The sequence below is a fragment of the Tamandua tetradactyla genome, chromosome 15, assembly GCF_023851605.1.
Source record: "Tamandua tetradactyla isolate mTamTet1 chromosome 15, mTamTet1.pri, whole genome shotgun sequence".
NCBI classification, from domain to species: Eukaryota; Metazoa; Chordata; class Mammalia; order Pilosa; family Myrmecophagidae; genus Tamandua; species Tamandua tetradactyla.
This window is the reverse complement of record NC_135341.1, coordinates 3,201,308-3,273,396: the sequence shown is the minus strand read 5'-3', so window position 1 is coordinate 3,273,396 and position 72,089 is coordinate 3,201,308. Positions and strand designations below refer to the sequence as shown.

General features: G+C 36.1%; 1 protein-coding gene and 1 pseudogene across 1 annotated transcript; one reads left to right on the top strand and one right to left on the bottom strand.

The window, feature by feature from the left end:
- Positions 1-6,900: 6,900 nt before the first annotated feature.
- LOC143657800 (olfactory receptor 5V1-like) lies at positions 6,901-7,848 on the bottom strand. The gene has a single exon (XM_077130343.1). The coding sequence runs from the start codon at positions 7,846-7,848 to the stop codon at positions 6,901-6,903; it is 948 nt and encodes a 315-aa protein (XP_076986458.1).
- A 41,553-nt stretch (positions 7,849-49,401) lies between these two features.
- Positions 49,402-49,793, top strand: LOC143657839 (GTP-binding nuclear protein Ran pseudogene; annotated as a pseudogene).
- The last annotated feature ends 22,296 nt before the right edge of the window (positions 49,794-72,089 follow it).

Here is a 72,089-nt window from a genome sequence, read left to right as displayed (position 1 = left end):
GACTGCCCATGCAAAAAAAAAAGAAAAGAAATATATCATACCACTGCCTTCTTGCCTCCATGATTTCTGCTGAGAAATCCAAACATTGTCTTCTTGGACTTCCGTTGTGTGTGATGGATTGCTTTTGTCTTGTTTTTTGAGAAATTTCCTCTTTGTTTTAGATATTTGATAATCTGCTTAGTGTCTTAGAGTACATCCATTTGGATCTATTCTGTTTGGGGTACACTGCACTTGTTGGATTTGTATTTTTATGTCTTTCATAAAAGATTGGAAATTTTCAGTGATTATCTCCTCTATTAATTTTTCTTCTCCTCTTCCCTTTTCTTCTCCTTCTGGGACACTCACAACATGTATATTCATGTGCTTCATTTTCTCATCCAATTCCTTGAGACACTGCTCATATTTTTCCATTCTTTTTCCTCTATTTCCTTTTGTGTGTCAGATTTCAGATATCCAGTCTTCTAGTTTACTTCTTCTGCCTCTTCAAATCTATTGTTTTAGGTTTATATTCTTTTTTTATCTCTTCTCTCATGCCTTTCATTGTCATAAGTTCTGCAATTTGTTTTTTCCAACAAGTTCTTTTTAAGTTTTAGGTTGTTTTTGTTCACCTAATGTCTTCTTTATATCCTCTTTCAACTCACTGATTTGATTTTCAATGAGATTTTGTTTGTCTGCATTTTGCATGCAGTGAGAGTTTGCATATCTGCATGAACTACTATATTTTATTTGAATTCTAAGTTTGTTAATTTGATTGGGCCATATCTTTGATTTTCCTAGTATGACTCATTATCTTTTTGAGGGCATCTAGGCATTTGGTTTCATTAATTAGCTTATTCTGGGGGTTGTTTTCACTCTTTTATGTAGGATTTTCTTGCTGGATGGCTGTGATTTCTATCTATTCTTTGACATTCTGTTCAACCTATTCTAAACGTCTAGCGTACATTCTGTTTGATCAGAATTTTTCAGTTCTTGTTTTTTTGTCCTGCCTATATGGAGATTCTTTTTTTTTTTTTGAGGAAGTTCTCATCAGATATCATAGACCCCAATCAAGTCTCAGCAGACTAGACAAGCCCTTATCTCCGGAGGAAAGAGTAACCAGCACCAATTTTTCCTAAGAGTGAGACCCAGCCTCTTGTCAGACTTTCTCATGAAGCCTCTAGACTCTGTCCTTATCCTACCCTGCCCATCAGGTGGCCTTTGTCTGCCTGTAGCTTCCCACAGCTTAAGGTGATGTAGTGTCTTTAGTTTCAGCAGAGTGTCCCTGCCAGGGGTGTGGTTGAGGCAGAGGTGAGGTTGTAGGAAGGCTTTATTTGCTTCAGTTTTCCAATCCCTGGGGCTTGAATTCCTTGAAGGAGAGATTCCAGTCGAGCTGTGTGCCACCTTTCTCTTGGGAAGATACACTCAATAGGAAATTAACTCCTTTCATCTAACTTTGTCTCTCATATAGCTTAATTCTGCCCTTGCCTGGAGCAGTGCTGGAGCCTGATAGCACTTCCAGTTCTACCTAAAGATCTGTTAAGGATTTGGAAAAAATCAAAAACAAAAAAACCTTTTCAGAGTCAAACCCCTGCTCCTTGGGTTTGTCAATCTAGAGCTTAAGTTGGTATGTGGCTCAATGTGCACCATTGTCTTGGTATACAGCCTTTTCCCAGTATTTTGCATTGTCCAACTGCAAAAGCCTTGTTGGTGTTTTGTTTTCCATCAGCCCCACTCCCCTCTGTCAGGGAAAAAACTCCTAGCTCCTTTTAGTGCTTATTCCAAGTTTGTCTGTCAAGGGGGTCTTTTTTCAGCAGTCGGAATTTTTAAATTAATTCCACATGTTGAAGATTGTTTCAGCTAAGCCCTTGCTGCTAGTAAAGTCTGTTTCTGGGGGGTGCAAGAGTAGTTGAGTAGTAGAAGTCTCACCTGCCATGTGGGAGACCTGAGTTCAATTCCCAGCCCATGCACTTCCCAAACAAATAAACAAGCAAACAAACAAACAAACAAAAACAACCAAATAAAAATTCAACAAAATGGTGCCAAAATAATGGGATACTCACAAGGAAAAGGAATGAAAACTGACCTCTGATGTACAGAACACACACACATACAAATGTCTATTTCCTTTCCCCTCAGGGAAACAGAGGGCTGTGCACATGGAGGAGAGACACCAGCCTCTGTGACTTAGGGGACTTAATGCTTTTTGTGGGATCTCAGCCATTCCACCTAGTCCAGGCTAGTGTGTGCTATGTGTCTTCTCACTGATGTTTCCCCAGAAGTTGTTCTGTACTATTCTTGGCTATTTACTAGCTGCTCTCATGGAAAAGACTAAATTCCACACTTCACTATGCCACCATTTTGCCTATGTGTATCAAAGATAATTTTTTAAAGTATTTTTCCAGTGTATCTAAAGTCTGGTCTTCTGCATTGATGATTTCTGAATTTTTGTATTGTTTCTTTAAGTGGACCATCATTTCCTTTTTTGTTGTTTGTTCTACAATCTTTTTTTGAACTGTGCCCATTATAATACTTTATGGTGTTAACTCTGGGACTTAGCCCCTGAGCTATCTGTTTCTTAAGTTTGTATTCAGCCCATTTCTTTGAGTGTCAGGAATTAACAAAAACAAACAAATAACTGTGACAAATACCATTTCACAGTCTTTTAAAATTGACTCTCCATTGGCTGGTACAATTCTTCAAAGTTTAAATCTCCAAAGATGTGTTTTCTTTATTCAGTCTTCTTTCAGCTATTATAAACATTTAACTGCTTTCTGGAGTTTTGAAGAAGATGGACCTGCCAATTTTTAACAGTAGTTCAAAGATTCTGAGGGGAACGACGCTTTGCAATTCCTTACCTTGCCATCTTCCCAACCCTGCCTAACTGATTAGTGTCTTTTTAAAACACATCCCAGCAAGAAAAAAATGAGGAAAGTTTCCTCTATAATCCAGAGGAATTTAGAACCCGGTTCTTAGAAACAGAGGATAGAGGTCATGTGTGGGTTGGTAAAATTCCAGTTCAGCTGAGTGTATTAAACAGAGTTCTCAGAAGCAAAATGGCTAAGGTGGCACTGAAAAGCTGAAGTATCTCTCATTGTTAGTGTTATTCAAAAAGCCAAAGCCAAGAAATATTCCATAAATATGAAGACAACCCACATGCAAAGTTCTTGGGACCCCAGGGATGATTCTTTTTATATTCATTGTCCAGTTGGCAAAAAAAATACATACAGCCTACTATTAAAGAACAGATTCTGTTGGTGGGCCGATTGCAAGAGGCAGTCAGATAAAGATAAGTTTCCTCTTTCTCACTCCACAATGGTTGGAACAGCAGCTCTATCTTTCTAGTCACTTTAAAAGGCAAAACACATTTCATCTCTTAGTGATGTGAGGTGAGATCTTTTAGAAACCTTTTGTTATTTCTTTCATTAGAGGCTCAGAATTTACTCTTCACTTTTTGGTTCACTACTGTCACAGGTAACACCTGCACATCAGCCCACCTGCACATGGCCTCCCAATCAGCCTCCTTTAATTGCGTTTGGCCTCTTCTCCTCCCTTCTCATTTAAAAATCTATCAAAGCACACAAGCTTTTTCTCTGAATGATGAAAGTTTTATTCTGAGCAAATGTGTGACAGCAATATCTCTGTGAACACAGTGTTAAGAGATGAATGAATGGGGAATAGGAACACAGGAAACTAGTGAGGAGGATGTTTCAATAGTGCAGACAAGATTGATGGTGGCTTGAGCCACAGTGGTCAGTTTATGGATGCCTTGAGGAAGTGGAGTGGACAGAAAATTCTAATTGCTCAAATGTGAGGTGTGAAAAGAAGTAGTCAAAAATGGCTCTACAGGTTTGACCTGTGCATCTTGAAATCTTATTTGCCATATATTCATCAGTGAAGATTGTGGGCATAGAATTTGTTTTGAGGGAAATATGGCTAATGAATTGCAATAAAAGATAAAGCAGAAACTTATTGCTCTTTCCTCATTTGTTTCAGCAGGCTGTTGGCAAGCAGTTGGGTGTCACCACCTTGTTTCTTGTAGAAGGATGACAAACTACTGAGTAGGAAAGACTCAGTAGTAGTCATAATCCCCATCAATCAGTCAGTAAGAACACTCTATTTGATAAGTTTATGAGAGGAGGCTGCAACAAATTCTGGTCAGAAGATTTAGTATTGTTAGCATATAGGTCTGTGGATTTTACTCAAAGAAATCCAAAGCCAAATCAAATACCAGCTTGAGTGCATTACATAACCCTAACAAAAAGATAACAAGGGGTAGTAATGATCCAGCCCATGTGCCTAAGTTTTTTATACCTTGCAAGCCCTTATTTTGAGATTTTTTTCCATTTGTTGCTTAATATGTGTTCTGGTTTTCTAATGAATATAGAAAAAAATCACTCAATATAATCAGGGGTAAGGGATCTTTGCAGTCAGCCCAATAAAGAGATGTAGACTGGAGGATGAACAATTTATTCTCCTCTAACCATATATGATCAGTAAAATCGCCATAGAATTTTTTACAAATGTCATGTCTCATGGAAGGTCAGTAGCAGAAGTGGCCTCCAATTCATACATTGCTAGAACAAACATCTATTTAGAATAAAACAAATATCCTTATGTGTTAATATGCATATGTTCATTAAAAGGACAGTATAGTCTTTTTGCATTAAATAATTCTCAGGTAGCTACTCATACGGAAGTCTGAACTATCTTAACATGATTTTACAGTCAGTTTACTATACCTCTTATGGACAAGACCCTGTGTTACTACAAATTAAGGGGGAAGCAGCAGCTAAGGTATCACAACAGCTTTATTAATCTCTGTATCATTAATATAAAAGCATACCCTAAGACATGTGAATATGAAAGGATTGAGAAAAGGAGTATACCAGAACTTTAATATTTGTGCCCTAACTATAGGAAACCTTGCTTACAGAGTATACCTATTCTGGGATTGAAGTGGCAGTGTGTGGACAAACACCATAGTAGCCACTAAATTTATTATTATTATTATTTTGAACCCAGCTCTCCCATATGGGAGATGAGTATTCTATCACTGAACCACCCCTGTACCTGACTTCTTTTTAATTAGAATTACATTATTTTTGTCATTGATTCCTCCTTATCTCTCTGACAGTAATTTTTCTTTTCTTCAGATAAAAAGAAAGCCCTTTTATTTCCCTCTGTTCAAAGGAAATCCCTCCAGTCTTTCCAGTCATCACTATTGCACCCATGATTGCTGTCAGTCTGGTTTGTAAATGGTATAAAAAATGCATAATTGTTGAAACAAGAACTACTATCTAAATCTAACAAATTCATTGACTCCAGTGTCCTTGGTCCCTGTGTGTTTTGAATTTTAAAGGAGCACCTATTTTAAGCTGCAATATCCATTAACATTGCTGTTAAAGTCTCAGATACATCCCATGAAAAGTGATGCAGAGTAACCAGCAAGTAATTTGACCAGGATCTCCAAGAAATCTGTGATTTGAAGAGAAGACGGCAAAGTATGATATCTTCAAGAAAAAAAATGCCTTAATTAAAGTATTATCATCTCTATATTTATACGAGACAAGAGAAAGCCTATGATCCATCAATCTCACTCATTTTAAATATATTACGAGTTTGGCACAGTATTCCTGAAGTATCCCAGCATGGAACCAGGGAGAAATCCTACACTTTAATTTGTATTTCAGACATTTTTTTTATTTAATAAGAATTGGAATTGCTGTGACTTCATCAACTGTCAAAAATTATTTCACACACACAAAATGTAGTTTAATTTGCTTGAGAAATTCTAAAATTTATTTTTTAACACTTTCAAACAATTTCATCCAGTCTTATCCAAAATATGCTTAATTTGTGTCAGTAATAGAGAAACACACTACTAGCATGACAGAATTGGTTTTCTCATGATTCCTGTAATGCAGATATAACACTAACAATCAGTTTTATGAAGCAAAAGTATTCAATTTAGTGATGAAATATTAAATAAATATTTGGTTCTTCACATATCTAAAATGAGCAATTGTTTGAGCTTTAAGGTACTACATAATTTTAAGTATTTTATTAACAAATCCAATGATGATTTTTAGACAATGGGAATCATACTTGATTCTTTCATGCCACATATATTCTCTTCTATAGAGAATAAAATTAAGTTATGAAAGAAAAACCAACATCAAATATAGAAAATTAATACTTCATTTAATTGTCCAATTATGTAAGTGGGAGAAGATGATACTTTCAGCTTTAAGCATGTTGAAGTTAGTTAAGATGATGGTTTTAAATCAAATGAATTAGGTATCTAAGATCAGAGATACAGAAAACTAAGAATTCTACTTGGAGGGGCAGGTGTAAACTAGAATGGATATGGCCACAGGAAAAGGAGAAAACGGGAGAAATATAAAGTGGAAACTAAATATGTCGAAGAAGAAGAGTGTGATGATAAAGTAAGGAGGCATATGAGGCTAAGAAAGTAAGCAATTAAAGTAAAGAAAATAAGTGAAATATCTACAGAGTGTTTGCTCTAGAGATAGAAATAGGTATATATGGATAGAAATGGTATAGATAAGATTGATATTATAGATGATAGATACAGATAACAATAGATAAAGGTGTAATTATGGACATTGGTAACAAGACCACAGGTCCTAATTTTCATCAGACTGGAGCAGAATATACCACTTATACCAGTGTAAATATTGACATGCTTCTGTTTTTTATCCTCAAAAAGTGTCCATATTTGGATCATAGATTTTTATGATGGTATATGGATGTGCGTGTATTCCATTGAGTGTGTAACTTACTTAATATATAATGTCTGTTTTATATAAATAGATACCTAGATAGAGTTATTATTCTATGAATTATTCCAATTCATCCTATGGATACAATCTAAGTAGAGTGTTAATGAATTTGTCAATATTATGTGAGCTGTAATGATATTTTATGGCATAAAATCTTTCTGAGGGCTTCTTTAACTTCTGTGTTTCTCAGGCTGTAGATAATGGGGTTTAACATTGGGGTGATAACCCCATACAGCATGGAGATGAGCCTGTCTTTGGCTAGGAAGTGTTGACTGGATGAAGGGCGAATGTAAGTAAAAAATGTTGTGCCATAAAACAGACCCACAACAACGATGTGGGAAGCACATGTGGAGAAAGCTTTGTGCTTCCCTTCGGTGGTTCGGATCCTTAGGATGGTGGATATGATGTAGACATAAGAGATAAAGGTGATCAGAAAGGCGCTGATCCCCAGTACACCTCCCACCAATAAAACAAGCATCTCTGCCACATAGGTGGAAGAACAAGAGAGGGCCATCATTGGCGGGATGTCACAATAATACTGGTTAACACGATGGGATTTACAGAAAGACAGGCGGAACGTGAAGACCGTATGCAGAAGGGAATTCAGAAACCCTGCTGCCCAGCATCCAGCTATCAGCTGAGCACAGCGTTCCTTAGTCATGATGAAGAGGTAACGAAGGGGGAAACAGATGGCCACGTACCGGTCATAAGCCATGATAGCAAGAAGGAAAACCTCAGTCCCTGCCAAGGCCACCAAAAAGTAAAGCTGCAAAGTACACCCAACAAAAGAAATGCTTTCCTTCTCAGTCAGGAGATTCTCAAGCATCTTGGGAACAGTGGCTGATGGCCAGAATATGTCTAAGAGCGACAAATTTGCCAGGAAATAATACATAGGTGTGAGCAGCTTTTTTTCTGTCATAATGGCAAGGAGAATGGTACCATTTCCCACCAAGGTGACCTGATAGATGACAATAAAAACCACGAAGAGTGGGTAGCGCACCTCAGGGAGATCAGAGAGTCCTATGAGTATAAACTCAATCGTGGTGCTGAGATTGTAGATGTCCATCTTTTCTCTCCACTTGGGTATTTCTGGAGAAAATAAAACCAACGTATGAAGATTAAGATCAAAATCATAAGAGCTTCACATGGAAAAACATTGAAATGTGACCACTACCTTACAGGATAAAAAAAGAAAAAAAATTCTAAGAGCTTGGTGATGAGAAACACTTGGAAAATAGTTTGTGTGTAGTTAGAACTATTTTAATTACAGCAGATTTCAGTTTTTTTTAATTATTGATAAAAATATTCAATGCATTTAATATATTTTTTGGAATATTCACACTCAGTTCCTTAGCAAGAAACTGATGTTGATCCTTCATTTAATTTATGAACATTATTAACATATTGCATTCTTCAAGATTATAGCTTAATACAAATTAAATACAAGTTTAATAAAAATGAAATTTGATACACGTAACATAAATAAAACCTAGTTGAAATGTTCGTATGTGACACCAACAAGAAACATATATATTTGCATATATATTCAATTTCCCTTCCCTTTAAAATTGAAATATTTGACAATAAAGGATTTCTAATTCATATGTCCTAGTACACATTGCTCTTATTTCCCTTGTTTTAATTTCTAATTACATTTCGGTATACCATAATAGCCCAAATCATCACATTATTTATGATTATTTAAATAGAGACAGCTTTTCATAAAAGGTGAGTACAATTAAATTTATTGAGAAATGCTATTTAATGTAGAGAATGGTTATTTAATTGCAAGCATACAAGGTGTACAGGAAATACACATACACACATGCAAGCATAGATTGTATACTACAAACGTAGGAAAATAAAACTAGTTTATTCTGTTTAAAAAATCAAAAATTTCCCCATGACTGCCATGTAAAAAAAAATCAAAATTTCATAATAGAAACCTTAAATTAACAATATGTTTGTAAAATGAAATATAAAAATCATTTTTCATGTTTATTCTGTTCTACCTCCCACCCCTCATTTCTTTTACCTGGTAAAAAGTGTTCATGATTTCTTAGTTCAGAAAAAATGTATACGACTAACAATGCAAAGTTTACAGGATGGTTTCTTTAAACAAATGTTTCTTTGAACAAAATCTATCCTTATATTCTGCTAAGTTGTTTTTTTTCCTACAAATGTTTATATAAGAATTGCTGAGATTCATTGGAAGATGTTAATATTCTTTTATTATCAGCAATGTTACTGCTACTGTTCTTTCTTTTCTTAAGCAGCACCTGTTCTGTGCACTGTATGAGAGAAAATCTCTTTTCAGGGATGCCACCTAATTAATGAAACTTTTCAAAGAAAATTATAATCTTAAACACAAAATGCTTAGATAACATTATTCAATGAACTAGGGTTTGTTAAATGAATGAATAAAGAAAGGTTGGAACAACAAACATCTAAAGGGTTATTTCACAAGTTCTCAAATATTCAAGAGTCTATAAGTATATATCATATTTTAATACTTTGAAAATAAAATAGTGAATAGAAGAAGTTAAGGGCATTATTTTTACAAGAAATAATATTTTGAGACAGTGAATATTTTATATAAAGTTATAATTTTCCTTTATATTTGCACTTCCCAATTTAGCTTAATTTTCTAAATAAGAATTATGAGAAATAAATCAGTAACATCCTTAGGAAAACACCAGGTGGGTGTTTTTCAGGCTATATGATCAACATGTATCCTCAACAAATAATATCTTTTGCCTAAATTTTCCCCATAAATTTTTACATTTCTTAAGCCAAACATTTGGTCTTGGCACAAAAAACACAGAATTTTTCAGGTGGGGGGAATTTGTTTAACAAATACCTCCTTTGGAAGCAAACAAAATTAAATCCTAAGTATTTGACCATCTGTTTAGAAAAATAAGGTGATATCTTCATCAATAATGTATTTCTGAGGGAGAAGAGCCTATAACTTTCCTTATAATTCAATTGACTGATAGTTTATTTCCCTAGAATGAAAAGTCTCTATAAAATTCAATCTCCTGACTTGCTATGTAGGATTACTGGATGCAACTATGCATAAAAGTACATGATGTCCTGAAACATATGACAATGTGGATAAAACTTGAGGACATAATGCTGAGTGTTATAAGTCAGAAACAAAGATACAAATACTAATATGATTTCATTATTATGACTCTGGCAAAGCCTCCACAGTTGTGGAGCAGCTAAAAGGAAAAGTCTGACATGAGGAAATGGTAGCCCATGACAAATTCTGGAACCTGTTCTGTAACTGCTTGGTGTGCTTTGAAAATTATTGCTTTTTTATTTCTTTGGTTTTTATATATATTTTTTAGAACAAAAAATGGTTTAAAGAAACTATGAACATCTGTGGTAATACTAGACAAAATAAATTTCTGAAATCAAAAATTTGAAAATAATCAGTAACAAAGTAACATAAGTCACTACTACCATAGCAAAGTTGATATTTGTAATAACTTTCTACTTCGTATCATGAGAATATAAACAGTTTTAATAGTTAATCAAAGGGTATTTAAAATAGTGTTTAACATTTAGAATCTAAGGAATTCTGATATCTGTATTTGTAGATTTTTTCCTTCCTTGCTTTAATTTTAAATTTGTTCATGAGACTTACTGTGCAAACACAGGTTTTTACAATGATTATTTGGATACTTGATTTAAATATGCCTGTGGTTAAGCAAATTAAAATATCCACTGTTGGTGGTTCTAATTGTATTGTTTGTTTTCTTAAATAAAAATATATATCTTTTAATTACATGATTTAAACACATTTAAGTCATTTTTTTTAATAGATACAAACAGCCAGCCATCTAAGAAGTGTCAAGAGCAAGGGGTGTATGACAATAATTACCCCTACATTGTACATTAACCAGAAATTGAGCTTTCTTGTTATTTGTGTGAGTTACACTTTTACATATGGTCAAAGGCAAATGTACCATATATGGAGCATCTCTCTGTAGCAATTAGTAGTTCAAGTTTTCACTGTATAGAGAAAAAGAAAATATTAAGTAAAATTATCACTGATAGATCTTAGATCTTAAAATAATTAAAAATTTATATTTTGTTTAATATACAATAATAAGGAAATTATACATTTAAATTTCTTTGAATTCTCTTTCAGAATATATTCCTTAAGAAGAGTTCTTTCACCTTCATTTTTAATCTGATGTGCTGTTAGCTGATAAACTAGAGAAATCAAAAACACATTTAGACTGTAATTTCTCCCCCTGTTTTTTGAAAACCTTGTTGAGTAATAGGTTTCATGGAGCTGGTTAACTGGGAAATATAAATCAAGGAATATAAGTAAGAAACATGCTTTAGATACAGCAGAAATTTACATAAAAATTATTGGAAACACTTCTGTGAATATGGAACTTTTTTAGGACTCAAACAATTTTACACATTTGTTTATTCACACACTCTAATATTATTTAAAAACACTTTATATTACCTAATTAATATTTGATTTAAATTCTTTAAATATTTAAATTTGCATAGCATATTAACATTTTTACAAATGTCTAGCTATTTATTTTAGCATAGACAATCCAGAATTATCACAGAATTTTACTGCTTCTCAATTTTGAGATTTCATTACCTGTATGAGGTTTCAACAAGATGAAAGTAAAATGATCCAAGAAAAAAAAATGCATCAGCAAAGAAAAACAAGCACTTCACTTATATAAAGTGTTCATATTGGAAATTATTGTAGAATTTATTCTGTATCCCCTTTCCCCCTAGGAAAAGCAACAATTAAGATTCTTGAGGGAATATGCTTCTTTTCTGGGTAAAAGTGAATTATAACCAACCTTATAATGGGTACTCATTGTACCAATAATAAATTTAGTGTGTGGAGAAAGAAATCTAAATTTTGGAAGACTGACAATTTTGTGATCTTATTTGAACTTTCGACTCCTAACGATTTTCCAACAGTGCATTGATTTTCTCAGACCTTGTTAACGATCATAAACTAATTCTATTAATTAAAATCACACATGTTTAAATATTTATTGTAAGACTATGGGGTTCATACCAATCATTTTAATTCCAAAAACCATCAACAAAATACCTCAATGAAGATTCCTCACATCATCATTCCATTTTTATATTTCCTACATCCAAAACTGAATATCTTGGTTCCCAAAGATATCACTATTTTTATTCATTTTCTGTTGCCTATGATATACCCACAAATTTGTAGGTACAATACTTGTGCTAACACTAAAACAATAAATTTCTAATTATTTTGCAGTCTTATTTGATTTAAAATATGTTATTAAATTTATATCTTTAGCAATCAATGCTTATAACACATTGGAATTAATTCTGTTTTGTTCTACAATAGGAATTTGATGTACAATTTGTTTACTTTTCCTGTTTGCATTCAATTTCAAGACTTGCTTTTTTCATCTATTAAACTCTAATTTTATATTTTTAAATGGGGAATATATACACTGACATAAATATTTAAAACTTTAAACTCAGAATTTTTATGGCATCTCTATCCTTCCCATACTATTCCTGCCCAAGACACCTTGCTTGCATTTTGTTTATTGTGCCTCTGGATTTTATTACAAATGTATTAAAATTTATGTATGTGTGTGTGCGTGTGCATGTGAGGTGTGTACAAATGAATATATTCTTTTTTACTTTCCTATCTTTCTTACATGAAAAGAGGCTTGCTATGTATTTTTTTGCACTTTGCTTTTTATTTTTGATTAAATATATATTATGTAAAACACTGAATATCAGTTTATAGAGAAACACATTCTTCAGCTTTATTATGGCAATACTCTTTTGGACAGATGAATTACAATTCATAAAACTATGAAGAAATACTGTAACATTGTAAGTTGAATAATAATTTATAGAACTATGAAGGATTACTTTAACATTGTAAGTTTATTAAGCACTCATCATATTTTCTAATACATAGACAGGCATGGTAGTTTGAGGCTGAATGAACCCCAGAAGATCATAAAGCTAATCCATTCCTGTAGGTATAACATATTGTGGGAGGGACCTTTTGAATAGGTTATTTCAGTTGAAGCCTCCACCAGGTTCATTTCAATCCTCTTACTGAGTTCTGTATAAAAGGATGAAAAACAGAGAGAAAGATAAAGTAGACAGAGAGAAAGCCACAGAAACAGAGGAAGCCACTGAAGCCAGAAGTTGGAAATAATGAAACCTGGAAGAGAAGTGAGAGACCAGAAGATGCTTCCATGTGCCTTACCATGTGCCAGATCACCAGCAATCTGTCTTCAGGAAGAAGGTGCAGTTTTGATGATGTCTAGATTTGAACATTTTCATAGCCTCAAAACTCTTATCTTGTAAACTAATAAACCCCACTGCAAAAGCCAAACCCTTTTTTGGTATCTGTGTCATCTGTTTTATGAAGAATTATCTCTCTATCTATCTGTCTATGTATCTCATTTTAAAAGTATATGTGTATAATATTTTATAATGCATCGATCATGTAGCCTAATCTTATTTATGAAGGTGTTCTTCTGTTTTCCTTTAAATATTTTATTTTTTTACAAGTGACATTAAGAGTTTATTTTTTATAGGGTGTGAGATCTGGATAAAAATTTATTTTTTTTTTACATATGGGTTTTGAAATGTTCCCACTTCAATTTTTCAAAATATTATTCTTTTTCCATTGAATAATCTTTATATAGTTTTCAAAAAATCAAATTTTGCATGCCTGCATTTATAGAATTCTGGCTAAACATCTGTTTATTTTTCTATCACAAATACCACAAAATCTTACCCTTTGTGTAAGTCTTAAAAGAAGGCTGACAGTCCTCCAAATGTATTCTTCTTTCTAAAAATTCTTTTGTATACTCTATTTTTTGGCCTTGACCATATAACTTTTAAAAACAGTTTATCCAGAGCTACACAAAACCCTCTGGTGTTTTAACTACATTTCTGATTAATGAATAGACCAACGTAAAAATTACCACATTTATTATGTTGCTTCTGCAGTCCATAAACAGGAAATGTCTCTCCACTTCCTCAGATATTTGACATGTATGTGTAGCATGTAGATTTAGTTTTAGTTTGTAACATGTAGATTCTATATATATTGCATTTTGATATTTATCTAAGTATTTCATTTCTCTGTATTGTGATTAATTGTATTATTCTTTTTATTTTGACTTTCATGCACTTCATTCCTTGTATCTAGAAATATGATTGATGATTGGGTGTTTGTCCCTGTATAATGTGATCTTGCTAAACTTGCTTCTCAGTACCAGGTGGCTTAATTTTTGTGTATAATCTTTGAGAAATATATATTGAAAAACATGCCATCTGTGAATATGTACAATTTCAGTTATTTTGTATGATCTCTCTGTATGTATTATATTTTATAAAGTATTACAATGGCTAGTGATTGTAGAAATGGACACATTTACCTTGCCCCAATGCTGGAATTTTGACATTTAATCTTTCATGCTTACTGTAGGATTTTTTAAGATGATAATCATTAGTTTGGGGAAGTTGAGGAGTTTATTTGTATTCCTAGTTTGCTGATAGTTATTGACATGAACAAATGTTGAATTGTAAGAAATATTTTCCTACATGAAGTCTTATTATCTTATTAGTTTTTCCGATATGGAATTGTACTTCCTTACCCAATAAAACCTCCCTCAGTCATAGTGGATTGAACTTTGTGCTTGTGGATTTAATTTGATATTTGTTAAAATGTTTTTGTATTATTATTATGAAAGATATTTTTGTAGCTTATTTTTCTGGCATTGCATGAATTTTTTTTTTATTGCAGTATGCTGGTCTCATAAAATAAGTTTCTCCAAAAGATTGTATGACATTGATGTAATTTCTTTCTTGAATATTTTTTTTTTTTTTTTTTTTTTTAGAAGGAAGGAAGGATAGAAGGAAGGAAGGAAGGAAGAAAGGGAAACATTTTTAAACATTTTCTTGTTTTATTGTATTCTGTTTCTCCGTTTTTGTTACATGGGCTGGGGCCGGGAATCGAACCGAGGTCCTCCGGCATAGCAGGCAAGCACTTTGCCCGCTGAGCCACCGCGGCCCGCCTCTTTCTTGAATATTTGATTGAATCTGCCAATGCAACCCTCTGGGCCAGGAAATGTCCTTTTCCGAAGATGAGTGTTACAAATTTAAATTATTTAGTGTTTTTTCTTCTTTTATTTTTTTTCAGAGTCATGAGAGGCTTAATGCTGCTAGTCTGATGACCCTCTAGTCACCTTATCCCACTGCTTGCCTCTAGTGAAGATACCATTAAGCTCAGGATTTTACGGATTATAAAGAATGAACAACACCTTGAAATTTTCTCAGAGTATGGATGAATACTGGACCTTTGCTCGTGTCCAGAAAAAAGAAGACCTTTATAACTTGTGCATTGCCTCTATTTCAAAAGCTTTTAAGAGTCATGTATTTTTTACATGTCTAACAGAGAATTTCTAATTTCAATCTCATCATTGGTTCATGGTCAACATTTCCATTCTTTCCCTTAGTAGCCACCTAGTAAGCTTGTTTCTATGACAGCCTTGTCAAAGTGAAGCACATCAATGTTATGCAATTTTATGAAAACTTGAGAGGAGCTTGGTTAAATGCAACTTCTTGGATGCTTCTGCTAGATTAGAGACTGGCTACATGACAAGAGCAAGGGACCAACAAGCCTTCTAATTCCCTACCTTGTCATTTGACTGAGACAGTTTTGACCAGTGCATATAGAGGAGTAGTGAATGAGAAGGACTCAGCTATGTAGCCTTGTGCTTGCAGAAGAGGCCCCTGCTACTGGGTTTCCATGATAGAGAGTCTGATTCTCTGAAATGTAGAGCATATAAGGGACCAACTGGTTGATCTTTTTGGTTCAAGTTCTTTGGGTTAAGGTCTTCTGCAGTCAACCTTGTGATTTTCCTTTGAATGTGGCTGTGTTAGTTAGATTCAGTTGTCAACTTGGCCAGGTGAGCATACCTAGTTCTGTTGCTGTGGACACAAGCCAATGGTACGCGAATCTCATCTGTTGCTAATTACATCTGCAGTTGGCTAGGAGGCGTGTCTGCTGCAATGAGTGACGTTTGACTTAATTGGCTGGTGCTTAAATGAGAGAACACAATGTAGCACAGCCAAGCAGCTTGGCATTCCTCATCTTGGCACTTGCAGCTCAGCCCAGGCCTTTGGCCATGCAGAAAGAAGTCACCCCTGGGAAAGTTGTTGGAACCCAGGGGCTTGGAGAGAAGACCAGCAGAGACCATCTTGTGCCTTCCACATAAGAAAGAACCTCAGTGGAAAGTTAGCTGCCTTTCCTCTGAATAACCAACAAAATAAATCCCCTTTTATTAAAAGCCAATCCATCTCTGGTGTGTTGCATTCCAGCAGCTAGCAAACTAGAACAGTGGCATTGAAGCTAATCTGGAAAAAAAAGGCTCCATTCCCTATAATTCTCTTGCATGAATTGGTTTTACTTGATATTTTTGCCTTTATTTTATTATTCATCTAAGCCTTTATTTTTTTACATGAGCAAGCACCAGAAATTGAACCCCGGTCTCTGGCATGGCAGGCTAGGATGTGGGTTGGTTTTAATAAGAAGATTCATTTCGTTAAAACAGTTAGTTCTTTAGAGGAAAGAGTTTTCATCTGAGGTTCTCTGTTACATGGGAAGGCACACAGTGGTATCTGCGGGCCTTCTCTCCTGGCTTCTGGGTTCCAACAGCTTTCCCCTGGGTGATTCTTTTCTGCATGTTCAAACATCTGGGCTGCACTGTGAGTGCTGACATGAGGTATGCTGAGTTGCTCTGCTCTCTTATGACCTCTGTCTTTTAAACCTCCAGCCAATTAAATTAAACCTCACTCATTGTGGAAGGCACTCCCGTTAGCAGATTGCAAATGTAATCAGCAATAGATATATTTCACATACTGATAAATTTAAATCCACAGAAACAGAGCAATGAGGCATCATCACCTGTGTAAATTGACACCTGAGCCTAACTACCACACATACAAATAAAGCTATGTAATTATACAATGATTATCATTTGATAAAGGCTCAACAGTTTCAGGCATTTTCTTCTAGCTATTCTGATCACTAGAAATTAAAAAGAAATATCTATATAATGAATCAATAGTCATAATCACTTTTTTCATCTTAATTTTTCAGTTATACCTCCACCCTCTCATTAGATCCTTCTCTTAATCTTCAGGGATATCTGGGCAATGACCATTTTAACTTCTTCATGCTGCAAAGTGGTGTTAATTTTATGGAGTAGAGGAATAAAATGAGTTGAGATTCTTAGGGGGACTGGTATCTCTGGGTTTCAGGGCTTATCTGGCTTAAGAACAACGTGGAGGCCTTAAGTTTCTGAAAGAAAGAAACTTACTAAGAAACATTTTTTTGGAGTCTTAGATAAAGACCAGGGTATTCTTTAGAGTTTTCAGGAATAATGTTGGTTGGAGTTTGGTAAACTCTGACAATCATGCATTATCTGGCTGACCATTATGTGAATAACCTCCAGAAAGACCTCTCAACTCTTACTTTAAATCTCTTAGCAACTGAAACTTTATTTTGTTTAATTTCTTTTCCCCCTTTTCATCAAGAAGACATTTCAATCCCATAATGCCAGGGACAGGCACATCCCTTGGACTCATTCTGACATTGCCAGATAGACTTATGCCCCTGGGAGTCAGGTCCCATGTAGGTGGGAGAGGCATGCATTTACTTTCAAAGTTGGCTGAGAGAGAGAGGCCACATCTTAGCAACAAAAGAGGTTTGCTGGGGAGATTCTTAGGCATCATTTAAAGTAAGTTTTGCTTCAACATTGCATAAATAAATTTCATAAGGGCAAGCCTCAAGATTGAGGATTTGGCTTATTAAATTGGGAGTTCCTAATACTTGAAAGAATATCAGGAATTCCCTAGGTGGGAAAGTTTAGTATTTCCACAATTTTCTCCAGTTCCTGAAATATTTGCAAATGCTTTGGTATTTTTTGTGAAAAATACTGTGGAATATATTAGCATATTACATTAACCTGCACAGAATAATGAAATCTCATTCCCTATTCCAGGTCCCCCTTAATTTTGTTTTTAAATAATCTATGTGGGTTAAATTAGATAACGTGCTTCAGGAAACTTAAATTTTGGATCAAATATACATCTCTTCCTTTGTCTCATGCAGAAATTGAATTTTTAAAATACAGACAGCAATGTCTTTTGCCTTGTATTCTGAATTACTTTAGTCCTCACCAGGTCTGTTTGATTCATATCTTTAATTGAAATCTGATCTCTTTTTCAGTTTCTTTAACCATTACTGTATGGAGCAATGCTGAATTTCAGAGCTGCAGAAATCTATCTCTGATTCTCAGTTGCCACACAGATATCCAAAGTTACAGGGGACTAACTGCCAGGTTATACACAACTAGAACAGCATCTCATAATTTAGAAATAATACTTAAAATTCAGGAACATATGTTACTGCTGTTCTTACAATCTAGGAAACTTTACCATGAGCATTATTGAACATTCTGTACTTCTTAATCATTGATTGTCCAGTCTCTATCCACTTTCTATCTCCTAATAACCTATGCTCTCAAATTCCACTTTAAGAGTTTACTCACTATAGTTAGTTTATATTAGTGAGACCATACAATATTTGTCCTTTCATCTCTGGTTTACTTCACCCAATATAAGGTCCTCAAGGATCACTCCTCTAGATGCATGCCTCATAACTTCATTCCATTCTGAAATGGCTCAATATTCCATCATATGTATAACCACAGTTTGCCCTTCCATTCATTAGTTGATATATTCTTAGGCCACCAAGATTCATTGCAAATTGTGAATAGTGGAACTATAAACCACAGTGTGCAAAGGTCTGTTCATGTCCATGCGTTCACTTCTCCCAAGTATATACCTTAACAGGGCTGCAGGGTCATATGACAACTTCATACTTAGCTTTCGGTGGAATCCTCACAATGTTCTCCAGAGGGGCTGCAACATTCCACTTCCATAGCAGCAGTGAATAGATATATTTCTCTCTCTACATATTCTCCAGCACTTCTGTCTTATCATTTATTTTTAAACAGATTTATTCACACACCATAGAATTCATCTTCAGTGTATAATCAATGTCTCCTGGCATATTCACATAGTTATGGATTCACCACCATACATGAGAACATTTCCATTTCTTCCATAAAGAAAGAAGGAAAAAAAAGGAGAAACAATAACAAAAACCCATACCCATCTCTTATATCCTTCTTATTGGCATTTACTGTTGGTATATAGCCTTTGCTACAATTAATGTGAGAATACTACAATGTTCCTGTTAATTATAGACCCATAGTTTGCATGAATATTTTGTCCATGTAATACCCCATACTTAAAACCTTGCAATGATGACATTCATTAGTTCTCCCTCATGTAAAAATTTTCATATATTTGTACATTTAATCACCACCATCGTCCATTCTATGTTTTGTTAAATTTTACTGTCACAGATTTTATCCTCTATATTTCCTTCTGGTTTCATACGTGCCTCTAGCCCCCCTCCCCTTCAACAAATGCTCAAAATGAGCTTTTTTGTTATACTTGCAATATTGTGCTGCCATCACAGAGTATTGTGCTATTCATTTTTGAATATTTATAATCAATCTTGTTGAATATTCTATGTTTTTTCAGCATCAAACGACCAATATCCACCCTCTTTATATCTCCTGATAACCTGTTTTCACAGCTTTAACTCTCAGAGTTTGTTTATTATGGTTAGTTCATATTAGTGAGGCCATACAGTGCTTGTCTTTTTATTTCTGGCTTCATTCACTCAACCAAATATCTTCAAGGTTCATCCACATTGTAGTATGCTTCAATGACTTTATTCTTACAGTTTGCAATATTCTATCTTATGTGTACATGACTGTTTATCCACTCATCCACTGATAGACATTTAGGCTATTTACATTTCTTGGCAATCATGAATAGTGCTGCTATCAACATTGGCTTGCAAATGCCCACCAGTGTCCCTGCTTTCGATTCATATGACCATATACCAAGTGGTAGGATTGCTTGGTCACGTGACATTTCTATAGTTAGCTTCCTGAGGAATTGCCAAACTACCTTACAGAATGGCTACACCATTCTACATTCCCACCAACAGTAAATACATAGACCTATTTACACAGTCTCTCCAACATTTGCAGTTTTCTGGGTTTTTTTTAATAATGCTTATTCTAGTAGGTGTGAGATCATATCTCCTTTTGCTTTTGATTTCATCTCCTTAATAGCTACTGAAGTTAAGAATGTTTTCATTTGCTTTTGGGCCATTTGTATTTGCTCTTTAGAAAAGTCTTTTGCCCATTTTTCAATTGGACTATTTGTCTTTTTGTTGTTGAGTTGTAGCATCTCTTTATATATTCTGTATATTAAATTTTTTATGCAATATGTCATTTCCAAATATTGTCTCTCATTGCTTTGGCTGCCTATTCACTTTCTTGACAGCCCTATGATGTGCAAAAGTATTCAGTTTTGAAGAGATCCCATTTATCAATTTCTTCTATCATTGCTCACACTTTTGGTGTAAGGTCTAAAAAGCCATCTTCTACAACAAGATATTTAAGATATTTCCTTATAAAGGTTTGATGGTATTTGACCTAATGTTTAGGTCTTTCATGCACTTTGAGTTAATTTTTGTATTAAATGTGAGACTGGGGTCCTCTTTCATTCTTTGAGATTTGGATATCAAATTTTTCAAGCACCATATTTTTGAGGAGGATGCTATGTCCTTATTGCATGCCTTATAAAAAAATGAAGTATCTGTAGATGAGAGGGCCTATTTTTGAATTCTCAGTTCAAGTACACTGGTCAGTATGTCTATAGTTGTACAGTAATATACTGTTTTGACCTTGTAGATTTGTAATTTGCTTTAAGTTCAGGTAGTCTGAGGCCCTCACTTCATTTTTCTTTCTCAAGATATTTTTAGCTATTCAAGGCATCCACTCTTTTCAAATAAATTTAATTATTGTTTTTTCTATTTTTTTTCAAAGCAAGTTCTTAAGTTTTTAATTGACATTGCATTGAATCTAAAATCAGCTAAGGTAGAATTGTGATCTTAACTATATTTACTGTTCCAATCCAGAATATGATGTTTTACATTTATTTAGAACTTTGTTGATTTCTTTTAGTAATGGTCTGTAGTTTTCTGTGTATAGGTCTTTTATGTCCTTGGCTAAATTTCTTCCAATATATTTGAATCACATGGCTGCTATTGTACATGGAACTTTTTTCTTGATTTCATCCTCAGATTTTTCATTACTAGAACATAGAAACTCTAGTGAATTTTACATATTGATCCTGTATCCTACCACTTTGCTGTGGTTATTTATTACCTTTATTCGCCTTGTTGTAGATTTTTTCAGGTTTTCTACACATAAGATCATGTCATCTCCAAGCAGTGAAAGTTTTATTCCTCCCTTTCCAAATTATATGTATTTTATTTCTTTTTTCTTGACTAATTTCTCTAGCTATAACTTCCAGCATAATGTTAAGTAACAATGGTGACAGGTGGCATGCTAGCCTTGTACCTGATCTTAGAAAGCTTTCAGTCTTTCCCCAGTGAGTATGATGTTGCTGTGGACTTTCAAAATATTTCCTTTATAATGTTGATGAAGTTGCTTTCTATTCCTATACTTTGAATTTTTTTCATTAAGTTCTTATGTGGTTTTTTTGCATTGACTTATTGTTGTGTATTACATTAATTGATTTTCTTGTATTGAACCAACTTTGCATACCTGGAATAAATCCTACTTGGCCATGGTGTATAATTCTTTTAATGTGCTGCTGGATTTGATTTGCAGATATTTTGTTTAGGATTTTTGCATCTATACTGATTAACAGATTAATATGTAATTTTCTTCTCTTTATTATCTTTGTCTGGCTTTTGGTTGGAGCGATATAGGCTTCCTAGATGAGTTAGGTAGATTTCCCTCCTCTGCAATATTTTTTGATGATTTTGAACAGGATTGGTACTATTCTTTCTTGAATACTTGGTAGAATTTACATGTGAAAGCATCCGGAAATGGGATTCTCTTTTGGGGAGTTTTTAATGACTAATTCAAGCTCTTTACCTGTGCTTGGCTTGTAGAGGTCTTGTATTTCTTCTCAAGTCAATGTTAATTGTTCATCCTTTTCTAGAATGTTGCCAATTTCATCTAAATTATTTAAATTACTAACTTATAGTTGCCTATAATAGCCTCTGATTATCTCATTTATATCTGCAATTTCAATAGTTTTGCCCCCCTCCCATTACTGGTTTTATTTATTGGCAACTTTGAAACTCTTCTCTTTTTTAACCTAGGTAACTATCCATTGGTTTTATTGTTTTGCTCAAATAATCAACTTCTGGTTTCTCTTATTCTCTCCAATGTTTTCATGTCCTCAATTTCATTCATTTCCACTCAAATCTGTCATTTCTTCCCTTCTGTTTGCTTTGGGCTTCATTTGTTATTCTTTCTCTAGTTCCTCAGCTGAGAAGTTAATTCCTCAACTCTTACTCTTTCTCTTGTAATATAGGTGTTTAGTGCAGTAAATTTCCCTCTCAGCGCTGCCTTCACTGCATACCATAAGTTTTAATATGTTATATTCTCATTTACATTTGCCTCAAGATATTTGCTGATTGCCCTTGTAATTTCTTTCTTGACCTATTGGTTGTTTAACAGTGTTTTGTTTAGCCTCCACATATTTGTTAATTTTCCAGCCTTCTATCTGTTATTGATTTCAGACTTCATTCCATTATGACTTGTGAATGTGGTTTTTTTAATATAATTTTGATCTTTTTAAATTTATTGAGACCTGCTTTTTGAAAATATGTGTTCTATCCTGAACAATGATCCATGAGCACTTGAGAATACTGTTTCTGTAGCTGCTTTGGGGTGTAATATTCTGTAAATGTCTGCTAAGTCTAGTTCATTTATCATATTATTCAAGATCTCTGTTTCCTTACTAATCCTATTTATAGATGTTCTATCCACTAATAGAGTGGTGTATTGAAATACCCAGCTATTATTAACAAAGGTATCTACTTCTCCCTTCATTGTTGTGTTCCTCACATATTTTGGAGTACTCTGGCTCAATGCATAAATATTTATTATTGTTGTGTCTTCTTCATGAATTTTCCCTGCATAGTACAATTCTTTGTCTATTTTAATTGTTTTACAGTTGAAGTTTACTTTCTCTGATACTAGTATACTTACCCCTATTTTTCTCTCATGGTTTTCATGAAATATGTTTTTCCAACCCTTCACTTTCATCTTATTTTTGTCCTTGGGTCTAAAGACAGCATACATGTGGTTCTTGCTTTTTTATTGACCCTGCTACTCTGTCTTTTGTTTTGAGATTTCAATCCATTAACATTTAATGTTATTAATGGAAAGTAGTACTTTCTTGAGCCATTTTGTCTTTTGAATTTTGTATGTCATATCTTATTTTTTCTCTATACATATTCTTTAGTTACCCTTACTGATGATCTCCATTTCTACACTCTTCTCCAAGCCTCTCTCTCCTGTCATTTTCTATCTCTCTTTGGCACTCCCTTTATTATTTCGTGTAGAGAAGATCTCTTTCTCACAAACACTCTCAGTGTCTCTTTATCTGTAAACATTTTTAACTCTTCCTCATGTATGGAGGATAGTTTTACTGAATATAAAATTATTTGATAACAATTTTTTCTCTTTCAATATTTTAAATATATTGTATCACTGTTTTGTGACTGCCTTGGTTTCTGCTGAGAGATCTGTGCCTCATTTTATTAAAATTCCCTTTTATGTGAGGAATTGCTTTTCTACTGCTGCTTTCAGAATTGTCGATTTGCCTCTGATATTTAACAATCTGATGAGTAAATATCTGGGAGTAGGTAATAGTTCTGTTTGGATTTTTTCTGTTTGGGGTATGCTGTGCTTTTTGGACCTGTATTTTTTGTCTTTCATAAGAACTGGGAAATTTTCAGGGATTATTTCCTCCATTTTTCTTTCTATTCCCTCCCCTTCTCTCCTTCTGTGATTCACATAGCATGTATATTAGTTCACTTCAGGTTGTCTTTCGATTCCTGAGATGCTGTCCATATTTTCCATTCTTTTCCCTAACAAAGCCAACCAACAAGAAAATCCCATGAAAAAGAGAGAAAATTACCTCCAGAATAAACTCATTAAGAAAATTGTATGCTTAGACACCAGTAAAAAATGATGAGTCATACTAGGAAGCACAATGATATAGTCTAGTCAGAGGGAAAATATAACAATTCAAATGACATATAGGAGTTGAAACAACTAATTAAATATGTTTAAAGAAATCTTCTAAGTCAACTCAATGAGTTGAAGGAAAATGTGGCAAAAGAGATGAAGGATATAAAGAAGACAAACTTGAAAACTTAAAAAAAATGACAGAGCTTATGGGAATGAAAGGAACTGGAGAAGAGATTAAAAAACCCAATGCAGACATGAAACAGCAGATATGAAAATGCACAAAAACAATTAGTCATCAAAAGGACAGGACATCTGAAATCATAGACACAAAAGAACAAATAGTCCCTACTGGAAAGAAAACTTCCAGTTATTTTGTACTTGTCTTTTATCTATGCTCATCTATCTATGCTCAGAACTTGTATTTGACACTCTGAATTTGTGAATCAAATACTCAATTGCATCTTGGTTGATCTCTCCTTCCTTTGTTCCTAATAGAGAGGGTTCCTCTTTCCCACCTAAGAAAGGCACCAAATCAGCCTGCTATGCCAATAGGGAAAGGGGCACCATGCTACAAACTGTGGAAGAATTTACTTACAGTTCTGTGCTGTGATTTTTGTCCTTCTACCCATTCCAGGCTGGTGTATGTTTTACATCATGGATGTTCTCCAAATAGTTGTTCTGACAACTCCTGGCTGTTTGCTAGCTACCATGGAGTATGAACTAAATCCCACACCTCTATGCACTGCCATCTTGCCCCACTTCCTTCCTTAGTGCTTTGATTTTCATGATTTTTATTGAATTTTGAGTGCATTTGGATAGTTTATGTTTTTTGAAGAATTGCCCCATTTCAGCTAAGTTGTCATTTTAATGGTTTATTTGTTCATAAAACTCCCATATTATTCTTTGAATATCTTACACCTACACTTCGAACTTTGCAAATTTATGTCTGATGTCTTTCTAACTTTTATAGTTATGTTAGATCTCTATTATATCTTTGATCTTATTCAAAAGCCACCTTTTGTTTCTATTAGTTTTAAAATTTTTGTGCTTACAATTTTATGGATTCCTGTTCTTGCACTTTATATATTTTTTCTTTGATGTGTTTTGGATTTGTTTTTCTTTTCTAGTTTTTTACATGGAAATCAATATTACTAATTTGAGACATTTGTTTCTCATATGTAATTTAATTACCTAAATTCCCCACTAAACACTGGTTAGACATACGGCAGAAATTTTAATATTATTTCTTTCTTTTCTTTCATTCTAAATGTTTTCTAATTTTCCCTTGTTATTTACACTTTGAATCATGGACCATTTTGAAATCTGTTGTTTACTTTAAAAGTGTTTGGAGATTTTCCCACTTCCTTTCCAATATATCTCTATTTCCTCATTCCACTAAGGTATGGAAACATCTTCTGTATTATTAATTTTTTTTACATTTGTGAAGATTTGTCTTGTCGAGAGAAAACTCTATTTTGATGAATATTCAATTTTCACTTAGATGTAATTTTTGTTATGTTGTTTGTTCTAGTGAGCTAGCTGTCAGAATGCAATATTCCAGAAATGGAACAGCTTTTAAAAAGGGGAATTTAATAAGTTGCTAGTTTACAGTTTTAAAGCCAAGAAAATGTCCTAATTCAAACAAGTCTGTAGAAATGTCCAATCTAAGGCATCCAGGGAAAGATACCTTTGTTCAAAGAGTCTGATGAGGTTCAGGGTTTCAGTCTCAAAAGGAAAGGCATGCAATGAACACAGTCAGGTCCTTAATTTGGACGTTTGCATATCCTTGCCTTAATTTGGACATTTTTGCAGGCTTAGAACTGTAAAGCTTGCAACTTAATAAATTCCCCTATTTAAAAGCTGTTCGTTTCTGGTATATCACATTCTGGTATATCACGCTTAATCATTTTTCCTTCCCATGAGACATCACACTGGTAGTCACAAGAAATAGCAATTACTCAAGTCTTATTGGTGAGGCATTTGCATGTCAGACAATGGGAGATAAATGCAACAAAAATACAGGGGTCTTCCACCTCAGTGAAATGTCTGGCTTTCCAGTAGTGTGGCACATGTCAAGACATCCCTTCTAAGGTGAAGGATAAGCTGTTGCATCTGCCCCTTCTACAACCAAAAAAGAGGCATAATGCCTAGTTGTGCCTCTTTGGATTTTGGAGACTACATATTCCTCATTTGGGTGTGCTACCCCAGCCCATTTACCAAGTGACCAGAAAAGCTGCTAATTTTGAGTGGGGACCTGAACAAGAGGAGGCTCTGCGACAGGTCCAGGCTGCTGTGCAAGCTGCTCTGCCACTTGGGCCATATGATCCAGCAGATCCAATGGTGCTGGAAGTGTCAGTGGCAAATAGAGATGCTGTCTGGAGCCTTTGGCAGGCCCCTATAGGAGAATCACAATGCAGACCCTTAGGATTTTGGAGTAAAGCCTTACCATCTGCTGCAGATAACTACTCTCCTTTTGAGAAACAGCTTTTGGCCTGCTACTGGGCCTTAGTAGAGACTGAACGCTTAACCATGGGCCACCAAGTTACCATGAAACCTGAGTTGCCTCTCGTGGGCTGGGTGTTGGGTGTGCACAGCAGCACTCGAAGAATTGGCCCAAATGCCCATGGACCCACTCCTGCCACATTATATTTCCTTTCCCAGCCTAGAGCTATGGTCTATTAGGGTGTTCCTTACAATCAGTTGACTGAGGAAGAGAAACCTATGGCCTGGTTTACAAATGGTTCTGCATGATATGCAGGTACCATCCAAAAGTGGATAGCTGCAGCAGTGCAGCCCGTTCCTTGGATGTTCCTGAAGAACATTGGCGAAGGGAAATCCAGTGGGCAGAACTTTGAGCAGTACACCTGATTGTTCATTTTGCTTGAAGGAGAATTGGCCAGAGGTTCATTTATATACTGACTCATAGGCTACTATTAATGGTTTGGCTGGATGGTCAGGGACTTTAAAGGACCATGACTAGAAAATTGTCAACAAAGAGGTCTGGGTAAGAGATATATGGATAGACCTTTCTGAATGGGCAAAAAAATATGAAGATATTTGTGTTCTATGTGAATGTTCACCAGAGGGTGACTTAAGCAGAGGAAGGTTTTAAAATGAAATGGATAAGATGACCCATTCTGTGGATACCAGTCAGCTTCTTTCCCCAGCCACTCCTGTCATTGCCCAGTGGGCTCATGAACAAAGTGATCATCGTGGTAGGGATAGAGGTTCTGCATGGGCTCAGCAACATGGACTTCCACTCACCAAGGCTGACCTGGCTACAGCCACTGCTAAATGCCCAATCTACCAGCAGCAGAGACCCATACTTACTCCCCGATATGGTATTATTCCCTGATTTAAGCTGCCTGTTCTCTGGTGGCAGGTTGATTACACTGGACCACTTCTGTCATGGAAGAGGAAGCAATTTGTTTTATCTGGAATAGACATACTTCACATATGAGTTTGCCTCCCTGTATGCAATGCTTCTGCTAAAACTACCATTAATGGACTTACGGAATGCCTTATCCATCTTCATGGTATTCCATGCAGCTTTGCTTCTGATCAAGGAATACACTTCACAGTGAATCAAGTGCAGGAATGGACATATGCTAATGGAATTTGCTGATTGTACCATGTTCCCCATCATCCAGAGGCAGCTGGGTTGATGGAACAGTGGAATGGCCTTTTGAAGACTCAATTGTGGTGCCAACTAAATGGCAATACCTTGCAGGGTTGGGACAATGTTCTCCATGAGGCTGTATATGCTCTGAATCAGTGTCCACTCTATTGTACTGTTTCTCCTGTAGCCAGGATTCAAGAGGTGGAAATGGTTTGGCACCAATCACCATCACCCCTAGTGATCCACTAGAAAAATTTTTGCTTACTGTCCCTGAAACTTTGAGCTCTGGTGGTTTACAGACCTCAGCTCCAAAAGGCGGAGTGCCCCCACCAGGAGACACAACAATGATTCCATTGAATTGGACATTAAGACTGCCACCTGGCCATTTGAGCTTCTCATGCCTCTAAATCAACAGGCAAGGAAGGGGATTACTATACTGACTAGGGTAATTGATCCTGACTATTAAGGTGAACTAGGATTGCAACTACGCAATGGAGGTAAAGAAGAGTTTTCCTGGAATACAGAAGATCCCCTAGTGCATCTCCTGTAATTAAAGTCAATGGAAACCTGCAACAACCCAATCCAGGCAGGACTACCAATGGCTCTGAAACTTCAGGAATGAAGGTTTTGGTCACCTCACAAGGCAAAGAACCATGGCCAGCTGAGCTGACTTGCTGAGGGTAAAGGGAACACGGACTAGGTAGTGGAAGAAGATAGTGATAAATATGAACTTCGACCACGTGATCAGTTACAGAAACGAGGACTGTAATGCTGTTTTGTTTGTGTTATACTATTTAAGTTGTAAGATATCAAGTTTAAGAATGAATGTTGCCCAAGGATTTGCACGCTATTCTGGAGAGATTTAATGTGTTTCCAGTTATATGCAGGACAGTTGAGTATTGTCAGGTAAAAGAAAAAATGTGTGCTTATTTGTTTTCATTTGGAAATTAAGTATGGTCTAAGGTGATATATATATATATATATATATATATATATATATATATATATATGCCAAGTTGACAAGGGGTGGACTGTCATGGTTAGGGACAGGTGTCAACTTGGCCAAGTTGTGGTACCTGTTCATCTGATTGAGCAAGTGCTGGCCTGTCTGTTGCAATGAGGACATTTCATAGGATTAGGTCATGATCACGTCAGCTACATCCACAGCTGATTCCATCTGTAATCAGCCAAAGGGGAGTGTCTTCTGCAATTAGTGATGCTAAATCCAATCATGGGAAGCCTTTTAAGGAGGACTCAGAGGAGACAGGTTGCATTCCTGCTTTGGCTGGTGAGCCTCTCCTGTGGAGTTCATCCAGGCCATCCATTGGAGTTGTCGGCTTCACAGCCTGCCCTGTGGATTTTGGACTCTGCATTCCTACGGTCACGTGAGACACTTTCATAAATTTTATATTTGCAAGTGTTCCCTGTTGGTTCTGTTTCTCTAGAGAACCCTAACTAATAGAGTTGGGAAAAGATATTTAATGCAAATAGCAACCAGAAAATAGCAGGAGTGGCTACACTAATATCCAACAAATTAGACTTCAAATGTAAAACAGTTAAAAGAGACAAAGAAGGACACTATATACTAATAAAAGGAACAATTAAACAAGAAGACATAACAATCATAAATATTTACGCACCGAACCAGAATGCCCCCAAAATACGTGAGGAATACACTGCAAACACTGAAAAGGGAAATAGACTCATATACCATAATAGTTGGAGACTTCAATTCACCACTCTCATCAATGGACAGAACATCTAGACAGAGGATCAATAAAGAAATAGAGAATCTGAATATTACTATAAATGAGCTAAACTGAACAGACATTTATAGGACATTACACCCCACAACAGCAGGATACACCTTTTTCTCAAGTGCTCATGGATCATTCTCAAAGGTAGACCATATGCTGGGTCACAAAGCAAGTCTTAACAAATTTAAAAAGATTGAAATCATACACAACACTTTCTCGGATCATAAAGGAATGAAGTTGGAAATCAATAATAGGCGGAGTGCCAGAAAATTCACAAATATGTGGAGGCTCAACAACACACTCCTAAACAACGACTCGGTCAAAGAAGAAATTGCAACAGAAATTAGCAAATACCTCGAGGTGAATGAAAATGAAAACACAACATATCAAAACTTATGGGACGCAGCAAAGGCAGTGCTAAGAGGAAAATTTATTGCCCTAAATGCCTATATCAGAAAAGAAGAAAAGGCAAAAATGCAGGAATTAACTGTCCACTTGGAAGAACTGGAGAAATAACAGCAAACTAATCCCAAAGCAAGCAAAAGGAAAGAAATAACAAAGATTGGAGCAGAAATAAATGAAATTGAAAACATGAAAACAATAGAGAAAATCAATAAGACCAGAAGTTGGTTCTATGAGAAAATCAATAAGATTGATGGGCCCTTAGCAAGATTGAAAAAAAGAAGAAGAGAGAAGATGCAAATAAATAAGATCAGAAATGGAAGAGGAGACATAACTACTGACCTCACAGAAATAAAGGAGGTAATAACAGGACACTATGAACAACTTTACGCTAATAAATACAACAATTTAGAGGAAATGGACGGGTTTCTGGAAAGACATGAACAACCAACTTTGCCTCAAGAAGACATAGATGACCTCAACACAACAATCACAAGTAAAGAAATTGAATCAGTCTTTCAAAAGCTTCCTAAAAAGAAAAGTCCAGGACCAGATGGCTTCATATGTGAATTCTATCAAACATTCCAGAAAGAATGTTTGATAGAATTCACTCTCCTCAAACTCTTCAAAAACTCTTCAAAAAAATCTAAGCGGAGGGAAAACTACCTAATTCATTCTATGAAACCAACATCACCCTCATACCAAAACCAGGCAAAGATATTACAAAAAAAGAAAACTACAGGCCAATCTCTCTAATGAATATAGATGCAAAAATCCTCAATAAAATTCTAGCAAATCGTATCCAACAACACATTAAAAGAATTATACATCACGACCAAGTAGGATTCATCCCAGGTATGCAAGGATGGTTCAACATAAGAAATTCAATTAATGTAATACACCATATCAACAAATCAAAGCAGAAAAATCACATGATCATCTCAATTGATGCAGAGAAGGCATTTGACAAGATTCAACATCCTTTCCTGTTGAAAAACTTCAAAGGATAGGAATACAAGGGAACTTCCTTAAAATGATAGAGGGAATATATGAAAAACCCACAGCTAATATTATCCTCAATGGGGAAAAATTGAAAACTTCCCCCGTAAGATCAGGAACAAGACAAGGATATCCACTATCACCACTATTATTCAACATTGTGTTGGAGGTTCTAGCCAGAGCAATTAGACAAGAAAAAGAAATACAAGGCATCAAAATTGGAAAGGAAGAAGTAAAACTATCACTGTTTGCAGACGATATGATACTATACATCGAAAACCCGGAAAAATCCACAACAAAACTACTAGAGCTAATAAATGAGTACAGCACATTAGCAGGTTACAAGATCAACATTCAAACATCTATAGCATTTCTATACACTAGCAATGAACAAGTGGAGGGGGAAATCAAGAAACGAATCCCATTTACAATTGCAACTAAAAGAATAAAATACCTAGGAATAAATTTAACTAAAGAGACAAAAAACCTATATAAAGAAAACAACAAAAAACTGCTAAAAGAAATCACAGAAGACCTAAATAGATGGAAGGGCATACCGTGTTCATGGATTGGAAGACTAAATATAGTTAAGATGTCAATCCTACCTAAATTGATTTAAAGATTCAATGCAATACCAATCAAAATCCCAACAACTTATTTTTCAGAAATAGAAAAACCAATAAGCAAATTTATCTGGAAGGGCAGGGTGCCCCGAATTGCTAAAAACATCTTGAGGAAAAAAAATGAAGCTGGAGGTCTTGCACTGCCTGACTTTAAGGCATATTATGAAGCCACAGTGGTCAAAACAGCATGGTATTGGCATAAAGATAGATATATCGACCAATATAATCGAATAGAGTGCTCAGATATAGACCCTCTCATCTATGGACATTTGATCTTTGATAAGGCAGTCAAGCCAACTCCCTGGGACAGAACAGTCTCTTCAACAAATGGTGCCTAGAGAACTGGATATCCATATGCAAAAGAATGAAAGAAGACCCATATCTCACACCCTACACAAAAGTTAACTCAAAATGGATCAAAGATCTAAACATTAGGTCTAAGACCATAAAACAGTTACAGGAAAATGTAGGGAGATATCTTATGAATCTTACAATTGGAGGCAGTTTTATGGACCTTAAACCTAAAGCAAGAGCACTGAAGAAGGAAATAAATAAATGGGAACTCCTCAAAATTAAACACTTTTGTGCATCAAAGAACTTCATCAAGAAAGTAGAAAGACAGCCTACACAATGGGAATCAATATTTGGAAACGACATATCAGATAAAGATCTTGTATCCAGAATTTATAAAGAGATTGTTCAACTCAACAACAAAAAGACAGCCAACCCAATTACAAAATGGGAAAAAGACTTGAACAGACACCTACCAGAAGAGGAAATACGGATGGCCAAGAGGTACATGAAGAGATGCTCAATGACCCTGGCCATTAGAGAAATACAAATCAAAACCACAATGAGATATCATCTCACACCCACCAGAATGGCCATTATCAACAAAACAGAAAATGACAAGTGCTGGAGAGGATGCGGTGAAAGAGGCACACTTATCCACTCTTGGTGGGAATGTCAAATGGTGTAACAACTGTGGAAGGCAGTTTGGCGGTTCCTCAAAAAGCTGAATATAGAATTGCCATATGACCCAGCAATACCATTGCTGGGAATCTACTCAAAGGAATTAAGGGCAAAAACTCAAACGTACATTTGCACACCAATGTTTATAGCAGCATTATTTACAATTGCAAAGAGATGAAAACAGCCAAAATGTCCATCAACAGAAGAATGGCTAAACAAACTGTGGTATATACATACGATGGAATATTATGCAGCTTTAAGGCAGGATAAACTTATGAAGCATGTAATAACATGGATGGACCTAGAGAACATTATGCTGAGTGAGTCTAGCCAAAAACTAAAAGACAAATACTGTATGGTCCCAATGATGTGAATCGACACTCGAGAATAAACTTGGAATATGTCATTAGTAACAGAGTTCAGCAGGAATTAGAAACAGGTTAAGATAATGGGTAATTGGAGCTGATGGGATACAGACTGTGCAACGGACTAGATACAAAAACTCAAAAATGGACAGCACAATAATACCTAATTGTAAAGTAATCATGTTAAAACACTGAATGAAGCTGCATCCGAGCTATAGGTTTTTGTTTTGTTTTGTTGTGTTTTGTTTTGTTCTTACTATTATTACTTTTACTTTTTTTCTCTATATTAACATTCTATATCTTTTTTGGTTATATTGCTAGTTCTTCTAAACCGATGCAAATGTGCTAAGAAACGATGATCATGCATCTATGTGATGATGTTAAGAATTACTGATTGCATATGTAGAATGGTATGATTTCTAAAAAAAAAAAAAATGGACAGCACAATACTACCTAATTGTAATGTGATTATGTTAAAACACTGAATGTAGCTGCATCTGAGCTATAGTTGTTTTTTTTCTTATATATTTTTGTATTTTTTATTTTTATTTTTTCTCTATATATCATTTTATTTTTTTTCTGTTGTCTTGCTATTTCTTTTTCTAAATCGATGCATATGTACTAAGAAATGATGATCATTCATCTATGTGATGATATTAAGAATTACTGATTGCATATGTAGAATGGAATGATTTCTAAATATTGTGTTAGTTAATTTTTTTAATTAATAAAAAAAAAGAAATGACCACCTTTACAAAATAGGATTAGGATTAAAACATGGTTTTTCTAGGGTACAAACATCCTTTCAAACCAGCACATTGTTTTTGATTGGTATGGCCCGTAAATGGTTAACCTTGGTTTTTCTATATGGTTGCTGGATTTTAGTATATTCATTCTATTCACTACTAAGGAAGGAATGATAAAATCCCCAAGTATATGTGTAGACTTGTCTGGCTTGCCTTTAAGTTTTGGCAATTTTTTTAATGTATTTTGAAGCTCTGTTGTTAGATGAATACATACTGTGGATTGTGATCCTTTCAGTGATAATTAACTTTTTCTTCATTATGTAATATCTCACTTTGCCCATGTAATTTTCCTAGCTCTAACATTTAGTTTGTCTGATATTGCAATATCCCACAAATTTTTTTCATAGCATTTGCAACATATATATATATATGTTGCAAATATATATATATATATTTCTATTATTTTATTCTTAAACAACCTATACCATTATATTTGTAGCGATTATCATCTAGACAATAATTAATTTGATCATTAAAGTCAATTCTGATAATACCTGTGTTTTTATTGGTTTAAATGTACTATGTACATTTAAGCTCATTATTGGAATACTTAGTTTCAATTCTCCTCCATCATCTGCAATGACAAGAGCCAATCCCCCACCCCACACCTTTATCATGCCTGGTTTTCATAGATCATCCTTAGCATCCTTTCAATAGATTGGCTGCAGCTGCAGTTCTGTTTGAGTCATATCACTTTTCTTTTCCAAATTACTAAAATGTTGTTTTGTAGGAGTCTGTGATGAATTATCATAAATGTTTAAAAAATTTAAAGTAAATAGTGCTTTTGCTAATTGATCTTTAGGTGTACTTATTTTCACAACATCATCCTCCTGATCATCATCTCCCCCTTTTTGTTTTATTTGCATAGACTTTAGTGTCCAGTTTGCTCATTTAATAATTTATTGCCCAGGGGGATTATGTAGAAATCCTGATATGAGTAATATGAAAAGTAGTATAAAATTTATGAAATTGCTTCCCTGTATAAGCAGGATCATTGTCTACTTTAATAGATTGAGGACATCCCATAACAGCAAAAACATTAAGTAAATGTGATTGAACATGACAGAAATATTTTCCAGATTATACAGTAGCCCATATGAAATGAGAAAAGGTGTCTATGACAACATGTACATATTGCATTCTACCAAAACGTGAAATATGAATAACATCCATTTGCCATAATTCATTTGCTTTTTGACTTCGAGGATTAACCCCTGATGCAAATGGGAGTACATTTAAAGGTTCACATGTTGCTCAAGTCCTAACAATGTCCTGAGCTTGCTGTTTAGATAAAGATGGAAATTTCTTTCTCAGTCCTTTGCTATTAATATGAGTCAATTTGTGAAATGCTGTGGGATCTTGAATTATCCCCACAAGAGTATCTGCTTGCTGATTTTGTAATGACAAAGATTTTTAAGATTAGTATGAGCTTTTATATGCATGATAAAAAGAGGATTAATTCGACTTCTGACTAATGTTTGTAAATGTAAAGACATTGTGGACAGTTCATCTCCTTTAAACAAAGACACTGCCTCAATGTGAGTAACTGTTTGGCAGACATACTTAGAATTAAAAACAATATTAAGAGGTTGTGGAAAACTTTGCAATATTTGAAATACAGCTGCTAATTTAGTGCACTGGGCTAAGGTATAAGGTGTTTTTTAGCTTTTGTTTTCCACTGGGGTGACATATGCAGCCTGCTCATTATTATTATCATTAGTAAAGATGATAATGGCTTTTTCTAGTGGGGAAGCCCGAATTATTTTAGGCAAAATCCATTGTGTTCTTTTTAGAAATTGTAAAAGCTTATTTATTTATTTTTAAAAAAATTTAACAACAAAGAACAAAAATATTTCCAACATATCATTATTCTGTTATATATATATAATCAGTAATTCATAATATCATCATATAGTTGCATATTCATTATCATGATTAAGAAATTATAAAATTTTTGACATAGGCAAATGATTATTAATTTGTCCTTTAAAATTCTTTAATGCTATTTGCCAAGAGGTATTAAAGATAGACTCTGAACATTTTCCTTTGTGAGATTACACACTATGCAATTAGGGTCATGACTTTTTAATTGATAACATTTTTGGTGATCTTTGGCTATTAAAGAAATGATTTTTTGCAAATATGTATTTAAACATTTTTGTTAATTATTTGGTAAAAAAAAATTTATTTTAAAACACCATTTTGCCAAAATAGGTCTGTGGGAGATTGCAAGGTAAAGAAAATAACAAAATTAGTAGGCTTTTCTAGATCTATTTGAATAAGCTGTCCTTCCTGGGTGCATTGTTCAATTAATTGTAAATTTTGTTCAGCTGCAGCTGTTAACTGCCTTTTTTGTTTAATAAATTAGAATTTTTCTGTAAAATATCAAACAGGTTTTTTAATATAAAGTATCAATAGTGACATATATCCATAGCAAATGACTGAATATTTTTAAATAAATACATTGGATTGATTGAAAAGAAATGCAGGAATGAAGGTTTTTATAATTGTCTGTGCATTTTGGTAATTTTAAATTTATTGCATGTGGTTTCTATGATATTTTCTCCAAACAGTGGCCAAATTCTAATTTTCTTACAAGACTGGGCCCAGTTAGATCCTCTGGGAACTGGCTAGGCACCAAGAGGAGCTTCCTGGGACCTAGATATTTTTATTAAAATACACCTCCTTCTGGGACCATAGCCAGTCCTCCCAGCTAGAGTGCACATTTCAATTGCTTCTTACCAAGGTCATGTGATAGCAACATCAGTTGCATGTAATGGCAACATCAGGTGAACAGAACAGACCCCGCAGGTACATTTTTTCCTTGCATTTAGCTTTCAATCTGATCTGCTCGCAACATAAGTAAGTCATGGTTATTTTGGGATAAATTTAGTTTATACATATGTGGTTTATATAAACACTGGACAAAGCATTAAAATATTTTGGCTTAAAGGAATTTAGGTATTTATATGATTTGAATATTATTTAACAAGTAATAGATTCATTTATAGTAGTATTACTTAGATTAATAGATTAAGCCACCTGGTTTGGGGCAAGAAAAGAAACAGTTTCTTGCCAGTATAATGATATTCAGGAGAAAATCATTATTTTTTATACAGATAATGACATGATAAAAGTTAACATGTTATTTTGATAAAACAGACTCTTTGCTTTTTACACTGATTATTTAGAAAATATTTTCATATATTTTCATTAGAACAGGCTAACAGTCCAAGAACACATTGTCATTTTAAGCTCATTGAATCTTTCTTGATTTTGACAACAATTTCCATTTTTAAAAACCCTTGGCAATTATTGCATTAGTTCAGGATTTGTCCTACATTTTTGTCATTTTGTAACAGTTATTTTATCTTAAGATAAAACTATTCTCTTTTTCCTATCAATAAAAATGCATCATTCATATTTTTTATACTTAAATCATTATTTTAAACAAATATTTTACCACATATAGTTACCATCAAAATTAAATTTGTTAAAATAATGTTAAATACTTAAAATATTTTAATTAATGCATATTTGAAACATCAATATATAGTTTTAATAAGAATTTTCAGTTTTAAAGTTCTGAAAATATATTTCCTTTTTATATATGAATAGGAGCTAAACTCATAGCCAGTTTCCAAACTGCTATTTGTCAAGGATCTAATTAACAAAAGGAGATGGGGCTGCCATTCCCATTCCTTGTCACAAGATTTTATTTGTAGCATTGGTATAAAATTTCAGTAGAATAATTATTTAGATTAAACCAGAGTAACTTAACAGAACACTTTGAATCAGAACTACAATCCTGAATTGCATACCCCTTAGGGGACCAATCTGTTACAATTCCATAGGAACCATTAATGAATACTGACTCTTGTTCTGCATTGTTCCTATTGAGCATTTTTTGATTCAGGTGTATATGAATTTTTATATAAAGGCAGTTCATTATGAATGAGCTCAGAAATTTATTTATTTATTTTTGCTCTGCTAAAGGTACAGTAAAGAAGCTATCTTTCAAATCTATCATAATAATAGAAAACATTACAGCTTTGAGGCTGAAACCAATAACAATGCTTCTGTACTAAAGAAAAGAGCTCTAGTGACTCTGAAGTCTTCATTGAGACCCCTGTAGTTTTCAACAATGTTTTCAACACACAAATATACTCCTCCATTCACCCGCTATGATTTCCCATTACCCCAATGCTACAAGGAAATTAAAAATTACTTTAAACTTCAAAAGACTTACAGCAATGACCTAGGTCTGTTCCTGTGGTGAATCCTCAGCATCCAGAGACACTCAATTTCCTTGGATACTTTAACACAAAGGCAGAGTATTCCCTTCTTAGAGTCCCTTTGTGGTAGCCATCTATTAGCCTCCGGTATGACCCTAAGGAGTGTTTAGGTAAAAATGAAAGAGAGAAAGGGATCAGGGGGTCTGAAGCTAAGGCAGTAAAGACAACAGAAAACTTTATTCTTAACTAGCTCCTGCTTATATACTGCAGGGTTTACGTGACTAAAAGCAAGCATGCATTTCGTGATAAAACAGAGTGCCTACTTTTCAGTTTATTACTCCCTATATACAAGAGATAGCTAACAAGATCTTGGGGTTTAAGAAAAAACAAACATTCTCTCCCTCTCAGACTGTCCTCCAAGTAAGCAGATAAGTCTCCACTGTTTACTGCTGAAGCCACTTTGAAGTCAGCCATTTCCAATAAATTCCGAAGGTTTTCTATTAACCCTTGGCTCCTACAATTTACTTGATTAGAAATAAAGGATTACAAGTCAAACAAGTTTTGTGTGCCAGAGGAAGTGAGATTTGATATAAATTTAGAGGATTTGAAATTTAGTGCTGTTCCTCATTCTGATTAATGAACAGAGAATTTGGGCTTTCACAACTATAGATCGCTAATCCATTTCAGAAGTAATGAAAATAGTGAAACTAGTGGATTTAACTAAATCAAAGACACAAAATACTTATATTTTATAAAAAAAACTCAGGGTGAAGATGCAAGCAATTTAAGCAATTTAAGACATTGTTGTGCAGCATAGATTTCTTTCCATCCATGTCTATGACTTCAGGTGTTTTAACTCAGTGATATCTCATTAAATATTTAATTTAATTTAGGTTAGATACTGATGTCCAACTGTTGAAAATTTGTAGTTTAAGGTGAGGATATGGCTTTTTATTAAAAATACAAAAATGTGATATAAATAATTTGCTTACTGTGATTTAAATAGCATCTGTTATATAGTTGATAATATTTTTTATTAAGCAGGTCAAAATTCTGAGGTATTGTATCTAAACAGATATAATATCTGTTTGCATACACTACATGAATGACCACAACCAGATTAGTTTGCCAGAATCACCTGGTAGAATATTTCAAATTTCATGCATATGAATTTGAAATTCTATTGAATTGTTACCTGACACACTGCAAACAAAAGTCTTCATTGGGAAATTTCTCCTTATTTCTACGTTTTTTCTATATGAATAACCAGAACTCTCTGGAAATCATTAATAATTGCTCACAGAACCAATAACCTATAAATTTAAATAATAATTTTCCAATTTAATAAGAAAAAACATGCAGTGCATTTAGATTAAAATATTTTTCACAGAGTCATAGGAACCTTGATGAAGAAATGATATCACACGTTCTACTGTTATAAAATGACCATTCCATTTTTACTGTTACATTTTTAAGATCACATATCAGAAGCATAGATATTGATAAGAGATAGAGAAGAAAATCTGAGGACACTGGGGGCTAGAAGTGAATGAGAATGGAAAACAGAAGTTCAGTTCTAGTTCCAGGTGAGATGGAGTGAACACATTTCACTCTGTCTCTTCCACTGAAGGCAGCTATAAACTCTGCACAGAATAGATGAAGCAACTCTCTGAGGACTCTAAAAAGTAAATAGTAGCAGCAAGATTGAACATCAGAACTTGAAATACCATCAGATCCCCCTCTGTTTCTCTTATATCCTGATCCTTGATATGGGCTGAGTTATGGAATTATAAATTTTCTGTAAATCTGCAATTATTATAAAATGAAAAACTTATTTAATGCTTTCCCTCTCCTGACATATAGGGTAGAAGTACAATTCTTCATTATTGCTGATAACTTCAAGTAAAATCCCAAGGCTTTTTACCTAAAACAAAGACAAAAAATTTCTGGAGAATGAAAAGAAGAAGGAACACCAGCTAGAACTTCAGGTCCTGTGTAAAGACACAGTTGTGAATTCACAGGGTTTTCCTTTTGCCTCATATATCCCAGATGGGGCCCTGGAGAAATTATCAATCTACTAACACCAATAAGCACAGACAAATGAGAGAGGCACCCTAGCAATACAGGATACTTTTGGTCAAAACTCCTATATTTCCACCAAATACCAAAGGGAAAACAAAATGTGTGACCCTACCTCTAACCTATCTGAAAAAGATTGAATGGAGAAGCAAAACATCTACCCTATCTGGGCTGCAATGAGACATCCAATTCCCTTGCTGGGGTGATATCACAGAAGACCAGGAGGGTACCAGGACTTTCAGCTCCACCTGTTGGAAGCAAGCCCATTTTCAATTACCCCAGCAGTGTCAATGGAAGCAATGTGGGGAATCTGAACTTCTACTTCCATTTTTTAAAAATTTTATAACTAAAATTTCATTGAGATATATTCACACACTATATAATCCAAAGAATACAGTTGTTGGATCACAGTATCATCATACAGTTGTGTGCTCATCTCTACAATCAATTTTAGGACATTTTCAATACTCAAAAAGCTAAAAATAAAAGAAAGGAAGACTCAAACACATCCCATACCCGTTCCCTCATTATTATGATTCTTTAACAGTTTTCTTCACATACCAAACAATCCATCCTAAGTCTGCAATCAAAGGTTTTTTTTTTTTTTGAAATCATACCATTCTACATATGCAATCAGTAATTCTTAACATCATCACATAGATGAATGATCATCGTTTCTTAGTACATTTGCATCGGTTTAGAAGAACTAGCAACACAACAGAAAAAGATATAGAATTTTAATATAGAGAAAAAATAAAAGTAATAATAATAGTAAAAAAAAACCTATGCTCAGATGCAGCTTTATTCAGTGTTTTAACATGATTATTTTACAATTAGGTATTATTGTGCTGTCCATTTTTGAGTTTTTGTATCTAGTCCTGTTGCACAGTCTGTATCCCTTCAGCTCCAATTACCCATTATCTTACCCTGTTTCTAACTCTTGCTGGACTCTGTTACCAATGACATATTTCAAGTTTATTCTAGAATGTCGGTTTACATCAGTGGGACCATATAGCATTTGTCCTTTAGTTTTTGACTAGACTCACAGCATAATGTTCTCTAGGTCCATCCATGTTATTATATGCTTCATAAGTTTATCCTGTCTTAAAGCTGCATAATATTTCATCGTATGTATGTACCACAGTTTGTTTAGCCACTCATCTGTTGATGGACATTTTAGCTGTTTCTATTTCTTTGCAATTGTAAATAACGCTGCTATAAACATTGGTGTGCAAATGTCCGTTTGTGTCTTTGCCCTTAATTCCTTTGAGTAGATACCCAGCAATGGTATTGCTGGGTCGTATGGCAATTCTATAATCAGCTTTTTGAGGAACCACCAAACTGCCTTCCACAGTGGTTGCACCATTTGACATTCCCACCAACAGTGGATAAGTGTGCCTCTTTCACTGCATTCTCTCCAGCACTTGTCATTTTCTGTTTTATTGATAATGGCCATTCTGGTGGGTGTGAGATGATATCTCATTGTGGTTTTGATTTGCATTTCTCTAATGGCCAGGGACATTGAGCATCTCTTCATGTGCCTTTTGGCCATTTGTATTTCCTCTTCTGATAGGTGTCTGTTCAAGTCTTTTTCCCACTTTGTAATTGGGTTGGCTGTCTTTTTGTTGTTGTTGAGTTGAACAATCTCTTTATAAATTCTGGATACTAGACCTTTATCTGATATGTCATTTCCAAATATTGTCTCCCATTGTGTAGGCTGTCTTTCTACTTTCTTGATGAAGTTCTTTGATGCACAAAAGTGTTTAATTTTGAGGAGCTCCCATTTATTTATTTCCTTCCTCAGTGCTCTTGCTTTAGGTTTAAGGTCCATAAAACCGCCTCCAGTTGTAAGATTCATAAGATATCTCCCTACATTTTTCTCTAACTGTTTTATGGTCTTAGACCTAATGTTTAGATCTTTGATCCATTTTGAGTTAACTTTTGTGTAGGGTGTGAGATATGGGTCTTCTTTCATTCTTTTGCATATGGATATCCAGTTCTCTAGGCGCCATTTATTGAAGAGACTGTTCTGTCCCAGGTGAGTTGGCTTGACTGACTCATCAAAGATCAAATGTCCATAGATGAGATGGTCTATATCTGAGCACTCTATTCGATTCCATTGGTCGATATATCTATCTGTATGCCAATACCATGCTGTTTTGACCACTGTGGCTTCATAATATGCCTTAAAGTAAGGCAGTGCAAGACCTCCAGCTTCGTTTTTTTCCTTCAAGATGATTTTAGCAATTCGGGGCACCCTGCCCTTCCAGATAAATTTGCTTATTGGTTTTTCTATTTCTGAAAAATATGTTGTTGGGATTTTGATTGGTATTGCATTGAATCTGTAAATCAATTTGGATAGGATTGACATCTTAACTATATTTAGTCTTCCAATCCATGAACACGGTATGCCCTTCCATCTATTTAGGTCTTCTGTGATTTCTTTTAACAGTTTTCTGTAGTTTTCTTTATACAGGTTTTTTGTCTCTTTAGTTAAATTTATTCCTAGGTATTTTATTCTTTTAGTTGCAATTGTAAATGGGATTCCTTTCTTGATTTCCCCCTCAGCTTGTTCATTACTAGTGTATAGAAATGCTACAGGTTTTTGAATATTGATCTTGCAACCTGCTACTTTGCTGTACTCATTTATTAGCTCTAGTAGTTTTTTTGTGGATTTTTCTGGGTTTTCAATGTATAGTATCATATCATCTGCAAACAGTGATAGTTTTACTTCTTCCTTTCCAATTTTGATGCCTTGTATTTCTTTTTCTTGTCTAATTGCTCTGACTAGAACCTCCAACACAATGTTGAATAATAGTGGTGATAGTGGACATCCTTGTCTTGTTCCTGATCTTGGGGAAAGTTTTCAATTTTTCCCCATTGAGGATGATATTAGCTGTGGGTTTTTCATATATTCCCTCTATCATTTTAAGGAAGTTCCCTTGTATTCCTATCTTTTGAAGAGTTTTCAACAGGAAAGGATGTTGAATCTTGTCAAATACCTTCTCTGCATCAATTGAGATGATCATGTGATTTTTCTGCTTTGATTTGTTGATATGGTGTATTACATTAATTGATTTTCTTATGTTGAACCATTCTTGCATACCTGGGATGAATCCTACTTGGTCATGATGTATAATTCTTTTAATGTGTTGTTGGATATGATTTGCTAGAATTTTATTGAGGATTTTTGCATCTATATTCATTAGAGAGATTGGTCTGTAGTTTTCTTTTTTTGTAATGTCTTTGCCTGGTTTTGGTATGAGGGTGATGTTGGTTTCATAGAGTGAATTAGGTAGTTTTCCCTCCACTTCGATTTTTTGAAGAGTTTGAGGAGAGTTGGTACTAATTCTTTCTGGAATGTTTGATAGAATTCACATATGAAGCCATCTGGTCCTGGACTTTTCTTTTTAGGAAGCTTTTGAATGACTAATTCAATTTCTTTACTTGTGATTGTTTTGTTGAGGTCATCTATGTCTTCTTGAGGCAAAGTTGGATGTTCATGTCTTTCCAGGAACCCGTCCATTTCATCTAAATTGCTGTATTTATCAGCATAAAGTTGTTCATAGTATGCTGTTATTACCTCCTTTATTTCTGTGAGGTCAATAGTTATGTCTCCTCTTCCATTTCTGATCTTATTTATTTGCATCTTCTCTCTTCTTTTTGTCAATCTTGCTAAGGGCCCATCAATCTTATTGATTTTCTCATAGAACCAACTTCTGGTCTTATTGATTTTCTCTATTGTTTTCATGTTTTCAATTTCATTTATTTCTGCTCTAATCTTTGTTATTTCTTTCCTTTTGCTTGCTTTGGGATTAGTTTGCTGTTATTTCTCCAGTTCTTCCAAGTGGACAGTTAATTCCTGCATTTTTGCCTTTTCTTCTTTTCTGATATAGGCATTTAGGGCAATAAATTTTCCTCTTAGCACTGCCTTTGCTGCGTCCCATAAGTTTTGATATGTTGTGTTTTCATTTTCATTCGCCTCGAGGTATTTACTAATTTCTGTTGCAATTTCTTCTTTGACCGAGTCGTTGTTTAAGAGTCTGTTGTTGAGCCACCACGTATTTGTGAATTTTCTGGCACTCCACCTATTATTGATTTCCAACTTCATTCCTTTATGATCCGAGAAAATGTTGCGTATGATTTCTATTTTTTAGAATTTGTTAAGACTTGCTTTGTGACCCAGCATATGGTCTATCTTTGAGAATGATCCATGAGCACTTGCGAAAAAGATGTATCCTGCTGTTGTGGGATTTAATGTCCTATAAATGTCTGTTAAGTCTAACTCATTTATAGTAATATTCAGATTCTCTATTTCTTTATTCATCCTCTGTCTAGATGTTCTATCCATTGATGAGAGTGGTAAATTGAAGTCTCCAACTATTATGGTATATGTGTCTATTTCCCTTTTCAGTGTTTGCAGTGTATTCCTCACGTATTTTGGGGCATTCTTTTTCGGTGCGTAAATATTTATGATTGTGATGTCTTCTTGTTTAATTGTTCCTTTTATTAGTATATAGTGTCCTTCTTTGTCTCTTTTAACTGTTTTACATTTGAAGTCTAATTTGTTGGATATTAGTATAGCCACTCCTGCTCTTTTCTGGTTGTTATTTGCATGAAATATCTTTTCCCAACCTTTCACTTTCAACCTATGTTTATCTTTGGGTCTAAGATGTGTTTCCTGTAGACAGCATATGGAAGGATCCTGTTTTTTAATCCATTCTGCCAGTCTATGTCTTTTGATTGGGAAATTCAGTCCATTAACATTTAGTGTTATTACTGTTTGGATAATATTTTCTTCTAACATTTTGCCTTTTGTATTATATATATCATATCTGACTTTCCTTCTTTCTACATTCTTCTCCATACCTCTCTCTTCTGTCTTTCTGTATCTGACTCTAGTTCTCCCTTTAGTATTTCTTGCAGAGCTGGTCTCTTGGTCACAAATTCTCTCAGTGACTTTTTGCCTGAGAATGTTTTAATTTCTCCCTCATTTTTGAAGGACAATTTTGCTGGATATAGAAGTCTTTGTTGGCAGTTTTTCTCTTTTAGTAATTTAAATATATCACCCCACTCTCTTCTAGCTTCCATGGTTTCTGCTGAGAAATCTACACATAGTCTTATTGGGTTTCCCTTGTACATGATGGATTGTTTTTCTCTTGCTGCCTTCAAGATCCTCTCTTTCTCTTTGACCTCTGACATTCTAACTAGTAAGTGTCTTGGAGAACGCCTATTTGGGTCTAATCTCTTTGGAGTGTGCTGCACTTCTTGGATCTGTAATTTTAGGTCTTTCATAAGAGTTGGAAATTTTCAGTGATAATTTCTTCCATTAGTTTTTCTCCTCCTTTTCCCTTTTCTTCTCCTTCTGGGACACCCACAACACATATATTTGTGTGGTTCATAATGTCCTTGAGTTCACTGATACCCTGTTCCAATTTTTCCATTCTTTTCCTGATAGTTTCTGTTTCTTTTTGGAATTCAGATGTTCCATCCTCCAAATCAATAATTCTATCTTCTGTCTCTTTAAATCTATCATTGTAGGCATCCATTGTTTTTTCCATCTTTTCTACTTTATCCTTCACTTCCATAAGTTCTGTGATTTGTTTTTTCAGTTTTTCTATTTCTTCTTTTTGTTCAGCCCATGTCTTCTTCATGTCCTCCTTCAATTTATCAATTTCGTTTTTGAAGAGGTTTTCCATTTCTGTTCGTATATTCAGCATTAGTTGTCTCAGCTCCTGTATCTCATTTGAACTATTGGTTTGTTCCTTTGACTGAGCCATATTTTCAATTTTCTGAGCATGATCCATTATCTTCTACTGGCGTCTGGGCGTTTAGTCAGATATCCCTGGGTGTTGGATCCAACAGGTTGAAAGATTTTTCTGTGATATCTCTGGGTTCTGTTTTTCTTATCCTGTCCAGTAGGTGGTGCTCGTGGCACACGTTTGTCTGTGGGTCCCACCAGTAAAAGGTGCTGTGCATCCTTTAACTTTGGAAAACTCTCATCCTGGAGGAGGTTCGCCAGCCAAAGTGGCTTGGAAGAGTGCCAGCTGGCCTGGGGATCCAAATGCGGAAGGGTCACTGGCCGCCACAGCCCGGGAGAGCGCTTGTCCAAATCCTCTAGTCGGCCCGGGGTGCTAAGTGTGGCAGAAGGGTGCCAGCCACCATGGCCCGGGAGAGTGCACAGTTCCCACCTGGACCGGGAAGTCACGTGTTTGGAAGGGACCCCGGTCACAGTTCTCTGTGGCCAGGGGATCTCCGCTCCAGTTCTCCCAGTTGGTCCGGGGGGCCATGCGTTGGGGGGGGCCCCAGCCGCCGTGGCTTGAGGGAACCACCTGTCCAATTGGCCCAGCTCTCCCGGGAAGGAGGAAGGGGGGACTCTGGCCGCTTGCCGCCCCAGCCCGGGGAAGCCCGCGCCCCTCAGCGATCTCACCAGAGCGGGTTCTCTCAGCCAGTCAGCCATTCCAGGATTGGGTATGCTGTCTTTTTGATCTCTGTCATGGCTCCGGGAGCTATTCTGTATCGTTTCTACTCCCCTAGTAGCTGTTCTGGAGGAGGAACTAAGATCCGCGCGTCCTACTAAGCCGCCGTCTTCTCCAGAATTCCAATCAAAAGCTTTTGATATAATCACATAATTATGCATTCACCACTATCATTAGTATGAGAAATTCTTATTTCTTCCAAAAAAAAGTCTCATGTCCCTTATATCCCCCATCATTGGTATTTAGCTTTGGTATAGGGTTTGGTTACAGTTAATGTAAGATTATTATAATACTGTTAACTGTAGACCTTAGTTTATATTAATTACATTTTTCCATATACCACCCTGTTATTAACACTTTGTCATAATGATGTATATTTTTCTGATTTATGTAAAAACTTTCTTACATTTATACAATAAACCACCATCATTGTCCACTCTACATTTCACTAAGTTATGCAGACCCAATTTTCATCCTCTAGCTTTTCTTCTGGTGGTATACATGACTACTAACCTTCCTCTTTCAAACATGCTTATATTCAACTTTGTTAATTATACTTATAGTATTCTGCTACCCTCACACAGTATTGTGATATCCATTTCCTAAACTTTACATCAACCTTATTGAATATTCTGCACTCCTTAAACATCAATTGCCCAATTTCTTCCCTCTTTCTAGCTACTGATAACCTATGCTTTTGACTTTAGCTTGAGAGTGCTAATTATACTTAGTTAATGTTAGTGAGACCACACAATAGCCATCCTTTCAGTTCTGGCTAAATTCGATCAACATAATGTCCTTAAGGTTCAACTCATTGTTACATATCTCATGACTTCATTCTTTTCTATAGCTGTACAGTATTCCATTGTATGTACACACCACAGTTCACCCTTCTGCTGATCATGCACTAAACACTGACTGCCTCCATCTTTTGGCAATTGTGAATAATGTCACAACATACATTGGTATGCAAATGTCTATTAGTGTCCCTGCTTTCAGTTCTGAATATATACCTAATAACAGGATTGCTAGATAATATAGTAGCTGCACTGCCCTCTAGAGGGACTGCACAATTCTAATTCTCTACTGGCAGTGAATTGTAACAGTTTTATTCACACACCATACAATCCATCCTAGGTGTCCAATGAACTGCTCCTGTAGTGATCATAGAGTTATGCATTAACTACCACAACTGATAGGAGAACATTATGATTTCTTCTGAAAATAAAGAAGAAAAAAATCCCATAATTCTCTCCTTATCCCACTCTTATTTACATTTAGCTTTAGTACACTGCCATTGTTACAATTAATGGACTGTCACAGTGTTACTGTTAACTATAGCCCTTAATTTGCATTAATTGTATTATCCTTACTACCATCCCATTTTCTAACACCTTGAAATAGCGACATACATTTGTAAAATCTTTCTTATATCTTTTAAATTAACCACTATCATTGTCCTCTCTAGATTTCACTAAGTTATACAGACCCAGTTTTATCCCCTAGCTTAACTTCTGGCGACATACATGACTCTAACCTTCCTTTTGCAACCATACTCACACTCAGCTTTGTTAGTAACACAGCATTCAATTAATCTTATTGAATTTACTTACTCCTTAAACATCAATTGCCCAATTTCTGCCCTCTTTCTACCTCCTGATAACCTGTGTTTCTAATTTAAATCTCAGAGTTTGCTCATTATACTTAATTCATATTAGTAAGACCAAACAGTATTTGTCATTTTATTTCTGGTTTCTTTTACTCAACATGATGTCCTCAAGGTTCAATCACATTCTTGCATACATCATGACTTATTTCTGTCTTACAGCTGCATTGTTTTACATTATTTGTATATACCACAAATTATTTATCCCTTTGTCCATTGATGGACATTTGGGCTCTTCCCATCTATTAGCAATCATGAATAATGCCACTATAAACATCAATGTGCAAATATCTGTTTGTGTCCTTGCTTTCAGTTCTTCTAAGTATATACTTAGCAATGGAATTGCAGGATCATATGGCAATTCTATACTTAACTTTCTGAGGAACTGCCAAATTGTCTTCCAGAGCAGCTGTAGAGTTCTACATTCCCACTAAAAGTATGTAAGTATACGTATTTCACCAAATCCTCTTCAGCATTTTTAGTTTTCCAGTTTTTTAAATAATGCCCCTCCTATTAGATGTGATTTCAACTGATAGCTTGTGAAGTTGAGCATCTTTTATTATGCTTTTGAGCCATTGATATTTACTGTGGAAAATTGTCTATGTCTTTGGATCATTTTTTAATTGAGTTGTTTGTCTTTTCATTGTTGAATGGAAGGATCTCTTTATATATTCTGTATATTAAACCCTTATCAGATAGGTGGTTTCTGAATGTTGTCTCCCACTGAGTAGGTCACCTATTAAATTTCTTGACAAAGTCCTTTGAGGCACAAAAAGGTATTCAATTTTAAGGAAATCCTATCTAACTCTTTATTCTTTCATTGCTTCAGCTTTAGGTGTAAGGTCTATGAAACTATCTTCTATTAAAGTGTATTATTTACATTTTCTTCCAAGACTTTTATGGTCTTAGGTCTAATGTTTATGCCTTTGATCCATTTTGAGTTCATTTTTTGTATACAGTGTAAGACAAGGGTCCTCTTTGATTCTTTTGGATATGAATATCCAGTTCTCCAAGCACCATTTGGAAAGAGGCTGTTCAGTCCCATTGAGTGGATTTGAGTGCCTTGTCAAAAAAATGAATCATCCACCTTAATTAGACAAAGGATGGAGACTTTTCTGGAATAAAACCCCAAATTCAGTTTAAACTTGTATTGGTTTGTGATGGCAGTACAGGAAAAAATACATTCACAAAAAGGCATTTGACTGGTGAATTTAAGAAGCACGTAACCAGCTTGACACTGAGGCCCATCCCCTTGTGTTCTGTACCAAAAGACCACCTATTAAATTCAATATAAGGGATGTCACCAGTCAGGAGAAATTGAATGGACTGAGAGATGGTTATTACATCCAAGCCCAGTGTGCGTTTATAATGTGTGATGTAACATCAAGAGTTACTTAGAAGAGTGTGCCTAACTGGCATAGAGATCTTGTGCAAGTATGTGAAAATATCCCCATCATGCTGTGTGGCAAAAAAAAAAAAGTGGATACTAAGGACAGGAAAGTTAAGCAAAATCCATTGTCTTCCACTAAAAGAAGAATTTTCAGTACTATGACATTTCTGCCAAAAGTAACTAAAGCTTTGATAAGCCCTTCCTTTGGCTTGCTGGAAAAAAGATTGGTGACCCTAATTTGGAGCTTGATGCCATGCCTGCTCTTGCCCTACCAAAGGCTGTCATGCACACAGCTTTGGCAGGAGAGTATGGACACGAATTAAAGGTTGCTCTGAAAACTGCTCTGCCAGATGAGTATGATGACCTGTGAGAAAAATGAAGCCAGAGCCCAGCATCAGATGTCTAGTTTTATAGGCAAATGTCCTGTGATGTTATCATATAGCTAAGCAGAATATGTGCTTAATCTTTGAGATGCTGAAGGAAATGAATGGACTTTAGAATGAATGCAAAAGTTAAAAAAAAAAAACCTTCATTTTTTGGACCTGCATATTTAGCTATTTTGGAACACAGTTGTTTTCCTTTTGAGTTTCGTATATAAGACTGCTGCAGTCACATCACAAATATTCATGGGTGAAGTCTTGTTTGTAATTGTCATTCCTATTACTTTTTGTTTAGAATCAGAATAAAGTTGTATTTCAAATCTCTAAGGTAGTGAGCTCATCCTTTGTTTATAAGAATTTTAAAACCACTGTTAGGGAAACTTGTGCCATGCTATTCTTTAAATAGCCTTTGTTGTACTTAATTCCAAATATAAGTTAATCAACCCATGTCTACTTTTTATTTTTCTGCATTTGAATGATATCCTTCAAATTGGCTGGGCATGACTGGTCAGCAGTTTCCCATTTGATAAGGCATTTATTGTCAGTGCATATCCACTTGCCTTCATTTTTTTTTTTTTTTTTTTTAGAGGGAGGAAGGGAAGGAAAGACAGAGAGAAGGAAGGAAGGAAGGAAGAAAGGGAAACATCTTTAAACATTTTCTTGTTTTATTGTATTTTGTTTGTTTGTTTGTTTTTGTTACATGGGCTGGGGCCGGGAATCGAACCGAGGTCCTCCGGCATGGCAGGCAAGCACTTTGCCCGCTGAGCCACCGCGGCCCGCCACTTGCCTTCATTTTAACTAATGTCTAACCCATGGAAAAATTTGTTGAATATTCACACATAAACTATCAAAATAAAAGTTGCATGTGGTTTGGATACATAAGACAACAACAACAATTGTCCATAGATGAGAGTGTCTATTTTGGAACTGTCAATTCAATTCCATTGGTCAGTATATCTACATTTATACCAGTATCATGTTGTTTTGCCCACAATAGCTTTGTAATATGCTTAAAGTCTGGTAGTGTGAGACTGCCCACTTGATTTTTCTCTCTCAAGATATTTTTAGCTATTCATGACACACTGCCCTTCCAAATAAATTTGATTATTGGTTTTTCTATTTCTGCAAAGTAAGTTGTTGGGATTTTGATTCATATTGTGCTTATACTATAAATTATTTTAGATAGAATTGACATCCTAACTATATTTAGTCTTCCAATTCATGAAATAGTATGTCCTTCCATTTTTTTTAGGTCCTGATTTCTTTTAGCAAATATATTTTCTTAAAATTACTCTTAGTTATTGAACTCTTTTGGTTACTACTGGAAATGGATTTTTTTTCTTGATTTCTTCCTCAGTTCGCTAATCACTACTATATAGAAATGCTACTGATTTTTGCATGTTGATCTTGTATCTTGCCACTTTGCTGAACCTGTTCATTAATTTTAATAACATTGTTCTAGTTTTTCAGGACTTTCTACGTGCAAGTTCATTCATCTGCAAACAGTGAAAGTTTTGCCTCTTCTTTCCAAATTCAGATGACTTTTATTTCTTTTTCTTACCTAATAGCTATAGATAGAAATTCCAGCACAGTGTTGAAAACACTAATGACAGTGAGCATCCTTGTCTTGTTCTAGATCTTAAATGGAAAACTTTCAGTCTTTCTCCATTGAGTATGATATTAGCTGTGGGTTTTTCATATATTCCCTTTATCCTGGTGAAGAAGTTTCATTCTATTCCTATACTCTGAAGTGTTTTTATCAAAAAAGGATTTTAAATTTTGTCAAATACCTTTCCTGCATCAGGATGATCATGTGGTTTTTCTCTTTCAATTTGTTGGCATGGTGTATTATACTAATTGATTTTCTTGTGTTGAACCACCTTTGTATACCTGGAAAAAAATGTGGCGTCAAGGTGTATAATTTTTTATTGCACTGATGGATTCAATTTACAGGTATTATGTTGAGAATTTTTGCATCTATACTGAGCTTATAAATTGGTCTGTAACTTTCACTGTAGTATTTTCTGGCTATGATATTATGGTGATGTTGACTTCATTGAAAAAGCTAGAAAACTTTCCCTCCTCTTCTATTTTTTTGATAGAGTTTGAGGAGAGTTGATACTAACTCTTTCTGGTAGACTTCATCTGTGAACCCATCTGTTCCTGGACATTTCCTTCTTGGGAGATTTTTGATGACTGATTCAAGATCTTTACTTGTGATTGCTTTAGTAAGGTTTTTGATTTCTTCTTGAGTCAGTATAAGTTCTCAATGTGTTTCTAGGAAGTTGTTCATTTTGTCAAAGTTTTCTAGCTGGCTTGCATGCAATTGCTCATAGTATCCTCTCATTATCAGTCAGTATTAATGTCCCTCCATTTTCTGATTTTATTTACTTGCATCTTCTTTCTTTTTTCTCTTTGTCAGTCTAGCTAATGGTCCACAGATTTTATTGATTTTCTCAAAGAGCCAACTTTTGCATTATTGATGCAAACTTGCAACTTGATGTATTATTATTTTTATTTCCTCAATTTCATTTATGTCTGCTCTAATTTTTGTTATTTCTTTCCCTCTGTTTGATTTGTGGTTAGTTAACTGTTGTTTTTCTAATTCTCCCAGGTGTGCAGTAAAGTCCTTGATTTTTGCCTTTTCTTCTTTTATAATATAGATGTTTAGGGCAATAAATTTCCCTCAGAGCACAGCCTTTGTTGCATCCCATGAGTTTGTATGTTGTGTTCTGATTTTCATTTGCCTGAAGATATTTTCTCATTTCTCCTCTAATTTCTTCTTTGACTCACTGGTTGTTTAAGAGTATGCTGTTTAGCCACCATAAACTTGTGAATTCTCCAACATTCTGCTTATTAGTGATTTCAAGCTCCATTTCATTATGATATGAGAAAGTGATTTAAATAATATCCATCTTTTAAAATTTATTGACACCTACTTTGTGACTCAACATTGTGGTCTATTCTGAAGAATAATCCATGAGCACTTGAAAAGAATGTATATCTTGCTACTGTTGGCTGCAATAGTCTATAAGTGTTAAGTCTAGTTCATTCAACGTGTTACTCAAGATCTCTGTTTACTTACAATCTACTATTGTATGCCTCCATTGTGTTTTTATTTTTTTTCTTTTGTCTTACCTATGGTGCGTTTCATTCCCATAATTTCATTTGTTTTTTTTTAACCTTTTATCTGAATAGTATAACATATATATTAAGCAAAGAAATGAAAAAAAACCAATAGTTTTCAAAGCACTCTTCAACAAGTGATAACAGAACAAATGCCAGGGTTTGTCGTGGCCTACCATATAATCCTTTCATTTTCTTCCTTCTAGCTGCTCCAAAATATAGAACGTTAGGGGGTTTAAACACTTTTTTATCAACACAATTGACTTTTTTCTTTCTTTTTTTGGGGGGAAAAACAACGTATGTACAAAAAACTATAAATTTCAAAACACAGCACCACAATTAGTTGTAGAACATATTTCAGACATTGACGTGGGTTACAACTTCACAATTTTAGCTTTTTACTTTTAGCTGCCCGAAAATACTGGAAACTAAAAGAGATATCAATATAATGAGTCAGGATTCACATTCATTTGCTAAGTACTATCTTCTGTGTATAATTCCACCATCACCTTCGATCTTTCCATACCTTTCAATGGTGTTGTTTGTGCTATGGCAACTCTAAATTTTTGATATTGGAAGGATCTGTCATTAATAGGGGGATCGAACTATTGGATGCTCCAGAGAGTCTGTGCTAAGTTCTAGGACTTATCTGTATCAGGGAACCATCTGAAAGTTATAGGTCTCTGGAAAGTTACTTTAGTGCCTGGAACCCTTGTGGAATCTTATGTATTGACCTAGGTGTTTGTATTAGTTATGGTTGTCTAGAGAAACAGAATCAACAGGAAACACTCGCAAATATAAAATTCATAGAAGAATCTCATGTAACCATGGAAATGCAGAGTCCAAAATCTGCAGGGCAGACTGTGAAGCTGACGATTCCGATGGAGGGTCTGCATGAACTCCACAGAAGAGGCTCAGTGGCCAAAGCTGGAAGAGAGTTTGTCTCTTCTGAATCCTCCTTAAAAGGCTTCCGGTGATTAGATTAAGCATAATTCATTGCAGAAGACATTTGGCTTGGCTGATTACAAGTGGAATCAGTGGTGGATACAGCTGACATGATTATGATTTAATTCTATGAAATGTCCTCATAGCAACAGATAGGCCAGCACTTTCCAAAGTAGATAAACAGCACACCACTTGACCAAGTTGACACATGAACCTGACCATGACAGTCCACACCTTGTCAACTTGGCAGCTATACATATCACTTTAAACCCTATGTAATTTCTAAATAAAAAACAATAAAACACACTTTTTTTTCTTTAACCTAACAAGGTTCAACAATCCTGCATATAACTGGAAACACATTAAATCTCTTCAGAATAGGGTACAAGTCCTTGGGTAATATTCATTCTTAACTTGATATCTTACAACTTAAATAGTATAACATGGACAAAACAGCATTACAGTCTTCACTTCTGTAACTGATCATGTGGTCATAGTTCATATTTATCACTACCTTCTTCTACTACCCATTCCACATTCCCCTCACCCTTCAGCAAGTACTTCAGCTGTCCGTGGTTCTTTGCCTGGTGGGGTGACCCAAACCTTCATTCCTAAAGTTTCAGAGCCATTGGTAGTCCTGCCTTGATTGGGCTGTTTCGATTTCCCATTGATTTTAATCAGAGGGCATGGCAGTACTAAAAGGCACTCTAGGGGATCACGCATTTTCCAAGGAAGCTCTTCTTTACCTCCATAGTGTAGTTGCAGTCCTATTTCCCTGGATAGTCAGGGTCAATCACTAATAATGTAATCTCCTCCATGGCTTGTTGATCCAGGGGCATGAGTAGCCCAAACTGCCCAGGTGGCAATCTTAGATTCCACTTTCATGGAATCGTTGTTTCTCCTGTGGAAGCACTCCCTCTTTGGGAATTAAAGCCTGTAGACCAGCAGAGCTCACGGTCACAGGGACAGGAAGTAAAAATTTTCCTTGTGGATCACTACGTGTAATAGTAAGTGATGCCACTCCCATTTCCACTCCTTGGCTCCTAGACCCATGGATCTTGGTTATTGGAGACACAGCACCATACAGCAGATGCTGATTCAGGGCATATACAGCTTCCTGGAGAACATTATCCCAGCCTTTCCAGATACTGTCACCTAGTTGGCACCGTAATCAAGTTTTCAAAAGGCCATTCTACCAGTCTATCAATCTAGCACCTGCTGGATGATGGGAACATGATAAGGCCAGAGAATTCCATGAGCATGTGCCCATTACCACACTTCATTTTCTGTGAAGTGCATTCCTTGATCAGAAGCAATGCTATGTGGAATACCATGACGATGGATAAGGCATTCTGTAATCCCATCAATGGTACTTTTGGCAGAAACATCACATGCAGGGAAAGCAAACCCATATCCAGAGTATGTGTCTATTCCATTTAGAACAAATCACTGCCCCTTCCATGAAGAGAGAGGTCCAATGTAATCAGCTTGCCACCATGTAGCTGGCTGGTCATATTGAGGAATGGTGCCAAATCAGGGGCTTAATATAGGTCTGTGCTGCTGGTAGACTGGGCACTCAGCAGTGGCTGTAGCCCAGTCAGCCTTGGTGAGTGGAAGTCCATATTACTGAGCCCATGCATAGCCTCCATCCCTACCACCATGACCACTTTGTTCATGAGCCCATTGGGCAATGACAGGAGTTGCTGGAGATAGAGGCTGACTGGTATCCACAGAACGGGTCATCTTATCCACTTAATTATTAAAAGCTTCCTCTGCTGAAGTCACCGCCTGGTGTGCACTCACATGGAACACAGATATATCCATATTGTTAGTCCACTCAGAAAGGTCTATCCACATACTTCTTCCCCACATCTCTTTGGCACCAATGTTCCAATTATGGTTTTTCCAAGTCCCTGACCATCCAGCCAAACCATTAGCAACAGCCGATGAGTCAGTATACAAATGCACCTATGGTCAGTTTTCCTTTCAAGCAAAAGGAACAACCAGGTGCACTGCTCGAAGTGCTGCCCACTGGGAGAATTTCCCCTCACCAATGTCCTTCAAGGACACCCCAGAAAGGGGTTGTAATGTTACAGCTGTCCACTTTCAGGTGGTACCTGCATATCATGCTGAACCATGTGTAAACCAGGCCTGAGTTTTCTCTTCCTCAGTCAATTCAATGTAAGGAACTCCCCAAGAGGCCATAGCTCTGGTCTTGGAAAGAGAAGGTAATGTGGCATGAGTGGAGACCATGGACATTTGGGTCACTTCTTCATGTAACTTACTTGTACCTCTGGACCTGCTCTGGCCCTATCTCATATATACCACTTCCATTTTACAATAGAGTGCTGCTGTGCACGTCCAACTTTATGGCTTGGCGGGTCAGATAACAAGCAACACCTGATAGGCAACTCAGGTCTCATGGTAACTTTGTGACCCATGGTTAACAGTTCAGTCTCTGCTAAGCCCCAGTAACAGGACAAAAGCTGTTTCTCAAAAGGATAGTAGTTATCTGCAGCAGATGTTTAGGCTTGGCTTCAAAATCTATAGGGTCTGCATTGTAATTCTCATATAAGGCCCTGCCAAAGGGTCCAGACAGTATCTCTATTTGCCACTGACACTTCCAACACTGTTAGATCTGCTGGATCATATGGCCAAAGTGGCAGAGCAGCTTGTACAGCAGCCTGGACTTGTCGCAGAGCCTCCTCTTATTCAGGTCTCCACTCAAAATTAGGAGCTTTTATGGTCACTTGACAAATGAGACAGAGTAGCACACCCAAATGAGGAATATGTTGTCACTAAAATACAAACAGACCAAACTAGGCCTTGTGCTTCTTATTTGGTCATAGGTTGGGCCAGATGCAGCAACTTATCGTTCACCTTAGAAGGGATATCTTGACATGCCCCACACCACTGGACACCTAGAAATTTCACTGAAGTGAAAGGCCCTTGTATTTTTGTTGGATTTATCTCCCATCCTCTGACACACAAATGCCTTACCAGTAAGTCTAGAGTAGTTGCTACTTCTTGCTCATTAGGTCCAATCAACATGATATCATCAATAGAATGGACCAGGGTGATGTCTTGTGGGAGGGAGAAATGATTAAGGTCCCTGCAGATAAGATTGTGACATAGGGCTGGAGAGTTGATATACCCCTGAGGTAGGACAGTGACAGTATATTGCTGACCTTGCCAGCTGAAAGCAAACTGTTTCTGGTGGTCCTTACTAACAGTTATTGAGAAAAAAGCATTTGCCAGACCAATAGCTGCATATCATGTACCAGGGAATGTAATGATTTGCTCAAGCAATGATACCACGTATGGAACAGTAGCTGCAATTGGAGTTACCACCTTGATGAGTTTATGATAATCCACTGTCATCCTCCAAGACCCATCTGTTTTCTGCACAGGCCAAATAGGATAGATGAATGGGGAGGTGGTGGGAATCACCACCTCTGCATCCTTCAAGTCCTTAAGAGTAGCACTTATCTCTACGATACCTCCAGGAATCCGGTATTGTTTCTGATTTACTCTTTTGCTCAGTAGAGGCAACTCTAGTGGCTTCCACTTGACCTTTACCACCATAGTAGCCCTCACTTCAGTGCTAGAGAGCCAAAGTGGGGATTTTGCCAGTTGCTCAGTATGTCTATACCAGTTATACATTCTGGAACTGGGGAAATAGCTACAGAATGGGTCCTAGGAGTCACTGGACTCACTGTGAGATGGACCTGAGCTAAAACTCCATTGATCACCTGTCCTCCATAAGCCCTCACTCTGACTGATGGACCAGATTGACATTTTTGCTCCCCTGGAATTAATGTCACTTCTGAACCAGTGTCTAATAATCCCCAAAATATCTATCAGTTCCTTTTCCCCAATGTACAGTTACCCTGGTGAAAGGCCATCGGTCTCCTTGGGGAAAGCTTGGAGGAAGATTAACAGTATAAATCTGTGGTAGTGTAACAGAGTTCTCCCCTAAAAGGACCTGGCTTCACATTCGTGAGGGGCTCTGTGTCTGTAAACTGTTTGAAGTCTGGAAATTGATTGAGGGACTACTACTCTGTGTTTTAGTAATTCAGGTTAGACTTCTGTTCACTTGACCTAGAACTCTTCTGTTTATACAGCTCAAACAAGAATTTAGTAGACTGCCTTTCTATTGTATTTTTAGGTACCCCATGATTTACTGTCCAATGCCATAAATCTCTGTGAGCCATATAATTTTTATGCTTGCTTTGAGTTTGCTGTGTATTATAATAGCCATATCTACCCTATCTTTGGTGATTAAGTGCTGCCACCTGGCATCTGCCAAGGCAGGATCCCATTGTCCCCATTGTGTTTAAGGATTCCAGCTCAGTGACAGCAGTTCCTACAGTAATGTCTGACCTACAGAGAAGTGCAACCACAGAGCTCTTCAGGGATGGTGCTAGTCTCACAAATTTATTTCTCTCTGTTCTTGTAAAAGGTGCACCTTCTGGATATTCCTGGGTTGTAAGAGCAGGCTTTGTATGATAAATCCACTCTAACATTTCAGTCTCTCTAAGCCTTTGGATCCCCTCAACTACATTATACCAGGGCAGTTCTTGCATTTCAACCTCAGGTATTGTTAACCACCTTTTGATCCATGTTTCAACCAGCCATCCAAATAAACTGTTAATACCTTTCCTCACCCTTTGAGCTATAACATGGAATGCATAATCTCTGCTTAGTGGATCCATACCAATAAATTCAACCTGAGCCAGCCTTATATTCCTTCCACCATTATCCCACACCCTTAAAATCCACTGCCACACATATTCCCTTGATTTATGTCTATATAAATTGGAAACCTCACACAATTCTTTTGGAGTATAATGTACCTCCTCATGTGTGACACTTTGAACCTCACCTTTAGGGAGGTTAGCCTGTTTGGACTTTGGTCTAGTTATAGGACTGGAAGAAATGATGGGTGCTGGGGGTGGGTCATGAAAAGAACTAGAAATATCTTCCAAGCCATTTGCTTCAGGGCCTTCATTTACAGTTTCATCTGGTGAAACAGGATTAATCACTCTAGGGCTAATCTCTTCAGGGGGAGATTGGGTGGCCAACTCCTCAAGGCAGGCTAGAGGTGATGTGGTTATGTTCTCAGGGCAGACTATTACAGGGTTGTCTATATAAGACTCTGCATGACCTAGGGTTTCAACCTGACCCCTGACATCATTATCAATCCATACATCACCATCTCATTTTTCAGAGTCCCACTCCTTTCCAATCAATACCCTCACTTTAATGGCATACACCATGCAACATTGAGTTTTCAGTTTATGTTGTAAAATTGCTACTCTAATAATATGATTCTGAGTCTGATTTTCAGAGATCTTAAGTCTACAGCTGTAAGAAATAAGATTTTCCTTCAGGATACTCATACAAACATCTACATCTGTCAGACTGTGTGCTTAGCTCCTCGTTTGAAGCCTTCAGCCCATACCGTTCACTACTTAATTTAACCAGTGTATCTAACAACAACCAGCCAACATCTCCATACCTCTTATTTTTACAAAACTCTGTAAAGGTGTCAAAAACTTTATCCCCCAGAGCCTGGCTTCGTACAAGCAAAGCATAAGGAGAATTGAATGGTGATATTTTGACTATCTCTTTTGCCAGCTCACTCCATGGGTTGGGAGTGTCATTCTGATTATGGGAATCAGAGTTCTTAGTGCCTTTGAGCCCAGTCAGTGTAGAAAACCACTCATAAAAAACCATTTTTAAGATTCTGTTTCTTAACAGCCATTCCTGTTACCAAGATGCATTAGTTTGGGTTCTCTAACTAAACAGAATCAACAGGGAACACTCGCAAATACAAAATTTATAAAAGTGTCTCATGTGAGCATGGGAATGCAGAGTCCAAAATCTGTAGGGTAAGCTGTGAAAAAATTTTGCTTCTTACTAACTGTGAGATTCAGGCAAGTTAATTAACCTCTGTGCCTCTGTTTCCTCAGCAGTAAAAGGGAGATTAAAATTTTATGTAGTTTACAGTGGTAATGTAAGAATTAAACAAGATGATCTATATAAAGCCCTTAGAAAAGTCCCTAGAGCAGAGCAGGGGCTGTTGGAGGTGATATGGGCTAGACACAAGCCACTTCCATCTCAGTTGTTTTATTCAGGTGGTTGTTCTTTCCTAGAATGGTCTTTCTTCTCCTACTCTCTGATAAAAGCCTAAATTTTCTTCCAGACTCAAAATTCACCTCTTCAACATTTTCCCTAAAACATTTGTCATGAAAATATCCTCCCTATTTATTGGGAAGATGGCAGTAATGTTTACATGTGTGAGCAAACACAGTAAGAGAACAAGAGGAAGAGGAAAGTGCCTGAACTTTGGAGTTAGAAAGTTCTCACTGAAAATTGCAAATCGACCAGCTACTGGCTGTGTGATCTGCAACAAATCACCTTGAATTCTCTGAACCTTCATTTCTTCATCTGTTAAATAAGTACCACAAGTACATTTCTTCTCTCAGGGACAGTGCAATATGGAAAAGCATTAAGGCTAAGAATAAGCAAAAAGAACAGGGTAAGGCAAGAAGTGGGCAGAATCATGGATAGGCCAAAGGACTGGGGGAGGTGATATGGGTTAATGAATATGGACAGAGCTCTGTGCAATGAAATATTGAGCTAAATGCCCACTGTGAGAGAAAAATTCCATCAGTGATGCCACAGGGAGTTTGATGCCCCATGACTGATGAAGATAACAGTTTCTATCAGTGAGTCCAGCAGATAAGCTTGGCATCAGTTAAGAAAGGACCTGGATGGGGGAGGAAAAGGCAAGAACTTAGCTTTCTTTACAAATGCCAACAGACAGTCTAGCTGGGATGCTTAGTTATAAGCTGTGTAACTAGGGACACTTTTACATTGAATTCAGCTGTTCAGTGATTAAGGCATAAATAATGGTAATTGTTTTAGGCTCTCTAGCACATTTTCTACTCCCCCACTTCATCTCTTACTTTTATAATAAATCCTGTCATATGCATCCCTGGACCTACCCTTTCCCGGGCTCACAGAGATTGATACATGACCCAGACCTGACCAATCAGAATGCCCTACTTACAGGAACACTATTCAAAATATTTTATAGCCAGCACCACAAGAGTGCCAATAGTCAAGATGGGTGCCTGCCCTAAATAACCAGTATGACCGTAATGGTACACACTGGCTGAACATCAACCCGGTCCATTCCCCTGGCCATGTAATGAGTTAGTGGTAGGCCCAGGACCCAGCAGAATCAAATGGTCCTTCTCTGGGAATGATGAATGAGCCTTAGGAAAAAGGAGCAAAACTCTTTATATTAAGATAACTAAGATATGACACCTGAGATGAGAGCAGAATGAAAATAATCAGAGACAGGCAGAAATGTGAAATGAAAAGAGAGAATACCCCGATGATATGTGTTTTGATTCTCAAAGTCCCTGGGTCCTGAAGTGCCATTTTTAATTTTGTGGTCTGCACCATTATCTTTCCAAGTTGAGTGAGACATTCACCTCTTTTATTTTTCCTTAAGTTTGTTGGATTGTCACTTATTATCTAGGACTTTTTACTGTGGCAAACCATAGTGTTCAGAAGAAATGACTATGTACCAAATTAATTACAGTAGAAAGACAAGGAGCCATTAGAAAGAGAAAGTCAGAAAGGTCCTGAACTGGTGACTTGATCTCCAGTAAAAAAAATTTCACGCACACCAAATTTTTGCCACTGGTGGTACCTAACCTCAGGTGAGCACCAACTGAAAACTGTGCCCAGGAGGCCTCAGAGTATCCCCTCTGTGTCATAGCAACTCTATCCTATGCCAACTTCCCCTCAAGCCCCAGGTGTTTGGCCTAATTCAAATAAAAATGCACTTTCTCCTGTACCACAGCATCACTGGCATCAGGTTTTTTCAAGCATGCAAATTCCACTGTGACAAGTGATTACTCTCAGCATTCCCAGGAATGGAAGTTCTGGGTTTTGCATGCAGTAAACACTTGATGACTGCTTATATCATAAAACAGTGGCCACATATCACAACAGGAATCTCACCAGTCTCTGATCTAGGCAGGTTGTATTTCACAGTGTCTAAGGCTTGCTGATGTCTACACAGGCCAACAACATTGACTAATTAGGCCAAATTCCCATTGACCAAAGCTCAAGTGATCAAAACCCATGAATGACTCAAACCCACTTCTGGGTAACCATAATCATGAGCACTGAGTAGGAAAAGGTCAGCTGAGGTTATAAAAGAATCTCAGTAGGAACTTTGCATTTATATATATATATGAACCTTAATATGCAAATGCTCAAAAATACAGAATTTAGGAGGAGCCTGTGTAGAGAACACCTTCAGGTAATTCCATTTGGAAAAGTTCATTAAAATGGTCAGATGAACCACTGAAGCATTACTAGTCTTACATGTACTCATTGCTTATAAGGATATGCCATGAGCATGTATAGAATGGGAAGGAGGACATCACGCCCACCTTCTCCCAGGCCATATGTAGTCTGACCAGCCCCATCATGGCCTCTATACTGGGGAAGTTCTTTTCCCACTACAGATTAAAAGGGTCCATTCACTCTCCATTTCTAATAGCAATAAGCATTCAATAAATGTTAGCTATGTGCCAGACACTGGGCTAAGCATTGTATATACTGAAAAAGTTAACATTAGACAAAAACTTGGTGCAATATCTGACACTTAATAAGGGCTTAGTAAATATTAGTCATTATCATTATCATTGTCATCATTTTTAATATGGAAATAAGGTAGGTTCTATTTGTTATGGCTATTTTGTAGATTAGGAATTGGAAGCTTAGAGAGATTGAGTAAGTTGTACAATATCACCTAATAAGCAGAAGAACCAGAATTCTAAACCAGATGGACACCTGGCTCAAGAGCTCCTAAGCGTTATACCAAACTTCCACACTTTAGTTTAAAAAGGAGGTCCAAAAGACCCAGGGAGCAACCTCTAGTCTGTAATTTTTGTAAGACAGACTGTGTAAGCACAAAATTCTCACTCTCCCCCATCCTCTCCTCCAGTGCTTCTCAAATTTTACCATGCACAATGGTCAACTGGAAGTCTTGTTCAAACACATTGCTGGGTCCTATCCCCAGAGTTTCAGATTCAGAAGGTCTGGGGTGAGGTCTAAGAATTTTATTTCTAGCAAGTTTCCAAAGTGTTCCAATTTTGATGGGCACCACACTATGACAATCCCTGCCCTACTGTAGTTCTCAACTCCTGTCTTATCATGCATTAAAATGGGCCAACTTTTCATAGAAGTAGGCCAGAGCATCATTAGGTGTAAGTATATAGTTACACACATCTGTCTCTCTCCTCAAATACTCTGATTGCCTTGAATATCTAATTCATTCATTCTACATGTAATTACCAAGCTCCTACTATGTAGTAGCCATTGGCATTAGGAATAAAGCCATGAATCCTACAGAAATAATTATCAACCTGGAATAACACTCAGCAAATATTAACCAAATGAACACACAAAATGCACAAAGTTTCAAGTTGAACAGGAATTATGAAGAAAAAGAACTGACTTCCACAAGAGAAAACCACAAAAAAAAACTGTAGTGAAGATTTCTTGCTTTTGTCTATCCATTCTTCCCTGTCCGTACCTTTCCCTTCCCTCATTTCCCCCACCTACTGTAAATAATTCCCCCATTACTTTGGGAGAATGGCCTCAAAGTAAGACTTCAAACCCTAACCAGGCCCAGCCAGACCAAAGAAAGAGAAATTAAGCAGTCTCCAGCTATGCCTCCTTTCATTCAGGTAGGGAGAATGAGGACAACAAATAGTGAGTCACTGAGCTGAGAGTCACAGAAAAGAACCAAGCCCAGTAGATAATGTTTTATGTACCTGGTTTCAGTCATGCCTCAAGTCAGCTCCATCCCTGGTTCCCTCTTTAAGAAGCCAATGGATTCCTTTTTGTGACTTATTTCATTATTTTATCAAATATTGTACAAATACAGGAACCAAATTTATATTTGAGACTCCTGCTTCTATGAAAAATAATTGAGTTGAGGACTGAGGAATGAGCAGGATGAGTAGCCACGGATATTAGAGGTGAAAGTTCCAGGCAGAGAGAAGATGCTGTGGAATGACCCTGAGCCCAAAGGTGGGAAAGAGCTTCTTGCAGAAACTGAGAGCAGCGAAGGTGCAGGGAACCAGTGTGGTGGGAAAGGTAGGCATGGAGTAGACCATGTGGAGGAATTTATAGCTCATTCTCTGTATATTTTTCATAACTATCAATAACATCTCATCTCATGATTTAAACTAAAATTTTTTGTCAGATTTAATTTTCTTAGACACTTGTGCTAACTTATAACACAAGTATCCCCACACTAAGCTACTTTCCAATGTCTCCTTCACCCTTTTAATAGATACATTTCCTCCTGCATTAGGCAGAGTCCAGGTCCAAATTCCCCTCATCCCAGACTAGAACAAAGCATACATCCTCTGGTTGCAGGTGGCAGGGGACAGAATACTCACAGTAATGCCTCTGTTCCAATAACCAAGTTTTTGGAAAGTGAACCCAATGGGGCCAACTGCAACCAATATCCAACTCTAAATAATAACAATGGATATATTCTCTCATCCATCCTCACCTTTATTCAGCTCTGCTTCACTGTTTCTCTAGATCAGATGTGAAGAGAATTTAAGGATGTTGGAAAATGGTTACTGAGAAGTTCAAACACTTGCTCCATCTAAGGAAAGGACTTTCAATATTCTTTCCTCAAGTTTCCAAGGTTCCAGCCCCTAAAAACCACATTATAAATTCTTAGAACCCTTAGAATCAGTTTTTTTAAATGAACAACTTTAGTGACAGAAATACTGGTAGTAGCCAGAGCAGCAGTAGTAATAATTGCCTCTTATAGTTGTCAGTGGGTGTCAGGCACTGGGCAGCACTGCCTCGGAAACCTATAAGGTGGGTATTACAATTTTCCCCAATTTACAAATATAAAAATTGAGGCTCACAGAGGAGAAGCATTAAGGCTAAGGGCACTCAGCAGGTAAAAGTCAGAAATGAGAATCAAACTCACATGCCAATGTGTGTATCTATAGACACTGTTATGCAGCCATTGTCAAGAAACAATTTAAATGAAGACAACAACTAGCCTTTAGTAATGAAAAACCCAAATGAAATCAAATGAGTGAAGAGCATACAGAGAGAATTAAAATGCTGAATAAATGCACACACACTGTGGCAAATTTCCAATTAGTTGATCTGAAATTAGGACTCAGGAAAAACACTTTCTTCATTCTTCTTTGGTTTTCACAGGGAACTGGTGACCACCATGTCAATTATCCTCCATAATAATCTAACATCTGGCTACAAGAGGATTTCTATGAAATCCTCTGGTGAGCCCTTGACAATCCAAATTTCTCATAAATGTCCACAGCTCCAAAAGCAAAAACAGAAACCTCCACAGCTTCTCAGTCATGTTATTGCTCTGAAGAGTTTTGACTCTACTCCTTACTAACTGGGTAATTTCAGTCAAATTACTTAACCTCCATGAGCCTTTGTTCCCTCATCTGTGAAATTACCTTCCTTATGGGATTTCTTTAAGGAGTCCATGAAATAATTCATACACAGCAGTTGGCATTTAGTATAGTCCCTAGCACATAGTAAGCATTTAGTAAATTGCAGCTGCTATTGTACATACTTTAATATGATCTGCTCCAAGAAATTGTAGTGAATGAAAATTGGAATTTTTAAATAGATAAGTTAGTTGATGATTATTAATGATATTAAGAAAATTTTCATTTTATAAGGATTGGCCATGGCATTTTGTTGTTTTGATAGAAAACCTTCTTAAAGCCTTACAAATGTGACTTGGGTACTCAAATATTAATACAACTTTGAAAAGAGTCTGTGATGTCAGGGAGTTACATTTGAATTATGTGGTTTTAAAATCCTATATCCATAAAAGATTTCTACAAGGAAAAATAACATTTTCAAAAAGAGCCAAAAACTTCTAGAGAAGTAAAATCAGCTAACAAATATTCCCTAACAATTGATCATGCAGGAGAATGTTTAAAAGCAAAGTCTTCCAACTTCAGAGCCAACTATAGAGCTGCCTTGTAAATAAGTGACTACTACCCAGTGTTGAGTGGTGGAAACAGTTTATTATATGAAATTGAAGAAGAGGAGTGTTATATAATTGTGATGTCTTTTCAAGAGTCAATTTAGCTAGCTGATGGTTTCCAATTGTTTGATCCAGTCAGCACTGGCCTGGTTGTTACTGCAAGAATATTTTGTAGATTTAAATAATTTTTCATTTGACTGTATCCATGGCTGATTACATCTACCATCAAAAAAGGGAGACTTCAACACAACGAGCAGTCTCATCACCCTCCCCATCTCTATGTGGGACATGACTCCCAGGGGTGTGGACCTTCCTGGCAACATGGGACAGAGATCTTGGAATGAGCTGAGACCCAGCATCAATGGATTGAGAAAAACCCTAGAATGAGCTGAGACTTAGCATCAAGGGATTGAGAAAGCTTTCTCAACCAAAATGGGGAAGAGGGAAATGAGACAAAGGGTCAATAGCTGAGAGATTCCAAACAGAGTCGAGAGGTTATCCTGGAGGTTATTCTTATGCAACAAGTAGATATCATCTTGTTATTCAAGATGTAATGGAGAGGCTGGAGGGAACTTCCTGAAAATGTAGAGCTGTGTTCAGTAGCCATGTTTCTTGAGGATGGCTGAATAATGATACAGCTGTCACAATGTGACTCTGTGATTGTAAAAACCTTGTGTGTGATGCACCTTTTATCTACCTTGTCAACAAAAGAGTAGAACATATGGAATAAAAATAAATAATAGGGGGAGCAAATGCTAAAATAAATTTAGTTTGAAATGCTAGTGATCAATGAAAGCAAGGGGTAAGGGGTATGGTAGGTATAATCATTTTTTGTTCTTTCCTGTGTTCATTTCATTTCTTTTTCTATTGTCTTTTTATTTCTTTTTCTGAATTAATACAAATGTTCTAAGAAATGATGAATATGTAACTAAGTGATGATATTGTGAATTACTAATTATGTATGTTGATGATTTATTTGGTTTCTTAATTTTTTAATTAATACATAAATTTTAAAAAAAGGACCCAGAGGAACCAAAGATGAAGCCATTGAAGCAGAAGCTGAAAGAAATGAATGAGACCTGGGAGAGAGTGTCAGCAGATGCTGGCCCTATGTTTCCCATGTGACAGAGGTGTCCTGGAGGCAGGCAGCCTGCCCTCAGAGTCCAGGTAGCATTCTGTTGATGCCTTGATATTTTCATGGCATAAGAACTGTAAAGTTTGAGTTAATAAATCCCCATTGTAAAACCCAACCCATTTCTGTAGTATATTTCATTTCATCCACTTTAGCAAACCAGAACAGTTGGATTTTTGAGACATATTTCTGTCAATAAGAAATAAAGACCATTTCATTAAAAAAAAAACAAATAAAAAACAAATAAAAAAAAGGAGAGACTTCCTTCAGTGATGAGCAAAGGACACCTCATCCAATCATTTGAAGGAAGGCCATCAAGGGAGAACAGATGATTTCAGTTGTAAGAAAAAAGAATTTTCTCTCTCCGCTTCATCTAGCCAGTTTCTTCTGGGGAATTCATCAATACCTTCATCAGAGTTCCAAAATTATGGACTGCCCTATGGAACTCAAATTTGCCAATCCCAATGCTCAGATGAGCCAAATACTATATTAAATCTCTTAGTATTTACATTTGTGTATGTGTGTTTGTTGTTGGATCTGTCTCTCCAGAGAACCTTAACTAATGCAGATTTTGATACTGAGAGTGTTTCTTCAGAAACAGAATCTTAAGGATGATATTTCTGAGTTGATACTAGGGATTTTGGAATTAGTTCTGTAATCTGATTAGATGCAAAGGCACTAATGGCTCTATTTCATTGATTAAGAGGACACTTATACTCCATGGTATGACTCAGAAATAGAGATACACTAAACATTACCATTGGACACTGCTACTCAAATACTTCTAAAATGCAAGGCTCTAGGTGATCATGTATTTGATATCTTAACAAAGTTTTGTGGAGTTAAAAGGTATAATTATGTTGACTACTTGTTCCCAAATGCACTGGGTACAGTTGTTAAAGAAAGGACAAACTCGGGGTTTCAAGTTCATAGCTCAAGCACTGCATGGAAGGCACAAAAATTTCTGTGTGTGCCCTGAAAAAATTCTTATCATAACATCAGACTAGAGATTTTTGAAAACCACACCCACAGTCTCACTGTGCAAGTAGGTGAGTTACAGATAAACCTGTAAAGGTCTACCCTGAGGAATCACTCATCCCTCCTCCACCTGCAGAGATTAACCCTGATGTGCCTGATAAACCTGTAACTGCCTCCCCTGATGAAACAGCTTCATACCCTCATCTGAAGAAATATACTCTTTTTACTAGTTGAAACTTTAGTGCGATGCCCTGAGGTAGCCAGTTTGCAAGACGTGGCTAGTTTCTCTAGTAATTCATCCCTAAAACCATTCATTTCTTTATGCCCTTAAATCATTCATTCAAGATTCAAATTTTAAGAGAGAGAAAAAGAAGGTGATTGCTAGGGCTAGGTAACATGTCAGTTCCCTTGGATCAGACAGCAGAAGGATTTGTCCTCTTTGGATTGCATGGAGGGATATGGGCAACTGGAAATTTACCTTTCCTGCAATGCTACACAAAATGGTGAAGAGCAGATCTGCCTAAGGAAATCAGAGTATTATTCAGAAGGAAGAATTTATGTTTGCTTGCAGCAAGAAAGAAAGAAAGAAGAAAGAAAGAAAGAAAGAAAGAAGGAAGGAAGGAAGGAAGGAAGGAAGGAAGGAAGGAAGGAAGGAAGGAAGGAAAGAAAGAAAGAAAGAAAGAAAGAAAGAAAGAAAGAAAGAAAGAAAGAAAGAAAGAAAGAAAGAAAGAAAGAAAGAAAGAAAGAAAGAAGGAAAGAAAGAAGGAAAGAAAGAAGGAAAGAAAGAAGGAAAGAAAGAAGGAAAGAAAGAAGGAAAGAAAGAAGGAAAGAAAGAAGGAAAGAAAGAAGGAAAGAAAGAAAGAAAGAAAGAAGGAAAGAAAGAAGGAAAGAAAGAAAGTTGTAAACAACACAGTTGGGGGGGCAGATTTGTTTGTTATTTAATGAATCATTAAAGTCCTATGATATCAAGTCCATGATAATGAAGACAATCCCAGAGTGATAGCACCAACCATCTAGAACAATCTAGTGCAATATTGAATATCCTAAGAAGCTGGACATTAGGAAAGTGATTCCAATGTGCTCTCTACAATCATATTCAATACACAAATGTTGAAGCACCTTGGTTCCAAGGCAAATCTCCATAAGGTCAGTGGGTCACTGTCTTCCTTTCCTCCATATCTGAAGAAGAATAAAAAATTCAGGGAATTCCATAGGTCTCAATAGAAGCTCCCAACTCTCAAATTTATAATCTATATGTGCAGCTTCAGTTAATAAAAACCAATGGAATTAAATAAAGCAAAAATATATGTACCCTCTCCTAAGGTAGTTTTCAAAATGAATCCAAAGCAAATGATATGGATTTTCCAAGCCTCATTCTCAAATCCCACACAGAAAAACGGTATTTGGCATAAGTATACCCTTTGTTGATCAACGGGTAAATTCCTCACCTTCTGTGGGAGCCTGGCCAGGGTTTATTATGAGATCTGCAGGTAGCATTGTAGTGGTTTGGAGCTGGATATACCCCATGTTCTTAAACCTAACCCATTCCTGTGGGTGTTAACTCATTGTAAGTATGATGTTTTGATGAGATTTCTTCACTTAAGGTGTGCCCCGCCTCAATCAAGATGTGACTTAACTACATTACTGGAATTCTTTAAAAGCATAATGAAATTCAGACAGAGAGAAATCCAGTGGGGAGCAGCCAGAAACAGAAATTCAACAGAAAACAGAAGAGCATGGTAAGGACAGGAGAGGCCACCGTGTGTTCTGATGTGTGACAGAGGAGCTGAGGACCGAGGATCACCAGAAACCAGCTGCAGAATGCCAGTCTTTGGGAAGAAACCATCGTCTTAATGGCACCTTGATTTGGACTTTCTTTTAGACTCAAAACTGGACCAAAATTTTTTCATTGTTTAATTCAACCTATTTCATGGTATTTGCTTTCACAGTCCAGAAAATTGTAACAGGCATCATGAGGGACGTCATAATGGTATCACGACAATGGGAGTTGATATGTTTCAAAGGCCACCTACTACAAAATCTGTCTATTTCACTAAACATCAAGGTGTAAGTTGTGGTAACAAAACTCCCTGTAGGAAAACAATCTTTCCTTTTATCCCATAGTGGAATATTTTCTTATTTTTTTAAAATAATCCATTTTCAGTTTTTAAGAACAGAATTCTCACAGGATCTTCTTCCTATTCCATGGATAAGTAGTCAAGCTAGGTGTTTTCAGATATTTATTTCTAAATTATAAAGAAAAAATGCCAGTTTAATCTGGTGTGTGTGTTTTTTAGTATGCACAAAAGGTTATTCTACTGATATAATAGCCAACCAATTTGAATTGTTTAAAATAAATTATTCAATTTAGCAAGGCCTTAAATTATTGAAATGCAGTTTAGTTTTATGCTGGTCACAAAAGTGGACTTATACAGTATCTATCTTTCTGTGACTGGCTAATTTCACTCAGCATTATATCCACAGCCATTTTGTCATGTGCTTCAGGGCATCACTTTGTCTTACTGCTATATAATAATCCATCGTATGTATACAGCACATTTTGTTGATCCACTCATCTGCTGATGGCATTTGGTTTGTTTCCATCTTTCGGCAATTGTGAATAAGGCTACTATGAACATCAGTCTTAAAATATCTGTTTGTGTCATTGCTTTCAGCTCTTCTGGGTATATAGTATGTAGTGCTGTTGTTGGGTCATAGGGCAATTAGATATTTAACTTCCTAAGGAACTGCCAAACTGCTTCCATAGTGACTGAGCCATTATACATTCCCACCAGCAGTGCATAAGTGTCCCAGTCCCCAGTCTCTCCACATATTCTCCAACACTTATAGTTTCTTGTTTGTTTAATAGCAGTCATTCTTATAGGTAAGAGGTAGTATCTTATTGTAGACTTGTTCTGTATTTTCCTTATAGCCAGTGAAAATGAACATCTCTTCATGTGGTTTTGATTCATCGTTATTTGCCCTTCAGAAAAATGCCTATTCATATCTTTAGCGCATTTTATACTTGGACTGTTTGTTCTTTAGTTGTTGAGTTGTATGATTTCTTTGTGTATACAGTAAATCAATCCATTGTCTGATATGGGACTTCCAAATATTTTCTTCCATTGAGTTGGCTGCTTTTTCACCTTTTTGATAAAGTCTTGAGGTGCAGAAGCATTTGATTTTGAGGCATCCCTATTTATTTATTTTTTTCTTTTGTTGCTTGTGCTTTGGGTGTAAAGTTTAGGAAGCTACGTCATAATTACTAGGCCTTGAAGGTGTTTCCTTACATTTTCTTCTAGAATCTTTATGGTGCTAGTTCTTATATTTAGGTGTTTGATATTAGCTGTTTAATTTGAGTTAATTTTTGTGTAGGGTGTAAGTTAGTGGTCCTCCTTCATTCTCTTGACTATTCATATCCAGTTCTTCCATGCCCAATTTTTGAAAAGACTATTTTGTCCAAGTTGAGAGGATTTTGGGGCCTTGTCAAAAATCAGTTGACCATAGATTTGGTTGTCTATTTCTGCACTCCCAATTTGATTCCATTGGTCAATGCTTCTATCTTTGTGCCAGTACCATGTTGTTTTGACCACTGCGGCTTTATAATAGGTTTTAAAGTCAGGGAATGTTAACCCTCCCACTTCGTCCTTCTTTTTTAGGATGCTTTTATCTATTCAGGGTCTCTTTCCCTTCTAGATGAATTTGGTAGTCAGCTTTTCAAATCTTCAAAGTAGGCTGTTGGAATTTTGATTGGGACTATGTTGAATCTGCTGATCAATTTGGGGAGAATTGACATCTTAGCTATATTTAGCCTTTTTACCCATGAGCAGGGAATGTCTTTTCATGTATTTTAGATCTTGTTTGATTTCTTTTGGCAATGCTATGCAGTTTTCTGTGCACAAGTCCTTTGCATCCTCAGTTAAGTTCATTCCTATTTGATTCGTTTAGTTGCTATTTTAAATGAAATTTTTTCCTTAACTGATTTATCAGCTAGGTCATTGATTG

Bases quoted from the DNA above. Each gene is read 5' to 3' on its own strand.
- LOC143657800 (XM_077130343.1), bottom strand. From the start codon at position 7,848: ATGGACATCTACAATCTCAGCACCACGATTGAGTTTATACTCATAGGA.